The 72,089-nt window shown below is 42.6% G+C and overlaps 1 protein-coding gene across 1 annotated transcript; it reads left to right on the forward strand.

Annotated features, from left to right (window-relative positions):
* The first annotated feature begins 6,990 nt into the window (after nt 1–6,990).
* On the forward strand, nt 6,991–48,912 carry LOC124544757 (UDP-glycosyltransferase UGT5-like). Its single transcript, XM_047123424.1, has 6 exons — nt 6,991–7,033; nt 21,411–21,660; nt 31,972–32,549; nt 41,550–41,772; nt 47,692–47,911; nt 48,046–48,912. The coding sequence occupies exons 2-6, from the start codon at nt 21,420–21,422 to the stop codon at nt 48,341–48,343; spliced, it is 1,560 nt and encodes a 519-aa protein (XP_046979380.1). The 5' UTR covers nt 6,991–7,033; nt 21,411–21,419; the 3' UTR covers nt 48,344–48,912.
* Nucleotides 48,913–72,089: the final 23,177 nt, after the last annotated feature.

The raw sequence follows: 72,089 nt of genomic DNA on the forward strand, positions 1-72,089 counted from the left end.
GATTTCAAGGGAACCAGTAGATGGTTGCATAACTTCAGACAGTGCTACAGAATTGGAAAACGAACAAAGCGTCAACCAGACGATGCACAGCAAACTGTGGAATCGGTCCGAAAATTTGTATATGAGATAAATTTACTTTTGCTTGATTCCTGGTCTGCGTACAAAATTCATATTCCTTTAGAGGAAACTACCGTTTCTGAAAGTCCGCCTGCTTAGCTCAGTGATGGCATGTTTGCCTACCATGTAGCAGGTCCGGATTCGATTGTCAGCTCGGTTAGATATTTTTATTCTGTTGTCATCATCCTCTCATTATCATTGACATGCAAATCACCCAATGTGGCATCATCTGAAATAAGTCTTGCAACCCGGCGGCCGAACTTCCCTGGTTGGGGCCTTCAACGCCACACAATCATTTCATTTTTTCGTTCCTGAAAATTGTGTGATATCGCAATTCATGCCACCTGGAACTACTGGACAAATTCAGACTCTGGGTGTTTCTTTTTCCCGTGTCTTGGAGTTCGCCTTCGATTTCGATGGTACGAACCATTGTGATCACTGTTGCGCGCCTTTTTTCATTCGATGTTCACGGTGCGAGTTAATGATTTGTTTGAACATTTCTTGAATGTCGACGATGTCCATTCTCTGAAGTGTAATGCAAACATCCCATAGAAAGTTGATGTCTGAACCTCACGAACACTCATTTTCTGTCGCCCTCCTCATGCGTATGATGAGTCATTAGAAGCTAATATTTTCCTGCCAAAATTGTTAACACAACACTTTCAAGACTGAACTTGCGACCTCGCACTCAAGTTGGTTCTTGTGAGATGTTAAGTTAAGAATATTATATTACATAAAGGAATTACGAGATTTTAGTAACAAACGCCAGTAATTTTCATTGAACGTCAAGTTGAAGTATTTGACAGATTTTAATTGAATTTTATGTTTATTAATGTTTGTATTCCCCTATTGTACATAATTCAAAATGAATGTTAGGAATGGTTTTTCGAGCGAAGTCATACAGCTGCCTGGGGCCACGATTTTCTTTCGAATAGTCTTTGTAGACTTGGTTTAGTAGAAAGTCTTTTGACAGCGCCACCAAATCCAATGCAATCATATTTATAATGTGTTGTGCGAAAATTGTCACACTCCACATATTCTCAATCATTTGAAGGCATACGTCAGGATTCGTTTTATGTGTAGTACTGCACTACCACCAGAAAAATAGAATATATTTTTAATGTTAGAGAATTTTTCCTTTGATCCTGAGAGGTAATTGTGATGTTTCAGTTCATTACTTCCGTCATTGTACGACACAACTGAAAGATGCAACATGATTTGGTTGAATATGCAGTGCTAGAACTGGATTTTGTATTGAGGCACAAACAAGGTAACAATGAAAGGCCGCTCTAGTTGCCGATATGTGCTTTATGTAAGTCGACGACAAGTTTAGCCCTTTAAATCAAGTCTGTTTTCAACTGGGACTGAAAGTTCCATTATTAATGCACAATGATGAAAATACGAACTGTATTCAGCAAAATCATAGATCATGGCAACTTTTACCTCTTATGTGTTACTTTGTGTAGCAAGAAAACTGGTTTACCTCAATTTTTAAACATTTTCTAGCAACGGAAGTTGTGGTTAACTACTTTCAAACGCACTTTCCGTTACGTCTACTTTTTGACACCAGTAGGCCCCAAGTAACTAAATGAATATTTCACACTTCAGAGGTAAAGAGTATCCGTCACATAAATGCAAAGACGTCTGTAAAATATACAGTGGTGTAACTATCATCTACTAGAAAGGAAAAGCTAAAACAAGGATTCCCTACTTGTTAGTTGTTGACCATTCCTTGTAATATGAACTGCAAAGAGAAATCACTGCGGTGCAGTACTCTATTCAAAAACTGATATCCCTTTCCACCAATCCTTTTTTCTGTTTTTGTATTTGATGCAAACACATATCCGGAAGAAACAAACATATTTTCTGACAAAAAAATGTAGTGTTTTTGATATTTTGAAAATCCAATATTTCTGGTATTGTTGCAGGATTAGATAAATCTCACGGCGTATCCAATTTTAGAGCTTTAAAATTATACAAGAGTCAAGCTTACAGCTTCAATAGTTTTGGAAAATTTATAACATTTTGAAACCATAAAGCAAACAACATGCATGTCCAATACCTGTTAGAATTTTCAGTAGTTTTGAACTACACAGCTACTGCCAAATAAAAAAATTCAGAGATATCTGAGACACCAATGTTCGATATTAACCAAAATTGGTTTATTTGATATGGTTAGTCTTCTCGTACATAAAAAATACGTTTCAGCCTTTCTCATTGAAAAAAAACTCTGTAATATACTTTTTGTTAGAATTACTTCCTCTTAATAACAAAATAGCATTTTCACATTCGATAGGCAGTTACTACACTGCGAATCTGGACGTGATACAACTGGGGTGAGAATATTAGATATTGCCGTGAAATGACGTATGGGAATCGAAAAAGCTAATGTAAACCCATCTTTCATTAGCCTCTTCAGAATTATCTTATAAGCGCTACACAAATTCTTACAATTTCGTCCAACTTCTAGCCGGGATTGACGATAGGCCAGGGGCGTTTCAAATTTTGTTTTCATCGATTTCCTCTTTTGATGACAGATGAAGAAGTGATATAATGCTCAATCGAATCCCTCAATCGATAGGAAAATACGCCAAGAATGCACAACATAAATGTTATTGTACACGAAAACACAAAACTAAGGAAATCCGTTTATGTCAGAGCCGGGAGTGGTTTTAATGTCACAGGCAGAGATCTTTTATGTACCTAACTACGAAACAAAGATAGTTTAGAGGAAGAGGCTTGCTCAGTACAGATTAGCGTGAAGAACTGCATGAAAGCAGTGTTAGGTCTGAAGACCACAAGAACTGCCTTGTTGCAACTAGCAACCAACATTGTGGTTGGATGGTAGACAATATGAGGGGCGTGGAATGTTGTAAACAGCGTCATTACGTCTGGCATTCTTTAACTTTACGACCGCATCCGGTAACCTTTTGAATGCCTGATCGCAGTTAACACTAAAAGCGCAGTCTCGAGGTTCTTTAGTTATTCCAACCGCATCGTGTTATTTCTAAACACTCTGGGTTTCCCCCTTTTCACATCCATGCCCTAATATTGCTTTTATTACGCGTTCGATAGATGAATACAGGACTCAACCTCAACCTTAGTCTAGGCGTAGCAGTTGTGACTGTTAATCCAGAGATGTTCTATCTCATATTAGGACACACACACACACACACACACACACACACACACACACACACACACACAACTTTGTAGAAACAGAGAATATATAAATAGTTGATACAATTAATTAGCTGACGAGAAGATGGTGGTGTCAGTTTCTAAGGCGCTGAGGAGTGTATAAGTTACTTGCACTGACACGGCTCTCCTGCTTTGACCAGGGAGATGTGTGACATGGATAACTATGTTGTTTTCCTTCTCTATTTTCATTGTTGCACGCAGTCAGATACCCAGAAATATGTTGAACTGCAACAATGTTTGGGCGAAGTTAAGTGCGTGAAGTAGTGTGAGTGGGGTAGTGATGAGTGATGAGATGTATGGAATAATAAAATAAGATTTTAATTTTTTTGTTCATAATTAAGGCCCAAAGTTCTATATTATATTATCTACATTCTGTATGTTGTACATCTCTTTCGAAGTGATTTGTCGGCGTAACTGTTCAGAAGCATCAAAGAATGAATAAACATATTTTTTTTTTGTTGTAGCTGACGTACTCGGACGTTCAGTGGTTATGTGGCCACCAGGAGCAAAATACAACCCTCTAATATGACAGTAGTCCGTAAAACAGCATACACTGTTTAAAAAGTGAGGGATGCACAAACTCGTCTTGGAGGCTGATGAGGCAGACGAACAGATGTGGCAGTTCAAAGAAACTGCCCCCACTTCCGCTTCAACGACTGTATTGCTGGTGCGAGCGCTCTCGGAGGAACATAAACTATTCAGAGAATTTCCCTGTCTTCTCCAGCGTCGACACTTCGCTTAATGTATTTAGAACGCCACTCTTCTGGACTGGATGATGAAAATTGTGTGCGCTGAGATGTTGACCCATTTTATGTGATGTTTAACCACGGCAAACTTTGGTACAGTCTCTTCACCTCGACAACGTTGCAGTAGCGCTAATTTGCTCCGTAACTCCGAATATGTCGCGCAGCTTCTCAAGCTGACGAAAAGTATATGCAGTTTCTTCGTATGAGACCGCCGGATTAGGGCCTATGCGGAGACAGTCTCTGACAGAATGACGTAGTGATGACGTACGACGACCTGGCACAATCCGCCTATGGGCTACAAATGTTCATTATAATAGTAACCACGGCAGTCAGTTGCTCCTGATGAAACCCATTCGAGGATTTCGTCGAATGCTCAAGATTTTATCCAGATTTGACGTGACAAGTGAAATGAGAAGGTGTCCGTAAGAGGACAACGCGAGAATCTGGTTTCTATTTTTTTATACCTATAGTAAACGGAATTCAGAACTCACAGATTCATCCCACAAAATAGTTCGGCGCAATTCTCAAAAATTCTCGAGAAAATCGGATTTGAAATTTTCCGACCGTCCTTAATATGCTAAAGCAAGGTTGCTGTTCACCTATTGGCAGTGTGGCTACGTGGAAGAATGTTCGCCTGCGAGCAGGAGTTTTAGTTTCGATTCCTGGCTGATTTAAATTTTTAAACAGAGGTGCATTTTCTGCTAGCAATTCCGTGAAGATGGGAAAAAATCAGTAGTGTTAGAGACACGTAATCGATGGTTCGAGTATTGTTGCGACTATTTTTTGGTCTTCCTTCCGTTCAATTCGAATAACTGTCATTTCAATACAAAATTCATCAAATATATGCTAACTAACACATATCTAATTGCTGTTATTATGAAAATTGCATGTCTTATTTCTAATTACATATCCCACACAAGAATACGGTTTTCATTTCATACGAGTATATAAATCCTACATCACTGATCTTTTGTAAAAGATTGTTTAAATTTGAAACAAAATTGCTAGTTAAATTCTTTCTCATGCTTAGGTATTTTACGCCTCAGAAAAATGTTCATGGAGATGCACCGCTGCTTAAAATGTTTCCACGGTTGGAAACCAAACTCACAGCCACACTACACTTTTTCTATATGAATTTATTGAGCAACAGCAAACACCAAACATTTACATTAACTTTAAATACAGCATTTAAATGAAATGTATAAATGGTCACAACTTTTCTCTTTTCCATTACTGTTGAGGATTTCGTGTTTATCGTTCTTCATGTGTTGTTTCAAGTCATTCGTAAGTAGACACTCCTCCCTTGTTGCCGATGCAGTTTATAAAACAATATATGAACCACGTGAGTGATCTTGTCTTGGATGTTGGAAACGACTTGACGTTCATGTACACTATTTTCTTGCTGTTTATTTTGCCAACAGTCACTGATAGCAATCCTGCTGATTTAAATTTTATTCGTTTCCACAGACCTGCGACTGTGGAGCAACCTCCCTGTGATGTCGCGCAGCTGTCGGCGTCAAATCATCTATGAACATGTAATCTGCTGTGCTGAACATTTAGCTTAAGGGTTTGTCTGCAAAATATGATCAGACCGTCTTCCAATTTAAGTCTTTGCGTTTCATCTGGTTTGCTGTGGGGCATAGAGAAAAATCGGCGTTGCTTTATCATACTAAAGACGGTCGAGAAACTTCAGAGTCAATTTTCTGGAGAATTTTTGAAAGTTGCAATGAACTGCTTTCGCTGATTGATGTTTGAGTTCCGATCTTGATGTACCGCAAATATAAAAATATATATACTAGGTCTACAACTTTTCTTCCGCCGTTTTTTCTCGAAATTCGGGGCTTTATTCTGAAAAACTTACAACAAAATTATGATTCATAATATCGCCAATCGCTGGCCACTACATTCTCCCATCTTTCGGATAGCATACGAATCCCGTGGCGGAAGAACTGGGCGTCTTTTGTGGGGATCCACGAATCGATTCAGTTTTGCACTTGTTCATATGATCGGAAGTGCTGGTCAGCCGGACTGTATGCCACTGATCGAAAAAGGTGGTAGTCAGAGAGAGCAACGTATGGACAATACGGCGGGAGGGATACGTTTCCACGTATAGTTTGACGGGTTTTGCGACATGGGGTCGAACACTGACCTGCTGCAAAATTACCTTTACGTGTCCATCGCTGTATTGTGGTTGTTTGTGTATCAGTGCTGCACTCGAACGCATCTGTTGCTTTCGTTAATGATGTCCTGTGACTGTCTTCGTCTGCTTCAGTAGCTACGAAAACGTTCTGTCTTCCACTGCCATGCCGGTCTTCAACATCAAAATCACCGTTGTTAAGGCGTTGAAAACATTCTCTGCACGTTTAAGAACCACAGCCGGAGATTCCTTCATGTTAAAGCAGAAAATTAAAACCTCCCGCAAATGGCGAGAAATGGGTACGTAAGTTGACGTACTAAATCGAGAATAACCTTATTATGCAATCACAAATCGACTAATATTTTTATGGCATCATGTTTACAGATGCCTAAGCTTATTATATTACACCTGTGACCAATCACCTGAGCCCCTTTGCCGCTACTGCCGTCTATTGCAAAACTGCGGAAGCGAAGTTGTAGACCTAATATGTGTACAAAAATTGGATTGTCATGCGGTTCCCGTATTAGCCTACTGCATGAACTTGTTTTCTGTTATACGGAAAATATTTCCCGAAAACAAGGTTGCAGTATTACTTCAAAAGGCATAAATCAATCTTGCATGGTTATCGTCCTCGGCACGAGATTTTTCTTGACAGGCGACAAGCAGCAGAGATCACTCGATGCCACTCCAGCCTCACAGTGGCCGTGATCCATTTATCAGGCGCGATAAACGCGAGACAAGGACGCTCTTGTGGACCTATCTGTGGCCGTCGTGACGCAGTCGCCGATCACCAGTCTGTGCAAGAGCAACCACACGAGCCACTTGGGACCAGGTGAGGTCATCTTATAAGTAACAGTTTCCCTAGTTTTGTCATGTGGCCGTAAACACATCGTAGTCGCTTCCCCGACATCTGCCAACCACGTCATCAACTTCTGACCGTTTATCCACACAGTGGGCTTCAGGGGAAATAGTAAATACGAGGCGCATTTTTAAAATAAGTACCGTTCTGAAATATTGCCACTGGAGCTCTGCAGCTGCCGTACTGCGCATGCTCGTAAAGTATCTCCAATTGTTACTTATCCACAAACACATAAGCGATAGCTTTCGATTTAATTAGCGTTCATTCACACTTTTTTTAATATGACTGAGCCGATTTAAAATTCCACCGATTTTGAAATACGCGCTCTTCTGTTTTTTAAATGGAAGAGACATGAAAGCTAAAAATTCGTCAGCAGATTAGTGAAATGTGTGGTGAACACGCTATGAGCGCTAGAAGAGTTAGAATATGGCGAAGAGCATTTTAAGATGGTTGCAGAAATGTACACGATATGAAACGAAGTACGAGGCTGGTTTGAAAAGTTCTCGAAACGGAATAGAAAAAAAGTACTTACATCACTCAAACTTTTTTATTTTTCAATGCAGTCTCCTTGTAGATTAATGCACTTGGTCCAACGATGTTCCAGTGCCCTGATCCCATCTCTAAAATGAGTTTCCTCCATGTCTGAAAAATAGTTGTCAAATCCAGCTATCAATTCTTCGTCTGAAGTGAATCTTCGTCCACCAAGAAAAATTTTCAGTCAGTCTGACGGAGCCATATCATGTGAATAAGGCGGATGTGGCAACAATTAAATCCTTATTTCGTGTAATTTTGCCATGGCGACGGCACATGTGTGCGGGCGCGTTTTTGATCCAGCGTCAAGAGTCACGGCACCCATCTTGCAGATAATTTTTTTTTCGTTTCTGATTCTTCAGTTAAAATGTGATGTACCCTTTCAGATGACATCTGCCAAGCGTGAACAATTTCATGCACTTTCAATCGGCGATCCTACTTGACCATTTTGTGCAATGATTTCTGGAGTAGCGACACACCTTGGCCGACCACTGGGCGGATCATCATCTAAGCTCTGCCGACCGAGTTTAAATTCATTTGTCCAATTGGCGAAAGTTGAATATGAAGGAGCAGAGTCCCCCAGTGTAGTCTAGAAATCGCCATGAATGCCCTTTGCTTTCATACATTTCTTTACGAAGTACTTAATCACTGCTCGAATCTTTTTTTTTCATCTTGGCAAATCACTATGCGGGAACAACAACAGAATCACGTCACCGCCACAGCTCTCTTCCAAGAGCACTGGCGTGGCACGTGTTTACGGGCAACAGTCCAATGAATATCACGTGAACAACTCGTTCCGCTAACGCTGACCTCTTGTGGTGATTCCGAGAACTTTTCAAACCTTACTCATGCCCTGGTGCGGAAAGTCAATAAAAAATGGATATCATGATGTCATCATTTCTTCATGCTTCTGTACGAAGCTGTAACAAGACGCTTACAATATCGGAAGATGTGTGCACTCTCGCTTAGGAAAGTCCTACTGAGTTGTACAAAACAAACGCATTGAATTTAGCCGTATCCTCCACCCCAACCCATTGCCGCACCTCTATCGCTGTATCTCTCCCTCTCTCCACCTCCACACCCTCCATCTCCTTCATCAGGGCTATTTCCAGCGCCTCTCCCTCCCGGATGTTGAACTTCGCTGTGACGTATATCTCCTTCCTTCCAACTGTAACCTTGCCTTGCTCCCCCCCCCCCCCCCCCAGAGCCACCACTCTTCCTGTCCCCTCCATCACTCAGAGCGGATTTTTCTCCTTCACTCCCTGATTCTCTGCACCCCCTCCTCAGCTGTCTTCTTCCCCTGTCCCTTCCCTCCTCAGCTCTCATTCGGCGCCCCCCCCCCCCCCTCCACCTCATCTCCCTTTCTCGACCCCCCTCCTCGCCTCCTTTCCGCTTCCTCCCATTTCCCTTGTCTCCCCCCTTGCAGATCCTACCAGTTTTTAATCGTTATCAGTTTACTGCATTAGTGCTGTGTTTTGGTGTCATTATACAGTGTCATCTAGTGATGTGGTTTCAATTGTGTGCTCGATCTGTCTTTCGTCCATGACTTATCCTTGATACGCTGTCCGTCACGTGGCAGTTTTACTCGTTCTACAAATTGTTATGCTCCAGCCATACTTCGCCTGGCGCCTTTTAATGTAGTGTGTGGTTTTCTGTGTACCGTACTTTTTTAGATTTTTATCTCCGATCTAGAGGCTTTGTATGCCTTCTATTCCTCTGTTCTGCCTTTTTTTTGTTTTTAAATTCCGCCATGTTACGTTCTTTATATTGTTTTAAATGTCTTCCTATCTATTTATGGTAATGAGAAGTAGTAGAAATGAGAACAGCGAGAAACTTAGCATCAGGATTGATGGTCATAAAGTCAATGAAGTTAAGGAATTCTGCTACCTAGGCAGTAAAATAACCAATGACGGACAGAGCAAGGAGGACATCAAAAGCAGACTCGCTATGGCAAAAAAGGCATTTCTGGCCAAGAGAAGTCTACTAATATCAAATACCGGCCTTAATTTGAGGAAGAAATTTCTGAGGATGTACGTCTGGAGTACAGCATTGTATGGTAGTGAAATGTGGACTGTGGGAAAACCGGAACAGAAGAGAATCGAAGCATTTGAGGTGTGGTGCTATAGACGAATGTTGAAAATTAGGTGGACTGATAAGGCAGGAGGAGGTTCTACACAGAATCGGAGAGGAAAGGAATATGTGGAAAACACTGATAAGGAGAAGGGACAGGATGATAGGACATCTGCTAAGACATGAAGGAATGACTTCCATGGTACTAGAGGGAGCTGTAGAGGGCAAAAACTGTAGAGGAAGACAGAGATTGGAATCCGTCAAGCAAATAATTGAGGACGTAGGTTGCAAGTGCTACTCTGAGGTGAAGAGGTTAGCACAGGAAAGGAATTCGTGGCGGGCTGCATCAAACCAGTCAGTAGACTGATGACCAAAAAAAAATCTATTTATGTCTCTCGGCTGAAGAGCAGCGCTTGTGTTGCTGCCAGCCCGCCCCTGACAAAAAAGGGAAAAAAATTATCTGTATCCAAGGGAACATTGTCACTGGTATAAACGGCGTTCTGTAAACTCCGCCCACTTGTGCGTAGTAAAGGTCGAGGAAAGCTCCACTAATCCTCCTGTCCAAACTCCGCAACTTTCCTGGCAGGTACGCTACCCCACCACATTAATATGACTACCGGTCAAAAGCCCGAATAATTACTTCTTGCAGTGCGGGCCAGCTGCGACACGTGCAGGAAGAGAATCAATGAGGCCCTGGAAGATACCGATAGGGATGTGTAGAAGAGCTGAGGACTCTGATGTCCTGTTTTCCTTCACAGCAACTACTAATGAAATTGAGTGGAGATTGTCTAACAAGAACTAATTGTATAATGACAATTTTTTGCATTTGGAATTGATCATAGTTTACTTTATCTTCTGTCGAACTCATTCACAAAATTTCTGATTATGACTAGACCTTCAGAAATTACAATGGAAAGCATCAAAATCAAAATACGAATATAGAATTTAAAAATAGAATATCTTCTATTTGACAAAGCACCCTTTCAAATAAATATGAACGAATGTACTGCCCGTACTCCTAGAGCAGCATATGGTATATATAATAAACTTGAAATTGGTTTCAAAAATACATAAAAGACCAGTACTACATACGTGTAGAGGTGAAATAAGCTGAATATAGTTTCATTTCTCACTCCTAACGCTAATTTGAGTATCTCCACAAGTGACTTAAATACATAAAAACAATTTTTTATGATAATTGATTAAAAACCCTCAGCTGCCGACAGGTGTTGTTGACATGCCTTGATGCGGACAGCTGAAAATGTGTGCCCCGACCGGGACTCGAATCCGTGATCTCCCACTTACCTGACAGACACTCCATCCATCTGAGCCACCGAGGACACACATGAATAGCGCGACTGCAGGGACTTAACCCTCGCACGCTTCCCGTGAGACCCACATTCCCAACTGTCCACAATCTACATACGTCAAGTTCCTAATAGATACTTGCCCATCCACTCACTACTCGCGCCAATTAAGGTGACGATTCCCGTAAGAGTTTGGGCAACCTGTGCGCATTCTCACAGACCAAGGTCAATGGCCGGGTAGCCTTTAACTATATATCTTTATATGAAGATAGTAACTGTTCTCTTACGGGAATCGTCACCTGCATGGTCATCAATGTTATCTGTTCTTTCGAGAATAGTTACTATCTTCATAATTTTTTTATAAATCGTCAGTATTTCCAAGTGGAAGATACATATGTACTATATCACTGAAATTAGCTAAGGTAACCTTTTAAAAAAACAGTGTGGATCATAAAATTACGTAATAACAAACATTTTCTATGATGACAATGCACAATGATATTCTATATTAGGAAACAGTATGCATGTCGGCCATTGGGACTGCTTTTCTTTCATCAGAAGCTTGTTTACGCCCCTGGGCATTTGGATGGCGGTGTCAACGGGGCTCGGACAGGGCGGCTGCTAAATTTCTACCTACCTTGAGCGCATCTGAACAGACCACTACGAGAGTAGGGATCGTCTTCGTTGGGCGAGGACTCGTGGTGTAAATAGAGTGAGCAACTAATTGCCAGGAATATTGGGCGCAAATTTCACAGATTAGTGTTCAGGGTCGAATTTCAATGGGCGCAGCTTTCGTAGCCCCGCGGAGTAGCCGCGAGTTCTCAGGCGCCTTGCCACGGTTCGCGCGGCTACCCACATCGTAGGTTCGAGTCCTCCTTCGGGCACCGATGTGTGTTGTCCATAGCCTAATTACTTTAAGTTAGATTAAGTGGAGTGTAAACCTAGGGATCAATGACCTTAGCAGTTTGATCCCATAGGAACTTAACCACAAATTTCCAAAAAATGGTTCAAATGGCTCTGAGCACTATGCGACTTAACTTCTGAGGTCATCAGTCACCTAGAACTTAGAACTAAGTAAACCTAACTAACCTAAGGACATCACACACACCCATGCCCGAGGCAGGATTCGAACCTGCGACCGTAGCGGTCACGCGGGTCCAGACTGAAGCGCCTAGAACCGCACGGCCACACCGGCCGACCAAAATTTCCAGCATTCATACACTCGTGACAAACAAAAGTTGCTTATGTTACACCGGAATCAAAACAACGGTCCTTGGAATCGAATCGTTTAGTATCCCCTATAAACTGAAGTTCCAGTAAATGGTTTCAGCCCGTAAAATTATGTGCACTGTGTTTTGAGATATGCAAGGTATTTTGGATGCCGATTTATTTGCCGCAACGTGGAGCATGTAGTGGACACAGTTATTTTAAGATCTTAAAGAAATTGCGCCACCGAATCCAAAACAAACAGCATGGCATCCTCCGTAGAGTGATAGTTTTGCTGCACTTGAGATAACATCGCCACGTGTGGGAGCAGTGTGAGCACCCTCCGCGTAGCCCTGACTTAGCGCTCAGTGGCTGTAACTTGTTCTTGCACTTAAAGAAGCGCCTTTCTGTATAGCGCTAGAAGGAAGATGTTGTTACCAGTTCAGTACACGACTGGTTAAAACTGCATGCGGTAGAGTTCTGTGAGGATGGACCTTGGAAGCTGGTCATAGCATACGATAAGTACCTTAACAAGAGTAAAAATTATGTTGAAAAGAAGATTTGAAGTCGAGCTTTTCATCTAAAAATAGAGTTCTTGTAATAATGTTTTTATTTTCATTTTATTTTAACCTGGCACTTCAAAAAATTTCCTCTTATTTGATGAAGCTCTGGCATGGACATTGCACGATTTATAATTCAGAAGTTCATATAAAACAGCTTCCAGTTTTCAGTGGTCGAAGAGATACAGCTGCGCCACACGGGGTAGCCGTGTGGTCTCTGGCGCCTTGTCACGGTCCACGAGGCTCCCCCCGTCGGAGGTTCGAGTCCCCCTCGGGCATGGGTGTGTGTGTTGTCCTCAGCGTAAGTTAGTTTAAGGTAGATTAAGTAGTGCGTCAGCTGAGGGACCGATGATCTCAGCATTTTGGTCTCACAATACCTTATCACAAATTTCCAAGATACAGCTGGCTGAAGTTGTGTACGCTTCACAGTACCGGTATAACTGCTGACCGGCCCTTAGAATTCGAAGTCTGGCATCTGGACGATCTGGCAACACTATAGGATGCGGAAGTATCTGCAGGCAGTGCTGTATTTCGTTTCGCTCGAGGTGTTAAAATGCTCGCCTTTTAGTAGTATACGTCACGCAGTGTAGATACAGAGCACCGAGTTCAAATCCTCTCTTTCTGTGTTTTTTTTTTTTTACCCCTTCTCGGCTGTCTGGTAAGGGCTTCAGTCAGATGGAACCTCGATTTGGCGAGAGAGCTCGTGGTTGCGTCAACATCAACACAGTTTATGCTCGAGAGTTTGCTGGTCCAGCAGTGGCCACCGACCACCAGCCACTTGACGGCGACCACCGTCTCACCAGGTGAGCGCGGCGCGTTTCTGCTCTCACATAGGTAAGCCTGAAACTTTCTTGTTCGAGTTTGGCCTTTCGCGCAAAATAACTTCGATAAACCGAATGAACACCGTGCAGTTACACAAGACGCGTATGTCACTAAAAGTGTGTTCAACAATTGTCATTTTCTTATTTGAAGTACTAGTACTCGTCTTCCAGTTTCGAATTGGATTTTGCTCATTTTAAATCTTGCGAACATAGTTTGAACGTTGTACAGGGACATCCAGAGTCCGTTAACATTTGAAACGATCAAATCACGGAATAATGTACATAGAGAGGTAAAACTTGACTCACATGCCTGAAATGCCACGGAGTTTTATTGAAACCAAAAACGAATGCAGAAACCGTTCAAAATATGGTGCTGGAAAGCAACACGTCAGTGACGCTGGATGAGAATTGTGTATGAGCTGTAGTGAGAGGAGAAAAATGCGCCAGCAGTCGCGGCATTTTGGCTTTAACAGAAAAAGCACTGTTAGTGCAGCTTTACTATCACAATGGAGAATCCGCTTGATAAGCCCGCTGAACCAGCTGGGCAGAACAGGTGATTAGAATTGTGGAAAGGGCCAAATAAGGTTGGAGTCAGTTTCACCTTAAACTTTTAATTGAATAACACATTTACAACCAAAGCGGCACATAGCCGAACTTTCACAACTACGAGTTTCAAACTTCAAATCTTTCACGGCTGAAGGCCTCCAAACAATAAATCTTAAAAATCAACAAGGTAAATTTCAAGTGAGTGAAAACACGCAATTACAGTTACATACAAAAATAACTAAAAAATCTATATATCACAGCTAGGCTGAAAGCCTCAAGGCAAGGGTGGATAGCCAAACATAAACGAAATACAATACAAACGGCTGAAGGCCCAAAATAAAATTTTCAATATTATAAAATAAATTACGATAAACTTTCAAAGGCAGAAGGCCGCAATGTTTAAGATTGGAAGGTAATTTTAAGAACAAGGTTACAAAGTTGAAGGCCCACAATTAATTATCCAGAATTTTAAGAAAATATAGCCATAAGCCGTAAATTTTACGTAGCTGAAACTGGACTAAAAGAAAAGACAACTCAACGTCAACAACCTTTCAGCAAATATCCACTTGCCGGAATTCAAACTTACTTACATAAAACACAGTAAAACCAAGAATGTTGTTTTTAATCATTGGCTATCATAGATTATAACCAGACAGTTAAACACCGATGAGTAAGACGGTAAAGACAACAGCACTCAGAAGCCTCCAGGGGGTCGGTCTGCCCTCGTTCACTTAGGCGAGACAGGTGGTGAGCCCAACTACACTTGATCTGTCGGAACCCGACCAAGGGACACCCATGGACCGACCGACAAACGACTTGCTTGCCACCAATCGGTACATAAGAATTCAAACACAAAATGTTACGGGCGTGATTATCCACAATGTAATATGTATATGAATTAAGCTGTCAAAACTACACAACGTGTTGGACAGACAGCAGGTGAGGAAAGGACGCTGCCTGAAATTACGTTAATCGCCAGGGCAGGGAATCGGAACACTAACGGCCACAGTGCATTGAGATTGACGGACATCATTTTGAGCATTTATTGCATTAATGTGGTATTTACAGGTAATCACGCTGTAACAGCATGCGTGCTCAGAAATGATAAGTTCACAAAGGTACATGTGTCACATAGGAACAACCGAAATAAAATATTCAAACGTACCTACGTTCTGTATTTTAATTTTAAAATCCTACCTGTTAGCAACTGTTCGTCTAAAATTGTGAGCCATATGTTTGTGACTATTACAGCGCCATCTATCACAAAGCGAAAAAAGTGGTCCAACTAAAACATTCATATTTCTTTACGTACTACATGAATATGTAATAAAAAAAGGAGGTTCCTATTTAACAAAACGCAGTCGATATCCGTTTGACCTATGTCAGCGCCATATGGTTTCCTCCTTCAAGCTAGACGAGTTTCATTCTTTGTAGTTTTTTCGTTTGATGCTTATTTCGTGAGATATTTGGCCCGCTCACTATCAATGGACCACCCTGCACATCAGTTCTCAAGTTTTACAATGAGTTTATAAACATTGTCACTATCTCTACTTTCGTCTAAGTTTTCAATGAATTTGTTGAAAGTACTTCTTCTTCATTCACTTATGGTGTTTTTAAATTTGCTGTTATCTTTCGCCATTCTACCACATACCTTTGTTCTCTCATTGAATCCACTTTTTTCCTCGCATTCTCTCTGTCTGTTTTCATGAGAGAGAAAGATCTGGAGAAACCTCGTGGGTGTCCCAGCAGTACCCGATGGATCAAGGAGAACAGCATCAGTCACGTTCCGCTTGGATACTGAACATGAATGTTTCGCCGCCCCGCCCATCTGCATAAGATATCCATCCTGCCGTTTGCGGAAGGTGTTCTGTGTCACAAAAAAGGTTCAATCACGATCAAAGAACATTTAAAAGAGTGTAAAGTGATTGTAACGCAGACCGAATAACATTGTATTGGGAATCATGAAGAAGAACGACAATAAGTGCCAGAACTTAAAAGTAATAGTTATAATTTATGGTGTTGAGTTCATAAAAATAGTTCCACACAGAAACTGCAGCTAATGTTGTCTTTTACTTTGTGGTTTATCTTTCCTAGCCATGATGATGGTAATAAGGCGAGAAATGAGGGCTGTAGTCCTTCGATAGCTCTGAGTAATGGAGTCACGCTGTAATGTGAAGGCTGCATTGGCTCTTGCTTTAAATCTCGCTGGAAGCCGGCTTAACTACTCTGTGGCAGTGCTACAACCAACCAGATCGAAAATGAATAAGGAAATCTTAGAAAACTTCTGTATCGGTAACCTTCTCACTAGTTCCAGTACTGTATAGTGTAACAACGAAAAACTTACGATATTCCATACTTCATAAGGCCTTTTATTTCTTCTGCCGACGTAATTTTGATTTTGGTCAATAGATCATTTTAGTTATGACATCGTGGCACTGAATAAGTTATTAACTGGGTTTTTTAATGCGTCCACTCTAATAATTTTGACTGTGTGCACAAATGTGATACATTTACCGTAATTTATCAATCTGTGATTATAATTACAGCGTACAATATGTACATTTTTGGACCTGTCATGACATTATGATTGGCTCAAATGGTTCTGAGCACTATGGGACTTAACATCTTAGGTCATCAGTCCCCTAGAACTTAGAACTACTTAAACTTAACTAACCTAAGGACATCACACACATCCATGCCCGAGGCAGGATTCGAACCTGCGACCGTAGCAGTCCCGCGGTTCCGGACTGCAGCGCCTAGAACCGCACGGCCACAACGGCCGGCCATTATGACATCTGCTAAACCAACGTTAAGCTTCTGAAACTGACATACTAATCTATTGAAACCGATAAAGCAAAATAAAAATAGCTCTGCAACTGAAATATACACGGTATTGCAGCTGCTGAGAACATAACAGCTATGAATAAAATAATGTTTGAATATGTCGCAGGACAGCACGTAAACACACCTTTCAAGATACTGTCCATTCTGTTCAGTTGCTCTTCCAAGTCCTTTTGCTATCTCTGAAAGAATTACAATGTCATTGGCAGACGTCAAAGTTTTCATTTCTTCTCCGTGATCTATGGTTTCCACTCGAAATTCTTCTTTTGTTTTCTTTACTACTTGCTGAATGTACAGATTGAATAACATTGGTGATAGGCTACAATGCTGGCTCACTCCCTTCTCAGCCTCTTTCATGCCCCTCGACTTTTATAACGGCCTTCTGGTTACTGTGAAAGTTGTAAATAGCCTTGTCTCTCTGTGTTTTAAAACCCCTGATACGTTCAGAATTTCAAAGACAGTATTCCAGTTAACATTGTCAAACGTTTTCTCAAGGTCTACACAAGCTATAAAAGTAGGTTTGCCTTTCCTTAACCTATCCTCTAATTAGAGTCGTAGGGTCAGTACTGCCATGCATGTTCCTACATGATCCGACTTCTACCAATCTTTCCATTCTTCTATTAAGAATTCGTATCAGTATTTTGTAACCAAGGTTTATTAAACAGATAGTTGGATATTATTGACACCTACTTTCTTTGGAATTGGAAATACTACATTATTCTCGAAATATGAGAGTATGTCGGCTGTCTTATACACATTGCACATCATATGGAAGGGTTTTGTCATGGTTGGCTCTGCCAAGGCTCTCAGTAGCTCTGACGCAATGCTGTCTACTCCCCGGGCCTTGTTTCGACTCAGATGTTTCAATGCTCTGTCATATTCTACTCGCAGTATCACATCTACATCATACTTTTTAAGCCACCTAAGGCTTCGTGGCGGAGGATATTTTTTGTGCCTCTAACTAAGCCCTCCAACCCTATTCTAATGGCGAATAGCGCGTGGGAAGAATGCATTAACTGTAATTTCTCGAATTTTCTCCTCATATTCATTACGTCAGACTTACGTGGGGGAAGGGGGGAGTAATAAATTGTCCAACTCTCCCCAGAAAGTGTTCTCTAGAAATTTCGACAGAAATTCCCTCAGTTATGCACAACGCCTCTCTTGTAAGATCTGCCAATGGAGTTTGTTGAGCATCTCCGTAACATCTCGTGCCGACTAAGCAATCCTGTGACGAAATGTGACGCTCTTCATTGCATCTTCTCTCTCTCTCTCTCTCTCTCTCTCTTCTATCAGTCCTATCTGCTAGGGATCCCAGATAGATGAGCAATACTCACGAATAGGCCGAACAAGTGCCTTATAGGCCACTTCCTTCGTGGATGAGCTATATTTCCTTGAGATTCTTCCTATGAATCTGAGCCTGGCATCTGCTTTTCCCTTTATTTGTTATATGTGGTCATTCCATTTAAGGTCGCTCTGGATAGTTACTTCCTGTGTACACGCAATATGTTACATTTATTTACGTTCAGGGTCAACTGTCAGAGGCTGCACCATTCATTAATTCTCTGGAAGTCATTCTACAAATCGTTACTATTTCTGTCGTTACTACTTTGTTATAGGTAACCGCATCATATGCGAACAGCCTTAGACAGCATCCGACTCTTTCTACTAGATCATTTATATACATTGTAAACAGTAACTGTCCTATAACACTTCCTTGGAGTACCCTGGAAATTACCTTTACATCTGTCGATGTTGTTCTATTAAGAGCGACGTGCTGGATTCTGTCTGCAAGCAAGTCTTGAATCCAGTCGCAAATCTGCTCCGATACTCGATAAGCTCATACTTTTTCAGTGCGGGACGGTGTCCGATGCCTTCCTGAAGTCAAGGAACACGACAGCAACCTGAACGACATTTTTTACGGCGTTGTGGATCTCATCTTCATCTACGTCCTCTTTGTATCTATCTTGGTTATGATAATCTGTTTACTATGCTGTTCACAGTCCTTTACCCGCATCCCTACTTTCTTATTCACTACTAAATCTACACCTGCTGTTCCCCTGCTTCATTTTGTATTTATAACCCTGTATTCAACTGACCAGAAGTTCTGTTCCTCCTGCCACTACACTGCACTAATTCCTACTATATCTAACTTCATCCTATCCATTTCCCTTTTTAAATTTTCTAACCTACCAACCCGATTAAGGGATCTATCATTCCACCCTCCGATCCGTAGAATACCAGTTTGTTTCCCCTGATGATGACATCCTCCAGAGTAGTGCCCGGCAGGAGATCCGAATGGGGGACTATTTTACCTCTGGAATATCTTACGTGAGAGGATGCCGTCATCATTTAATCATACAATAGAGCTGCATGCTCTCGGTAAAAATTACGGCTGTAGTTTCCCCCTACTTTCAGCAAGGCTTTCTTGGTTGATGTTACAAGGCCAGCCCAGTCAGTCACCCAGACTGTTGCCCCCGCAAATACTGACAAGAACGCTGCCACTGTGCAGGAATCACACGTTTGTCTGGCCTCTCAACAGATGCCCTTCCGCTGTGGTTGCACCTACGGCGTGGGCGTATGTACCGTAGAGGCCCGCAAGCCACTCCTCCACCGAAAGGTCCGCGATTCATGGACGATGGACTCATTTGTAACCCTCAGGTGTTATTTCACTGCACTAGCAATGCAAATTCACCATACAGCTGCATCACCCAATTTATTTTGATATTCAGTTGACGTACAATCGATCTCTATAGTATTTAGTCTCGACATCTTGTACCAAATAGGCTTGCGAAATCGACAACTTCAGCTGATTTCGTAATAACGTCCTCCCATTCTCGACGAATGTCCATGGTACTTGTCAGTGGTACTTTTAATACTCAAATTTCGATGAACGTTTGAACCTGGTCAGTCTAGAATTGAAGGAAACGGTGGAAGTAGCTGTTAAGTCGTTAAAATGTATTTTGAGTTATGCATGTTATTTCTTTGGTGAAATTCAAAGACAAGAGTGTAAATAAAGTAAGACAAATCGAATTATATAGTTTTCCTAGTGACTCATATGGAAAAATCGGTAGTGTAGTCAACCTAATGCTAACTACACTACTGGCCATTAAAATTGCTACACAACGAAGATTCCGTGCTACAGACGCGAAATTTAACCGACAGGAAGAAGATGCTGTGATATGTAAATGATTACCTTTTCAGAGCATTCACACAAAGTTGGCACCGGTGGCGACTTTGATAAAGGACGGATTGTAGCCTATCGCGATTGCGGTTTATCGTATCGCGACATTGCTGCTCGCGTTGGTTGAGATCCGATGACTGTTTGCAGATTATGGAATCGGTGGGTTCAGGAGGGATATACGGAACGCCGTACTGGATCCCAACGGACTCGTATCACTAGCAGTCGAGATGACAGGCATCTTATCCGCATGGCTGTAATGGATCGTGCAGCCATGTCTCGATCCCTGAGTCAACAGATGGGGACGTTTGCAAGACAACAACCATCTACACGAACAGTTCGATGACGTTTGCAGCAGCATGGACTATCAGCTCGGAGACCATGGCTGTGGTTACCCTTGATGCTGCATCAGAGACAGGAGCGCCTGTGACGATGCACTTAATGACGATCCTGGGTGCACGAATGGCAAAACGTCATTTTTTCGGGTGAATCCAGGTTCTGTTTACAGCGTCATGATGGCTGCATCCGTGTTTGGCGACATCGCGGTGAACGCCCATTGGAAGCGTGTATTCGTCATCGCCATACTGGCGTATCACCCGGTGAGATGGTATGGGGTGCCATTGGTTACACGTCTCGGTCACCTCTTGTTCGCATTGACGGCACTTTGAACAGTGGACGTTGCATTTCAGATGTGTTACGACCCGTGGCTCTACCCTTCATTCTATCTCCATGTGAAACCCTACATTTCAGCAGAATAATGCACGACCGCATTTGCAGGTCCTGTACGGGCATTTCTGGATACATAAAATGTTCGACTGCTGCCCTGGCCAGCACATTCTCCAGATCTCTCACCAATTGGAAATGTCTGGTCAATGGTGGCCGAACAACTGGCTCGTCACAATATGCCAGTCACTTCTCTCGATGACCTGTGGTAGGGCGTGTTGAAGCCGCATGGGCAGCTGTACCTGTACACGCCATCCAAGCTCTGTTTGACTCAATGTCCAGGCGTATCAAGGCCGCTATTACGGCCAGAGGTGGTTGTTCTGGGTACTGATTTCTCAGGATCTATGCACCCAAATTGCGTCAAAATGTAATCACATGTCAGTTCTAGTATAATATATTTATGCAATGAATACCCGTTTATCATCTGCATTTCTTCTTGGTGTAGCAATTTTAATGGCCAGTAGTGTAAATTCGTGGTTCACTTTCTTCTGCAGAGCCCTTCAGCTATCATTAGCAGGCTAGCCAGAAGTGCAGGACGGTGAGACTGAAGAGACACATCATGTTTTGGAGCCACAGATGGGTGCCCCGTGGAGGCAGCTGCTGGTGGCGGCCGCTTGCCTGTCGGCGTCGACGGCGGCCCGCATACTGGCCGTGTACAGCGTGCCGGCCTGGAGCCACTGGAACGTGTTCCGGCCACTGCTATGGGAGCTGGCTGAGAGGGGGCACCACGTCACCATTCTCACCTCCCACCGCGAGAACCAGCCGCACCCTAACTGGACCGTCGCGCCAGTTGGCGAGCACCTCGATCTGATGCCGGGTGAGTCACAATACAACCACTCGCCGACACCGCCATCAATCGTACACATATCTGTGCTGTGACTATCATATAAACCTACTTCTAGTCTTCTTAAGTGAGGTAACACACTTCCAGCTAGATATGAAACATGTGGAAAAGAGCATCGACTTCATTCTCCGCATACGCAAACAGCTGCAGTCACTTTTACTACGATATTATATTTTTTCTGGAGCAATGCTGCTCCAACAACATATACGTACAATAGCTGGTCAACAGTATCCAGACACTTGTTAGTGGACACTAATATGAGGTATGTCCACCCTTCACTTGTGTGACGGTTTGATCTCTACTGGAGACGCTTTCAATGAGCTGTCTCAATGTCAGTGCAGAAAGGGAAGCCCACTCTTCCTCAAGTGATGAAATCAGAAGAGTTAGTGAAGTTGGACGCTGGAGTCCAGAGGGAAGTCCACATACGACGGGTGTTTGAAAAGTCCACGCAAAAATAAAAACTACTTACGTGTTTGGGGTAAATCTTTATTTTTCGACATAGTCTCCTTTTAGACTTACACACTTTATGCAACGCTGTTCTAATTTGTTGATCCCTTCCGAATAATAATTATTCAAGTCTACAAAATAGCTATTAGTTGGTGCAATCGCCTCCTCGTTTGAATTAAATCTTCGTCCTGCTAGCCATTTCTCCAAATTGGGGAACAAATAGTCGCCCGAGGGGGCGAAATCTGGAGAATATTGCGACCACAACTGCTGAGGTGTGTGCTGATGCATTGTCGTGATGGAAAAGGAGTTTTTTGCGGTCCAATCGCCGGTATTTTTATTGCAGTTCTGTTTTAACCGGTCCAATAACGATGAATAATATTCACTTATAATAGTTTTACCCTTTTCCAGATAGTCGATGAGGATTATCCCTAGCGAATCCCAAAAGGCAGTCGCCATAACCTTTCCGGCCAAAGGAATGGTCTTCGCCTTTTTTTGGTGCAGATTCTCGCTTAGTAACCCATTGTTTAGATTGTTGTTTGGTCTCAGGAAAGACGCTTTAAGTCCTGAGGATTCTTCCAGAACAGCTGCAAACCATCCTTGCAACACTTCACACGATTTCGTTTTTGGTCAAGCGTGAGCAATGGCGGAACCCATCTTGCAGATAGCTTTCTCATGTCCAAATGTTTATGCAAAATATTATGCACGCATTCATTCGAGATGCCCACAGCACTAGCAATCTCACGCACCTTAACCCTTCTGCCATCCATCACCATATTACGGATTTTATGGTTCAATGGTTAAATGGTTCAAATGGCACTGAGCACTATGGGACTTAACATCTGAGTCCATTAGTCCCCTAGAACTTAGAACTACTTAAACCTAACTAACCTAAGGACATCACAGACATCCATGCCCGAGGCAGGATTCGAACCTGCGACCGTGGTGGTCGCGCGGTTCCAGACTGAAGCCCCCTAGAACCGCTCGTCCACAGCGGACGGTGGATTTTGTCAATGATTTATGGAGTCGTAACCTCCACAGGGCGTCCAGAACGTTCAGCATCACGTTTGCCTAAATGGCCACTCAGAAAATTTTGAAACCACTTATAAACTGTTGTAATCGAAGGTGCAGAGTCACCGTAATGTTTATCAAGCTTCTCTTTAGTCTCCTGAGACGTTTTGCCTTTCATAAAGTAATGTTTAATCACCACACGAAATTCTTTTTCGTCCATTTTTTGACAAAAACTTAACTTTCTTGATTCACACAAATACCAAACACAAATAAATAGACCAATGTGGCTGAAACTTGATGTGGGTTCTTTCCAAAGATGCTACCAACTAAACATGACCTCGATACACGCCGGTGGTGCCATCTCTCGCACTTTGCACGGACTTTTCAAACGCCCCTCGAACTATCTCATCCAGAAAATGTTCCATTGGGTTCAGGTCGGAATTCTGGAGAGGTCAAGTCATTGCACAAAAGTTATTGTCCACAAACTGTTGCGTCACAGATAGTGCTTTATGATAGGGTGATTTGTCACGCTGATAGAAACAGTCTTCGTCTGCGAGCTTTTGCTCAACCATATGCAACATACAATGTTGTAAGATGCATTCAGGCTCTTCTGCATTTAGCTTTTCCTTCAGCGCAATAAGTGAACTACACTGTACCCATGAAAAACAACCCCGTGCCGTACCACCACTCCTTCGTGTTCACTGGCAGTATTACACATAAAGACAGCTAAAGTTCTCCAGGCATCCGCTACAACCAAGTACTTCCATCGGATTGCCACAGGATACAGCGTGATCCTTCACTCCAAATCACTCATTTCCAGTCATCTACTGTCCCGTGGCACCGATCTCTACATCACCTCAAGCATCGTTTAGCACATAAGTGGGTGACTTATGAGTACCTGCTCATCACTGAATCCCATTCCTTTTAACTCCCTACGCACAGTAATCATGCTAGCTGGACAGCTGGTAGCATTTTTGGAACTCACGAGTGATTCCTTCTGCTGACGTCAAGGGATTTTTTACAGCCACCCTCTGCAGTACTCGACGATCCCTGCCTGTCAGTAGACAAGAGTGTTGTATCTTGGAAGGCTTTCTGATTTACGCCTGTAGCCAGTTCTGCAATAGAAATTTAATATATTTTCTCACTCCATTTTCAAATGGTGGCATTCACTTTGTTTATCCTGCTGTCTTTCTGTGAAATTACGAAAAATACTCGGGGTAAAGAAGGTTATTTCACATGAGAAAAAAATGTCATCAGGCACAACGTGGGCTTGTAGCTAGTAACAAACACTTATCGAAATTTAACAGCGTTGCAATAGAGAAAACCTTGTCAATAATGTACGTATTTCAAACATTCATTGCTTCCAAACTACGGAAGATAGAGACACAATTGCAACTTTCCTGGAAAGAGAAAAGATCAAATTTTTATGCATGTAACGTGAGCACCATGAGTTACACGACATGTATCAGAATGGTGGCATATTTCCTGCCACATACGAAGTAGATGGTCCCTCGTTATCGAATTCACAGCTTCAACAATGCGATGTCGCAGACTTTCAACACTGACAGGTATAGGGGGGATAAAAAAGTTGTCTTTTACGTAACCGCACAGATAAAAGACCCCAGATGTGAGGTCTGGAGACCTGGGGGGACACCGGCGATGAAGTTCATCATCTGCTCCTCCTCTTCCAGTCCAACGACCTGGAATGATGTCATTCAGGTAACGTAGGACATGCTTAGAGAACAGTTAACGCTTAATAATATGCATTCTAAGAGAAAAAAAGATTAACTCCAAAGGAACTTTCCGACTGACGGAAATAGGCTGATGTGACGTAAATATGCACACAAACAAATGATTACACTTACAGAAAAATTAGATGATTAATTCAAGGGAAAGAAACTAAGCAAGTCAATAACGATATGAAGATAGTAATTGTTCCGAAAGAACACATACCAATGTAGCCCATGCAGCTTCTCTAGAAAGAAATGATAATTAATCGAAACCCTCAGCTGCTAACAGATGTTGCTGATATACCTCAATGGGGAAAGCTAAAAACGTGTTTCCCTACTGGGACTCGAACCCGGGATCTCCTGCTATCCATCTTTTTTTTTTTTTTTTTTTTTTTTCTTTCTTCATTTTGTTCGTTGGATCTGCTGGGGGCGGACGTTGTAAGACATCCGTTTTAATTTCGTTGTTGCTCGATTAACTCAGTTTTTTTATTACAGAGGGCAGCTAACCCTCTGACCGAACACGCTGAGCTACCGTGCCGGCTGTCCATCTAAGCCAGCGAGGGCACAGAGGACAGCGCGACTGCAGGGACTTATCCCTTGCGCGCTTCCCGTGAGACCCACATTCCCAACTGTCCACAATCTACATTCGTAGTGTTCCTAAAGGATATTTGCCCATCCACTCGTTACTCGCGCCAACTAAGGTGACGATTCCCGTAAGAGTTCGGGCAAAATGTGCGCATTCGCACAGAAGGAGGTCAATGGCCGGGTAGCCTTTAACTATATGAAGATGGTATCTGTTCCCGAAATAATAGATACCAATGATGACCATGCATCTTCTCTATAGTTAAAGGCTACCTGGGCATTGACCTTCTTCCGTGCGAATGCGCACATTTTTCCCGAACTCTTACGGGAATCGTCACCTTAGGTGGCGCGAGTAATGAGTGGATGGGCAAATATCCTTTAGGAACATTACGATTGCAGGTTGTGGACAGTTGGGAATGTGGGTCTCACGGGAAGTGCGCAAGGGTTAAGTCCCTGCAGTCGCACTATCCTCTGTGCCCTCGGTGGCTTAGATGGATAGAGCGTCTGCCATGTAAGTAGGAGATCCCGGGTTCGAGTCCCGCTCGGTGCACACATTTTCAGCTGTCCCCATTACGGAATATCATGAACACCAGTTGGCAGCAGAGGGTTTCGATTAATTATCATTTCTTAAGTCAATAACGCGTTGCTTTACCTCTGCATCCTGTGAAAGCAGTTATTTGACTTAACATTGACTGATGTCGTTCTTTGGAGTATCGTGCCAAATTCTGTCCAACGGATTCACTAGATCGTCAAAATCCGGAGATGGTTGGAAATTTCTGATCGTAATGCCCCAAACGTTCTCGAATGGTGGGAAATCCGAAGGACTTGCTGGCCAAGGTACGCAGACTGGCAGTAAACACTCTTGCCGTGTGCGGCCTACCATTATCTTGCCCAAATGTAAGCCCAGGGTGGCTTGCCATCAAGGGCAACAAAACGGGGCGTAGAATATCGTCGACATACCGCTGTGCTGATGGCAGCCGAAGGATTGGTGCTATGAAAAGAAATGGCAGCCCAGACCATCGCTCTCGCTTGTCAGGAGATATTGTGGGCGACAATCAGTCTGGTATCCCACCTCTGTTCTGGGCCTCTCCAGACACGTCTTCGGCCTGTAATCTAACTGACTGGAGTAGAATTGTCTTCAGTGATCGAGTTGAGTTCCGATGACCACCGAAGAGTTGACTTCTAACGTACCTAGCCACTGGATGCCACATGAGCAACAAATCTATCAGGGACATTCCAGTCGTCCTAATTCGGCCCATATCGTGATATGGATAATCCACACATTTTTGTAGCCAATGCTAATTCACGCTTAAGGTGGCGTAAAGAGAGGTGCCACTGGGCAGTAGATGACTATAAACGAGTGATGAATCACGTTGTACCCTGCGGCAGTCCGATGAAAGGGCTTGAGTTTGGCGAATGCCTGCATAACGTTAACTGGCATCTGTGTTGGGGCAACAATGAAGTGTGTTTTGGTACAGGGATATTTTCGAGGTAACGTTGTGCTCCCATCGTTGAGCTTAAGAATACACTCGATGTTGAAGGATATGACACATTTTACAAAACTGTGTCCTGCGTACAGTAGAGGAACACTAAAGAGCTGATGAGTGGTTGTATCAGGAGAACAATGCACGTTCTCAAGAGGCAACATCTGTCAGCAATGGTTTGTGCACAGTAATATTCCCGAAATGGACTGGTCTGCACAGATCGTGAACTAAACCCAATGGAACACCTTTAGAATGAGTTACAACGTCGGCTTTGCTCCAGACGCTAGTGTACAATGCTACTACGATGCTTTCTCTGGTTTCGGCTCTTGAGGCAGAGCGGTCTGTCATTTCTCCACAAACAGTGAGACAGCTCATGGAAAGTGTCCCATGCAGAGTACAAATTGTCATAAAACCGAAGGATTGGCACATCCCATATTAATGACCAGTAGGTATCCTGACACTTGATCAACCAGTGTACATTATCTGATGTAACTCTTTTTGTGGTTCCCGTTTCTGATCTACATCTCCGCTTTTCAACCCACCAAATACAATTTTCTAATGAATTAATATATTTTTAGAGATTATTAATTCCAGTGTGGCTGGTGCTAAAGAACGAGACGTATAATGAAACTTTCCGCTAACCCCGTGAACCCCTCCACCCAAAAACATTAATGTGTGACTTTATAATTTTACGTATATAAATTTTCAGATTTCTCAGCTAACTTTGGAGAACAAAGTGCAATGGAAACTTAGTCTCGAAAATTCCAATAAATTCTATAAATTGAAAGCTACGATTAACAAAGGATATTTTTCTGTTCGTTGCTAGAGTACCTACGCTGGTAGACGGTCTTACAAGGAGACCGTATACGGACAACACTCAGACAAGAAACGCAGAAGTTTACAGGCTGACTGTAACTGCTGTCAACAAGAAATCCGAGACGGTTTGCGAGTCCACAGTTAGAGCATGCAAAAACCGCGGGAAGTTGTGTAAAAGAAGACAGAAAGGAAGCGTCTCTCACCTAAGGAAAGAGACGACTGTCGGAGAACGTAGGTGGAAAAGTTCCAGATAAACAGTTCGCTTCATTTACACACCTGCACAGCCGTACTATGCACACCTGTGTGCACTCAGTTGCATAACACATCTACTTCTAAAAGTTTGGCCGAATCCTTCCCAAGTACTGTATTTCTTTGAGCTGCAGTTCCTGGTAATAACTGAAAAAAATCGCAACACCAAAAACTAATTCATATATAGTAATGACATTTCGTGAATACATTTGTCTGGATAACATATTAAAGTGATTAACGTTGCAAGATCACAGGTTAACATAAGCGAGAGATAAGGCATTGGAAATATGAAACGCTGGCATATTAATAACCAGAGTAACCGACAGAATGTTGATTGCAAACGCGCATGCGTTGTTTTGTACAAACGCTGGATGTCTATTTGCGAGATGGAGTTCCTTGTTTGTAGAACTTGGCTGTACAGTACAGGGACAGTTCAAAAATGGTTCGAATAGCTCTGAGCACTATGGGACTTTACATCTGAGGTCATCAGTCCCCTAGACTTAGAACTACTTAAACCTAACTAACCTAAGGACAGCACACACATCCATGCCCGAGGCTGGATTCGAACCTGCGACGGTAGCAGCAGCGCGGGTCCGGACTGAAGCGCTTAGAACCGCTCGGCCACAACGGCCGGCTACAGGGACAGTTAATTTTGTATGTGGGTGACGCTGGAGTAACGTCCGATGATGCCCCATATAATTGCGTATGCTTCCGCGGCCAGAGTCAGTCGACATAAAAGTTTTCTGGGTATGGTACCACGTCATAATGTAAAAACTACTGCTGCAGTAGTTTTTACATTATGACGCGGTACCATCCCCAGAAAACTTTTATATCTATGTCCCATATGTTCTCGATTGGAGACACACCTGGTAGTCCAGCAGGCCAAGGTAACACGTCGATACTATGTACAGTTTGTTGGGTTACAACACCGGTATGTGGGCGAGCGTTATTCCGTTGGAAAGAAATCCTGGAATGCAGTCATGAATGGTAGCACAAGAGGTCGAATCATCAGATTGACGTACAATTTTGGAGTCAAGGTGCGTGTGACAACCATGAGAATGATCCTGATGTCGTACGAAGTCGGATTCCAGTCCAAAACTTCAGGTGTAGCACCAGTGTTTCTAGCACGCAAACGCCGGCCGCTGTGGCCGAGCGGTTCTAGGCGCTTCAGTCCGGGACCGCGCTGGGGTTGCGGTCGCAGGTTCGAATCCTGCCTCGGGCATGGATGTGTGTGATGTTCTTGGGTTAGTTAGGTTCAAATGGTTCAAATGGCTGAGCACTATGGGACTCAACTGCTGTGGTCATAAGTCCCCTAGAATTTAGAACTACTTAAACCTAACTAACCTAAGGACATCACACACATCCATGCCCGAGGCAGGATTCGAACCTGCGACCGTAGCGGTCGTGCGGGTTAGTTAGGTTTAAGTAGTTGTAAATCTAGGGGACTGATGTCCTCAGATGTTAAGTCCCATAGTGCTCAGAGCTATTTGAACCATTTGAATCTAGCACGCAAACAGGTTGGTTGCAAGCCCTGAACTGCCCTCCTATCAAACACACAGCCATCGGAAAACACAACAGACCTGCACCTTGATCTCCAACGAGCTGTGGCTTGACACCACTGAAGTCGCAAATGGTGATGGGTTGGGGTCAGTGGAACGCACGGTACAGACCGTCTGGCTCGGAGCTGTCCTTGAAGTAATCTATTTGCAACAGTTCGTTGTGTCACTGCGGTGCCAACTGCTACTTAAATTGCTGGGCAGATGATTATGATGCACAGTAGTACCATGTGAACGTATGGAGACCGCTCTTCTTGCGACCGTACATTCTCGCTACCAACGCTGCCAGCAATCGTGTAGCCACGCGGGATTAGCCGAGCGGTCTCCGGCGCTGCAGTCATGGACTGTGCGGCTGGTCCCGGCGGAGGTTAGAGTCCTCCCTCGGGCAGGGGTGTGTGTGTTTGTCCTTAGGATAATTTAGGTTAAGTAGTGCATAAGATCAGGGACTGATGATCTTAGCAGTTAAGTCCATAAGATTTCAAACACATTTGAACCAATCGTGTACTTTGGCTACATTCCTGACAAGTTTTGCCACAGTATCCCAGAAGGAACGTACAGCTTCTCGTAACCCTATTACACGACCTCGTTTAAACTCAGTGAGGTGATAGTGGCGCCTTTGTCGCCTTAAAGGCATTCTTGACAAACATCAACTAATCACGACCAATCTCAAAGGTAACTAATACTCACGGCCGTTACAGCGTTGTATTTAAATCAAACCTGATTCGTATCCTCATAGTGATGCTACTAACGCCACTTTTACGCGAATAGCACGAAATCAGAAGAGACAGCATCTTTCACATGCAGAAACACGCTTAACAACTTTCCTTTATGTGTCACAACTCCTTGCTGGTGTTGCGATTTTTCTGTCTGTGTATGTCCTAAAGAGATGAACTGAAAACTGACGTAAACAAATTAGTGCAATACTGACCACTAAAGTTTGTTACACCACGAAGATGACGTGCTACAGACGCGAAATTTAACCCACAGGAATAAGATGCTGTGATATGCAAATGATTAGCTTTTCAGAACATTCACACAAGGTTGGCGCCGGTGGTGACACCTACAACGTGCTGACACGAAGAAAGTTTCCAAACGATTTCTCATACAGAAACAGCAGTTGACTGTCGTTGCCTGGTGAAACGTTGTTGTGATGCCTCGTGTAAGGAGGAGAAATGCTTACCACCACCTTTCCGACTTTCATAAAGGTCGGATTGTAGCCTATCGCGATTGCGGGTTATCGTATCGCGACGTTGCTGCTCGCGTTGGTCGAGATCCAATGACTGTTAGCAGAATATGGAATCGGTGAGTTCAGGAAGGTTATATGGAACGCCGTCCTGGATCCAAACGGCCTCGTATCACTAGCAGTCGAGATGACAGGCATCTTATCCGCATGGTTGTAACGGATCGTGCAGCCACGTCTCGATCCCTGAGTTAACAGATGGAACAGATGGGAACGTTTGCAAGACAACAACCATCTGCACGAACAGTTAGATGACGTTTGCAGCAGCATGGACTATCAGCTCGGATACCATGGCTGTGGTTACCCTCGACGCAGCATCACAGACAGGAGCGCCAGCGATGGTGTACTCAACGACGAACCTGGGTCCACGAATGGCAAAACGTCATTTTTTCAGATGAATCCAGGTTCTGTTTACAGCATCACGATGGTACCACCCGTGTTTGGCGACATCGCGGTGAACGCACATTGGAAGCGTGTATTCCTCATCGCCATACTGGCGAATCACCCGGCGTGATGGTTTGAGGTGCCATTGGTTACACGTCTCGGTCACCTCTTGTTCGCATTGACGGCACTTTGAACAGTGGACATTTCAGATGTGTTACAATCCGTGGCTCTACCCTTCATTCGGTCCCTGCTAAACCCCACATTTCATCAGGATAACGCTCGACTGCATGTTGCATGTCCTGCACGTGCCTTTCTGGATACAGAAAATGTTGGACTGCTGTCCTGGCCAGCACATTCTCCAGATCTCTCACCAAGTGAAAACGTCTGGACAAAGGTGGCCGAGCAACTGGCTGGTCACAATACTCCAGTTACTACTCTTGATGAACTGTGCTATCGTGTTGAAGCTGCATGGGCAGCTGTACCTGTACGCACGATCGAAGCTCTGTTTGACTCACTGCCCAGGCGTATCAAGGCCGTTAATACAGCCAGAGGTGGTTGTTCTGGGTACTGATTTCTCAGGATCGAGGCACCCAAATTGCGTGAAGATGTAATCACATGTCAGTTCTAGTATAATATATTTGTCCAATGAATACCCGTATATCATCTGCATTTCTTCTTGGTGTAGCAATTTTAATACAGTAAAATATTTTGTATTTCTGTTGGGAGTCCGCAACAAACTGTTACACCCTCCACTCTCCTCCCTCCTCACTAACGCCCTTCCCTTGTAGGCGCACACATAGATATTTTCTCCTTCGGGGCGAACAAGATCGATATGGTAAGGCGCTTGATGCGGTACGGCGAGCGTTCGTGTCCGAGGCTGATGGAAGAGCCCGAGGTGCAGCGACTGCTGGCGTCGCCGGACGACAGCTTCGACCTGCTCATCGCGGAGCTGTTCTTCAACGACTGCCTGCTGGTGCTGGCCCACAAGTTCCGTGTGCCCATAGTGGGGACCTGCCCCTTCGAGGGCGCGCCCTGGATGGACGACATGGTGGCCAACCCGCAGCCGCCCGCCTCCGTGCCCTACGCCTTGCTGGACTACGGCCGGCTCGACTCGCTGCTGGACCGCGCGCTCAACGCGGCCTACGGCGCCCTGGTGAGGGCGTACCGCCGCCACGTCTACCTGCCCGCCGTCGACGCCGTCGTGCAGAAGTACGTGCCCGGCGCTCCGCCGCTGGCCGATCTCGAGCGCACCACGTCCCTGGTCATGATCAACTGGCATCTCAGCTTCAACCGCCCGCGGCCCATGCTTCCCAACGTTGTCGGTTATGGAGGAATGCACATAAAGACTCCTAAGGCTCTCCCACAGGTAATGCACTGAAAGTTTCTTTTGATGGTATGTACCCTACGTTCATCACACACTGATGAACTAAAACGCAATGACGCCTCGAGAATGAATTACCACTGGCGGCACTGAAGGCACGTAGAGCAGTAAGCGAAGTACACGGGGTGTCCCAGGAGGAACGGTCAGTATTCGTGGATACGACAGGAACCATCACTCGAATCAGAAATGTACGAGGGCCACTCCAAAAGAAATGCACACTATTTTTTTTTAAATCCATCTTTTATCCTACATGTTTGAAAGTCTTACAGCGTATAGATACATCCTTTATGAACAATATTTTCATTTCTCCACATAATTTCTATCCCTCTCAACTGCCTTACGCCATCTTGGAACCAGTGCCTGTACACCCGCACGGTAAAATTCTGGACCACTGTTTGGCAGCGTGCACAAGGGAGTCATCATCTTCAAACCTTGTTCCACGAAGAGAGTCTTTCAGTTTCCCAAAGAGATGATAGTCGCATGGAGCCAGGTCAGGACTGTAAGGCGGGTGTTTCAGTGTTGTCCATCCGAGTTTTGTGATCGCTTCTGTGGTTTTTTGACTGACATGTGGCCATGTATTGTCGTGCTACAGCAAAACATCCTGCTTTTGACGATGTGGTCGAACACGACTCAGTCGAGCTCGAAGTTTCTTCAGTGTCGTCACATATGCATCAGAATTTATGGTGGTTCCACTTGGCATGATGTCCACAAGGAAGAGTCCTTCGGAATCGAAAAAAACCGTAGCCATAACTTTTCCAGCAGAAGGTATGGTTTTGAATTTTTTTTCTTGAGTGAACTTGCATGATACCGCTCCATTGATTGCTTCTTCGTCTCTGGTGAAAAATGATGGAGCCATGTTCCATCACCTGTCACAATTGTTCCAAGAAATTCATCTCCACCATTCTCATACTGTTCCAAAAGTTCGCTCTATACCGTTTTTCTTGTTTCTTTGTGAGCCACTGTCAACATCCTGGGAACCCACCTCGCACAAACCTTTTTTAACGCCAACACTTTCAATATTCTGCAAACACTTCCTTCCCCTATCCCAACGTAGCGTGACAATTAGTTCACTGTGACGCGTCTGTCAGCTGTGACCAATTCGTTAACTCTCTGCACGTCGTCTGGAGTGTGTGCAGTATGTGGCCTGCTGCTGTGAGGACAATCCTAAATATTGCCGTGCCCGCTTTCATCAAGTAACCTGCTTGCCCACCGACTAACTGTACTGCGATCGACAGCAGCATCTCCATATACCTTTTTCAACCTCTTGTGGATGTTTCCCACTGTCTCGTTTTCACAGCACAGGAATTCTATGACAGCACGTTGCTTCTGACGAACGTCAAGTGTAGCAGCCACCTTGAAGACATGTTGTGACAGCGCCACTCACGGGAACAGGTTGAACTAAGTTTGAAAGCAAGCGGGAAGGATGTATCTACACACTGTAAAACTTTCACACATGCAGGATGAAAACTGTATTTTTACAAAAATAGGGTTCATTTCTTTTGCAGTGATCCTCGAATAGTAAACAGAGGCTCTAAAATGCATACCTTAAGAGTATGAACACTTTATCTTCGGTGCTATGAAACAAATCTCTTTTAAAGTGAGCTCATCGATTTCCATATTACTATAGGATGTAGTATGGACAAAAACGTAAAAAAACTGTCTAGTAAACATAGTTTTTAGAACGCACCCGTAAGAGCTATGAGCACTTGTTCACAGTTTCACAGTAGCGAAGGTGAAAAAGTGCTCATAGGTCTTAAGGCATGCATTTTAGAGCCCAGGTTTACTATTTTTTACTTAGAATGATCGTTTCTGTCATATCTCTGAATATTGACTATCCCTGTTGGGAGACCCTGTATAAGCATGCGGCGGTTCTACTTCTTAAAAATGAATAATTTAATTAAATTTTATTTAGTCCTGAGAGCTAAAGACGTAAAATGTCTGCACTTTTTGAAGTGCCCTGATTTGAAGGACCTATTCCTTATAACAAAACAAATAATGACCCAGCTAATTACTTTATAATCGCAACCAATAAAAGTTAACTGAGCAGAATTCACCTATGTAAATCGTACAGATTGAAAACAGTAGGCATAGCATCGACAAATTAAACACAAGTGAAAATGCAAATCGTCTCTAATATTTCAGTAATAATGAATGTGCGTTGGCAACCTGACTTGTCAATTGCGGTGCAGTGGAGATGTTAACCTCGTTTCTGTGGTTATAGCAGCCAAACATGAAACACTGGCCATGAGCACTTCTGAAGAACCACGTACGGCGTCCCTCCAAGTAGCACCCTACCTTATTTGCTGTAAAATGCAGGCAGTAAAACGAGAATACGTAATGTCTGGAATACAGGATGCTATCTTTCACATGAAATGTTACACGAAAATTAGCAGATGCGTCAGTTATCAGAGATAAGGTTGCGTTTCAGAAACCGCGATCAAGTAATGATAGGAGGGTAGAAGTTATGACAACGCACTTAAAAGTCACTGACCAGGATCTTTAATCGAGAGAAAATATTTGTTTTCACATTATATAATTAATTCAAAATGCAGCTGAACAGACTAACGTATGACCCTCATACATACAAAGATATTTGCAAATGGGCCATTTTAGTAAACATCATATGAGCGTAATTCTATACACGGTTTACAACATCAACAATCTCATCTGAATGGAAGACTGAATGAGTTCATTGAATTACTCTTCAGACTACTAAATGACTGAATTTGTATTTTGTCTACTGATCTCGTAAGACAAACACTTAGCAACGACAGGCGGAGCAAAATTTCATTCGGCGCGTTCATTCCAACTTTGCTCCGAAAATCAGCGAAAATTTTCCCACGAGATGCAAATGTCCACGAATGCTTAAAAAACTCACTTTGATGATAAGCAATACCCGTGGATAACTCCAGAAAATAAGAAACGTTATCAAACACGGAAATCAGCGACCGGCTCCGTTCAGTTCGGCAACGTCTCACCTAAACAGCGACCAGCTTACGACAGACTATACTGAAACTCCACCAAGAGTTACTCGCTTGACGGGCAGCGCTGCGATTGGCTCGCTGAACCGAAAATCAAACACACGTCTCTTCCCATAAGGTTCATACAGAAACTTATCAAACTGTTTGCTGTCGATTCTTTGTACAGATTACCCTCTTTGCATTACTTCAACAATGACTGGTTCGCCAAAAACGTAATGTTGAAACTCTTCCAAATGTTCAGCAAAACGGTAATTTCGAAGAAAGCTCGTGAGACATATACCAGGTGCAGAAGTATGAAACCAAAATTTCGTTTCAATAATTTCACGTCTGTTGTTCGTAACTGATAAACAATATTTTATTCAAAATAATCTTCATTGCCATTCATACATTTCTCCAACCTCTCCGACAGTCCTCCTGCTTAGCTGGGTGGCAACCTGCTTGCCTCCCATTCACTGCGCCCGGGTTCGATTCCCGGCCGGGTTGAAGATTTTCTCCGCTCGGGGACTGGGTGTTGTGTTGCCCTCATCATCATTTCACCCTCACCAGAGCTGCAAGTCGCCAAATGTGGCGCCGACCGAAACAAGACTTGCACTTGGCGGCCGGACACGACTGGGATATCACGGCCAACAATCTCATACGATCATTTCATTTCACCTCTCCGACAGGCTATGAATGCTATGCCAACATAACAGTTCTTCTTTTGAAGAGAACCAGTCAGCGAGCCATTTTCGTACACTTCCATACGAATTGAATTGTTGTTCAGCGAGAGTGTGTCCCAGTGATGCAAATAGATGATAATCGAATGGAGCCAGGTCTGGAGAATAGGCCGCCAACTGAACGCCTCGATCGTTTCCCTGACGTGTTTATCTGTGTGTGATGGGGCGTTATTATTGAGCAATACGACTCTGTGCTGCGTTTTTCCATATTCCGGTCGTTTTTCACGTAATGCTCGATTTAAATCGATCATTTGCTGTTGGTAGCGATCAGTGTTAACTGCTTCACCAGGTTTCAGCAGCTCATAATAAATGACACCCTTTCTGATCCCACCAAACACAGAGCATTGTCTTCTTTCCCAAGAGATTTGGTCTTGTATGTGGATGGTCTGCCTGGATTCACCCATGATTTACGACTCTTAGGATTCTCAGAATATATCCAGTTTTCATCACCTGTAACTACTCGATGGAGAAACAACTTTCTTTTGTACCTGGCGAGCAGCGTTTCACTACTGGTCTTTCGATCTGCTTGCTGTCTTTCGTTCAGTTCATGCGGAACCCATTTTCCCACTTTTTGCACCGTTCCCATAGCTTTCAAACGAAATGTTCTGAGAGTTCCTGTTGAGTTTGAGTATCATCTTCACCCAATAAGGCCTGCAATTCGTTGTCTTTCAACTTTTTTGGTGGTTTCTGTTATCATTTCTTCAAATGATGATAAAAGCCGATGTGTCCGCCAGTCGTAGTTTGTAGGCACAAGACTCGACATGTTTACGGGTTTGGAGCAGATAGTGATGTATGGAACTCGGGTTACTGTGTGTTGACATTTGTCGTCAGCTGTTTCAGGAAGCAGATGGCGCTGTAGACACGGCCTCACAGGCCCTACACTGGTGGTTAGCACCATCTATAGGGAAATTGCTGTTCACACTTCTACACCTACTATATCCAAGGTACGGAGTCAGAAATCGATTTTGTTTACAGCGATTACAACTATAACGACAAAACATGAACAACAAGGATTTTGTGTATAGCCAGCCAAGCAGTCTCCATTTAAAATGATCAGTTTTTTTTTTAATTAAATGATGGGGCCAGGTGGGTGGGTGGATAGGCAAGGTAAGGTAAGTGGATCAGTTTTTACTGCCAAAAGTGATAACACATTTAGAGGAGAAGCAAGACCGTAAATATTATTACTGCTTGATTATGTCGCAGCAATATGCCACGATTTTCGAGGACATAGTTAGGCAGGAACCTAATAGCACAGATTTAATTGCTGTGACTGAAACGAGCTGTGATCATATTTACAGCCTTGCTTCTTCTCCGAATGTGTTATCGCTTTTGACAATAAAAACGAATCCACTTACATTCATCCATCCACCAACATAGCCCCATTATCAAACGTAAATGAACTCGTCTTTCGGAGTTTATTATGCCACTGTACTTTGGTAGAGGTAATAAAAATACCGACAACACTGTAAAACTCCAGGCTGTTTTTAAATACATCAAATCGACGCAATTACTATCATATCTTCATATTAACATAACACGAGATATTAGTTTCATGTCGTATTGGAAAAGTTTCTTGCTTCGCCGCACATTACGTGTCGATTCTCGCAATCGATATCTGGCTCCGTGACAATCGCACCTTCGGCGTACATCACATTATCTGCAAATTTGTATTTATTTCAAACGGAGATAAAAAGGGGGGCGACTTACACAGACAGTATTTACACGGATATAAATATACAAAAATGACGACATGTACAGTGTTCAAATAACAGAGCATTACATTCCAATTTGTTACAAAGAAAGAATTAAATCAACCATAAAAGGAAACAAAGACCAGGAGATAGCGGAAGGTTTCAGATTGATTATATAATGGTAAGACAGAGGGATTCAGGAACCAGGTTTTAAACTGTAGGACATTCCCAGAGACAGATGTGGACTATGATCACAATCTCTTGGTTTTGAACTGTAGATTAAAACTGAAGAAACTGCAAAAAGGCAGGATTTTAAGGAGATGGGACCTGGTAAACTGAAAGAACTAAAGGTTGTAGAGAGTTTATGAGGGAGTATTCGGGAACGATTGACAAGAACGGGGTAAAAGAATAGAGCAGAAGAAGAATGGGTAGCTTTGAGAGATGAAATAGTGAAGGCTGCAGAGGATCAAGTAGGTAAAAAGAAGAGGGCTGGTAGAAATCCTTGGTTAACACAAGACATATTGAATTTAATAGACGTTAGGAGAAAATATAAAAATACAGTAAATGAAGCAGGCAAAAAGGAATACACACGTCTCAAAAATGAGATAGACAGGAAGTGCAAAAAGGCTAAGCAGGAATGGCTAGAGGACAAATGTAAGGATGTAGAAGCACATATCACTAGAGGTAAGATAGATGCCGCCTACAGAAAAAATAGAGAGACATTCGGAGAAAAGAGATCTGTATGAATATCAAGAGCTCAGATTGTAAGCCGGTCCTAAGCAAACAGGGAAAAGCCAAAAGGTGGAAGGATATATAGAGGGTCTATACAAGGGCGATGTACATGAGGACAATATTATGGAAATGGAGAAGGACGTAGATGTAGACGAGACGTGAGATATGATACTGCGTCAAGAATTTGGCAGAGCACTGAAAGACATAAGTAGAAATAAGGGTCCGGGAGTAGAAAACATTCCGTTAGAACTACTGACAGTCTGGTGGTCAAAATGTATGAGACAGGCGAAATAGCCTTAGACTTCAAAAAGAAAATAATAATTCTAATTCCAAAGCAAGGAGATGCTTACAGGTGTGAAAATCACCTAAATATCAGTTTAACAAGACACGGTTTCAAAATGCTAACACGACTTCTATACAGACGAATGGAAAAACTGGTAGAAGCCGACCTCGGAGAAGATCATTTTGGATTCCGTAGAGGTGAAGAAACGCGCGAGGCAATACTGACCCTAAGATTTATCTTAGAAGCTAGATTAAAGATAAGCTAACCTACTTTTATAGCGTTTTTAGATTTAGAGAGAGCTTCTGACAATGTTAACTGGAATACTCTCAAATTCTAAAGATGGCAGGGATAAAATACAGGAAGCGAATGGCGATATACAATTTGTACAGAGATTGCAGTTATAAGATTCGAGGGCATGAAAGGGAAGCAGTGGTTGAGAAGGAAGTGAGACGCGGTTGTAGGCTATCCCCGAAGTTTTTCAATCTGTACATTGAACAAGCAGTTAAGGAAACAAGAGACAAATTTGGAGTAGGAATTAAAATCCAGGGGGAAGATGACATTGTAATTCTGTCAGAGACAGCAAACGACTTGGAAGAACAGTTGAACGGAATGGACAGTGTCTTTCAAGGAGCATATAAGACGAACACCGACAAAAGCAAAACGAGGGTAATGGAATGTAGTCGAATGAAATCAGGTGATGATGAGGGATTTAGGTTAGTAAATGAGACTCTTAAAGAAGTAGATGAGTTTTGCTATTTGGGCAGCAAAATAACTGATAATGGTCGAAGTAGAGAGAAAATAAAATGTACACTGGCGATGGCAAGGAAAGCGTTTCTTAAGAAGAGGAATTTATCATCGAGTATAGATTTAAGTGTCACGAAATCTTTTCTGAATGTATTTTTATGGAGCGTAGTCCTGTATGGATGTGAAACATGGACGATAAACAGTTTAGAGAAGGAGAGAATAGAAGCTTTTGAAATGTGGTGCTACAGCAGAATGCTGAAGATAAAATTGGTAGATCATGTATTTAATGAGGAGGAACTGAATAGAATTGGGGAGAACAGAAGTTTGTGGTACAACGTGACTAAAAGAAGGAGTCGATTGGTGGGATACATTCTGAGGCATCACGAGATCAGCAATTTAGTACTGGGGGGAAGAATGGGGGGGGGGGGGGGAGGGAGGGAATCGCAGAGGGAGACCAAGCGAGAGGGTTGCACACGATAGTGTAGCACATAGAGGTGCATCAAACCAGTCTTCGGGCTGAAGACCACGAGAACAATATATATAATATGGAAGGGCATAAAAAAATATTTTACCACTGACAATACTGGTCAGAAATTTACCGCATATCAACAAAATAAGACATCCACTACATTATACAGTTGTATGCAAGACTTTACGTGTTGATCGTGACTGTTTCTACCTAGGTCAGGAATATGTAAATATTTTCAAAATCATAGCCCATCTATTACTTCAACCATCACTTAGATATACCGACACATGTACTCTTAACAACCCACAACTCTGTCGTAGCTAAACCTGCACTCTCCTTCTCATACGTTTCACTTTCTGCTCCCCAATCCCACCCTCCCACACACACACATACATATTTATTACACGCACACACAAACATGTAAAATAGTAATAATAAGTAAATTATTCCTTATATACTAATTTTGCCACTCTTGGCAAAATAATTATTACAATTGACGTTTCTAACATGTCATCCTGATTGCTTAAATTTGTACGAAGTATTAACTTATGCCAACTTGACAGATCAGAATCTGTGACCACTAGAGATATTTACACATACATTTATGTTCATCTGTGCAGCCGAAGACTTTCACAATGCTATGAGACTATAGTGGTTTGCTTTGCCATATGTCTTTGAACTGCTACATTCCATCTCTACTCCCTTCAGTATTTACAAAATTTGATAGTGTAAATGACGTGAAACAATAGGAAACGGATCTTGTGACCACTAGAGGTATTATTGTTTTTCTCTTATGTTTACATCTATATTTTCGTTTATCCTTTCAGACAAAGACTTCCACAAAACTATAGGAACCGTTACCAAATTAATTTTTTTTTCTCTACCACACAGCTTCACAAGTTCCCCAAAGTCGTAACAACACATTCACGCCATATTAATACACGTAAATCTACCTCGTGATGGATGTTTATACTTGCGAAACGAGTCCTGGAAACAAACACATAGTGACTGGTAACAGTAACCTTGTCTAAGTATGTAGACTTTCGCAGCTGCTGTTATTGAAGATCAAATCTTCTAGAACATTAGGCCACATCATGGTCCTCTTCAGTTTCTTCCGGACATACTGGTGTTCACAGTTAGGTGAACACTGTCGGTAGATTCTGAAGCGGATCCCAGCAAAGGGGTCGAAACGTTCTTCACCTGGAAGAAACTAAAGAGGGCCATGACGTAGCCTAATATCCTAGAAGATTTTATCTTCAATAGTAAAACAATTGCTTCATTCGACTGACTTCTTTTCTATATACTTGTACTGTGTGCTGACTGTCTAAATACTTATAAAGTAAAACCCGCTGAAATTGTATTTCCACAGAATATACAGAAGTTTCTTGATGACGCAGAGAATGGAGCTATATATTTCAGTCTTGGCACCAATGTTAAAAGCACAGTCATGAAAAACGAGACGAAATTGGCCTTCGCTGAGGCTTTCTCGCGTCTGAAGCAGAGAGTATTGTGGAAGGTCGATGAGGACGAGCTGCCAAAACAACCAAGTAATGTTATGACATCCAAATGGTTACCACAGCAAGATATATTAGGTAAGAAAAATGCAGCATTTTATAAATTACCACTGTCTCGAAACCTGTGACATATCCTTTTTTTCGAACATGTATTGGTAATCCCCGTTGTCAGTATTTAGTATCTACGCTGAAGAAATATATTTCTGTTGGATTGTATTCATCTCATTGCATGTACATTAGTTGTCTTGGTGTGGGTTGTAGCCAATAAATCTGTTACAGGGTTCTGTGAGTTAACGAGCATTGCTCTCTCATTTAAATATATGGCCATAAGAGTGAGCCTACAGGAATTGTGAAATGAACCCTGTAGTACAGGACCGCGTGCCACAAAGGACGCAGATTCACCACGAGGTGGGAAAGTCACAGGCGTCTGTTGTCTATTGAGGCCTAACCGATGTAGTGTGCGAGTGAGACAGATGAGAACCTACGTTATAGGGAAACCCAGTAGCAGCCGTTTGTGGCCAAGGAGATGTAGCAGCGTTAAATATGGCGGACCTAACATCGGCCATAAAGGGAAACATTTATGAAAACTATTTAATTCTGTAGTAATGCAGGGAAACAAGCCACAGTAATTTTAATCTGCCCTCCTCCATAAACTTTCTTGGTGATCCCAATAAAATTTTAATATTGATCACATCTATAATATTTACTGTTAAATTGAAATTAACAAGGTTTGCAACAAAGACCTGACTGCTAAAGTCTGAATGCTTTGATCGATCTGAACGATTGATATTTCGTATAGAAGAGCATAATTAAAAAGACAGACATTGTAAATATCAACTCCGTGACTTTATTTGTTTAAAATATATAGTAAATTTAAATTATCATTATTTTCAGTTAAGCATCAGATCGTCGTTTCCTCCACACAAAACACACTGAACGATGACAGCATGACACCTTATTGAATCATTAGGTAATAGAATATTTGTTGTAAAGTTTAGTGCATAATAGTTACTTTTGTTCTTTATTTAATTATCAGAAAGCACACTGGTGCAAGGCTTCTGGCCGTGATATTCAAAGTTAAGAAGGAAATTGCATTGGTTTTATGTAAAAGAATTTAACAATGAATATATTGTTACATTATTTAGAACGTGAAAGTGGTCAAGCGTTGATTATTTAAAATGTTAAAATGTAAAATAATCTAGAATAACTTGTAGCCAATCAGATGGACATCTTCAGGAAAGGGAACTGCCCTAGTCAGTTGAGAGAGTATGTTCGGCGCGCGGGAAGCGCGACCGGGGACGGGCAGAGGGAGTTCTGGTCTAGACACCAAAGCGCACAGTTCGGCTGGAAACACCAAAGGGGACAGTTCGGATTGAGACGCGAAAGTGGACAGTCGGTCTCTAGGCAGCTAGGAAGTGAAACGACTAGAAATTTTCGCGTTGTGTGGTATCGCGGGACTTCGTCTCTGAGCGGTGAGCAGCCGCGCGCCTGGTGTGAACTTCAACTTTTCACGTAGATAACTTTTATTCCGCGATGAGATTGTGAATGATCAAACTGCGCCAAATGTATATGCGCTCGAGTGTAACAGTAACTCTAAATACGACCACTTTCGCTATTAGTTTGCTTTCTGAATAAGCATTATTCTAACCAAATCGCAAATCGTTGATTTAGTTCCCGATATTATTATTACTGTTATTATATGTTAACTTTGTATTTCGCAAACTTGCCATCAGCCAGACAATTTAACCAAATCGTCACAAGTGTCTAATTTAGGGCGTGTAATGCGACACGTGCAGTTCAACACCTAGTCGAGTTTGAGCCAAGACATTTCGACGAAAGGGAACCGCATGTGAGCCCGAACATCGTTGGGATGTTAGCTCGCAGTTCGAAGGCGATCTGGTTAATGTATTTCTTTATCCTGAGATGATCATGTATCACAAGATGGGAAACTTTTTTCTCACTGGGGCCAATAGTTCTGATTTAGCCATACTGACAATAAGTGTTTTCTTTCGGTTCACTGCCTCGGTGAACGAAGAACGTTGTCTGCAGCAGCACTTCAATAGACAATTTTGAGTGCTGTGTTAGATTTTTGGTTGCTGTGATCTGTCTGTTTGTGCTTGAAGCAGTGATTTCTGATCCATAGCAGGTGCTATAAGTGTTCTTTTCTATGGATGAAAAGCTCACATAACTTGCGTGTAGTAGCTACACCGCAACACATTTGACCCTGCAGCAGTAGGGATGCATGGTGGTGGTTTCTTCTTCTTCCGTTCCACGCAGCTCGGATTGAAGTATTCCAAAAAAAGATAAAAAAAAGAAAACGAAGCACCACGAAGGAGCTAACCTAATGGTCCGGAAATCGGTTGATGTGATGTACATGTTCAGACAAACCAATGATTACAATTTCAGAAAAAAAATCCATGATTTACTCAACAGGAAGAGCTTCACAAATGGAAAAAGTCAAAAACGCATTGGTCCACCTCTGGCCCTTGTAAAAGTGGTTATTCGACTTGGCATTGATCGACAGCGTTGATTTGATGTCCTCGTGAGGGATATTGTACGAAATTTTGTCCAACTGGCGCGTTAGATCGTCAAAAATCCAGTTGCTGGTTGGAAGGCCCTGGTACGTTGACGATATTCTACGCCTCGTTTTGTTGCCCTCATAGCAGGCCATTCTGGGCCTACATTTCTGAAAGCTAACGCCCGCCCGCACACGGCGAGAGTTACTACTGCTTTTCTTCGTGCTTATCAAACACTACCTTAGCCAGGAAAGTCACCCACTCTCTCCCCAATTGGGCACATTTGGAATATTATGGACGGAGCCGTCCAACCAGCTCAAGATTTTGACCATCTTACCCGCCAGTTGTTCAGAATTTGGCACGATATCTCCCCAGATGACAACCAACAACTCTCAGTCAGTGCCAAGTTGAGTAACTACTTCCACAACGGCCAGAGGTGGAAGAACGCGCCGTTGGCTAGCTCAGTTTGTGAAGCCTTTTCTCTTGAATGTATCATCCAATTTTTCTGAAATTGTAATCATTTGTTTGTCTGTTCATGTTTACCACATCTACTGATTCGGTCCCATTCGAATAATTCCTTCTTGGCGCGACTTTTTTTTCGTAGAGTGTATATGTGCGCAGAACATTACCCACGAATTGTAGCATCACTCCGCATTTGCTAAATATGTATTGTAATTGGATATACGTGCTAATCTCCTTCCCCCGCTCCCTCTGTCCATCTCCTCCTTCTCCTCTCCCTCTTTCCACCCATCTCCTCCTTTCCCTTTACCCTCTCCACCTCCTCCTACCCTCTCTCTCCATCTTTTCGACCCCTTCTGTCTCTTCATCTCCGTCTCGTCCGCCTCCCTGACCATTTCCTCCTTTCCTCTCTCTATTCAATTTCCTCCCCCTCCTCCCCCCGTCTCTCTCTACATCGTCTCCCTCCCCTCTCTCACCTTGTGCTATGTTCATTGATACTGCAAGAGAAACTTTGATTGGGAACTGTAGTCGCTTAAAATGGTTTTATAAATCGTCTGCGCACATTGGCATATGGAGTATGAGAGAAACATCTCTAACTGCTGGATTTCTGAGGTTAGTAGCTCCAGAGACAGTATTTCACATGGTTTCAATCTGCGAACGCGTAGGATTAGAAAGTTTCGGACGATGCAGATTCCTTAGTCTCGTAATCACAAACTGATAAACCGTAAATGCAACTTTCTTTTCCCGTTTTCCGTTAAAACCGACGGTGAGGACGGAAACAAAGCAACATACTGTTGTGCATAAAAATTTTGTTTACAATTATGTTCAAGGAGAAAGAATATATATGGGAAAAACAAATTTTCTAGTGATAGTCCTACTATAGTAGTTAAACGGACTGCGAGAAAGAAAATTAAATCGCACATTTTCGCATCCCTCCTTAGGTCAGCTTTTCCCCATGTAGTATGTTTTAACAGGAAACTTGTACATTTTTGTTTAAAAAAGCATATAGCCTATGTCATGTTATAATCTGAAGCGTGTCGGTCAAGAGCTTTTCATAACATTTGTTAGTAACATTTCCCATTTATTTATATATTTATACATTGTATATATTTAAAAAACGTATCCTGTAGCCGTCTGAATGCTTATTAGACTAACGAAAAATTGTTTAGTTAGTTGGTCTAAAACTTTTCGAGGTTTGACTGCCATGTTGCACTTAATCTGTGATTCATCATTATAAGTAGATACTCGCGGTGTAGAAAACAACGTAATTCATTTAACAGAGGCAAGTCTCCCGGTCCAGACTCGGTTCCTTTCAAGGTATCCTGATGCAACAGCTTCATATTAGCAATCCTATACAACTACCCACTCGACTTAGATCTGTATCTAAGGACGGGAGAGTTGCCCAGGTCACACCAATACTCAGGAAATGAAATAGAAGTAATCCGCTGAATTATAGACGCAAATTTTTCACGTCCGTTTTCAGTAAGAAACAATGGAAAGTCGCACAGGTCAAGCCAATACGCTGGAAATAGGAGTAATCCACTGAATTATAGGTCCATTAGAACACATGAAATACCTCGAAGAATGCGATCTTTTGACACATCATCACGGATTCAGAAAATATCGTTCTTGTGAAATACAATAGGCTTTTTGCTCACACAAAGAACTGAGAGCTATCGACAAGGTATCTCAGATTGATTCCATATTTCTAGATTTCAAGAAGGCTATCAAGACCGTTTTCACAAGCGACTTGTAATCGAGTAGAGTATCATCGCAATTATACTACTGGATTCACGATTTCTTGTCATAAAAGTCATACTCCGTAGTAACTGACAGAAAGTCATTGAGTGAAACAAAACTGGTAGCTGGCGTTGCCCAGCGAATTGTTATAGACCCTCTGCTGTTTATATTCCACAAAAACAATATAGAAGACAATCCGAGCAGCCTTCCTCGATTGTTTACAGATTATGTTGTCGTTTACCGACTGCCAAAGTCATTAATGGAGTAGTACCATTTACAAAATGATTTCCACAAGACATCTATACTGTACGAAAAGTGGCGAATGATACTAAACATTAAAAAGTGTACGGTCGACTACACGAATACTAAAAAGCTTCCGTCAGATTTTGATTACACAATAAATCAACAAAGTTAAATACCTAGGGAACCAAACTGGAAGCATCATATGTAAAATCTCGTAGGAATGCGAAACAAAGATTGCGTTTTATTAGCAGCACTTTTAGAAGATGCAGCTAATATACTAAAGACCCTATCCACACTAAACTTGTCCGTTCTCTTCCAGAGTACTGGTGCGTGGTGTGTGATCTTTACTACATAGGATTCAAGGCGGACATCGATAAAGTTCAAAGAAATATTGCTTAGACGGTCTTTGAGTCATACAAGTGCTTAGCAAGTCCTGTACGAATACATGAGATGGAAGTCTTCAATAGCAGACGCCTTTCAACTTGAAAACTCGTGTTTCTCCTTTTGAACGTTATTCTATTTTATTTCTTGAGCTGCCAACCACGCAACATCTTGAGAATATTATATCTGCGTCAGGTATTAAGTGCCGCGCGCTATCAGCCGAACGGTCTCAGACGCTGCAGTCATGGACTGTGCGGCTGGTCCCGGCGGAGGTTCGAGTCCTCCCTCGGGCGTGGGTGTGTGTGTTTGTCCTTAGGGTAATTTAGGTTAAGTAGTGTGTAAGCTTAGGGACTGATGACCTTAGCAGTTTAGCACTTAAGTCCCATAAGGTTTCACACATATTTGAACATTTCAGGTATTAAGTTGCCCTCTTACTGCAAACTGGTCTATTTTTGTATTTTACTCCTAGTCATGAAGAACGACTCCTTCACATCTTTGCAGATTTTTTGTTGATCTGTGTGTGTGTGTCAAATGCCAACGATAAATTATTTTAAAAAATCATCATATAAATAAGCCTAGCGGGGGTCTGAATTTTTTATATTACATGCCATTGACTTTAGTTTCAGCCGGCGACTAATTTTCCTCAACTTTGTTACAGCTCATAAGAATGTTCGTTTATTTATGACTCACGGCGGTCTCATGAGTATTCAAGAGGCAATATACCATGCAATACCGGTCATAGGATTCCCTGTTTTCGGAGACCAATTCCACAATATGAACAGAGCTGAGGAACTTGGATTTGGAATTAAAATCACATTTGCAAACATATCTCTGGAGTCAATTACTTGGGCCATCAGTGAAGTACTGGAAACTTCCAGGTACGAACAGCATTTGTCCCTTTTAAATTTCCTTTGCTCGATCTGTAATGTAATAAGGTGTTCCCTAGTTTTAATATTGAACATATGTAATTAATTTCCTGGATTTGGTAATAATATGTCTGTACTGATTCCAGTTATCGAGAAGCAGTGCAGTACAGATCTCGGTTGTTCCGTGACAGTCCAAGGACTCCTCTGGAAGAAGCAGTTTACTGGATAGAATACGTCATAAGGCACAAAGGAGCTCAACATATGCGTTCAGGGGCTCTTGATCTCTCGTGGTTCCAGCTGCTCTTACTAGATGTTGTTGGTGCTATTATTCTAGTTACAGTTATACTTCTCTTTAGTGTCTCTGTGATACTGCGACTGCTGTTGAGAACGATTAGGCATGTTCCCGCTGTAATGACCAAAAAGAAAGTTTCCAAACGAGACTAAATTTTCAGGTACTGCTCCCGTCTGGCACGTGCCCTTCGCTGTAGGACCCAGAAGTGTATGAACTCAGTTATCACGTTAAAAACATGCGTTGTCGGAAGAATTCTGCGGGCTACTTCCGTGGTCTGTCATAAATCTGACCTACTCCTTTACCTCTAGGCTGTGCTGACGCCTCCGTAGAGTTACACTAAGGGATACGTCACGGTACTGTTTGGCTAAAGTACTTACTCGTCCTGCACTCCGACTGGCGCCCGTCTGGTACATAATTACCACTCACTTTGGCACCCTTTGTCCCGGTAGAAGTGACACTTGTTGACTGGAAATATTTTGCTTGTACCTGAGGCTGACTATTTCACTGCCATACTGGGGTACTATCGTCTTGATAATAAGAAAGAAAGTCATTATTTCACATTTATTTGAGATAACCAGAAGAACTCTTCTGTTGAAGTGATAAATTTGTACAAAGTTCTCAACCGTTCACCGGCACTGATGATCATTCCAGATACGCATGTAATATTACGATGTAATAAAGCGTGTGAAATAGATAAATAAAATAATAACTACCCCAGCAACGTATGTGCATAGTTTTATTTTATTTAATTGTGTCTGAAAACATACATCACATAATATAAACATAGTGAAACTGATAGTCAAAGGAAGGCAGCATTCGGTTACGATTGTGGACGGGGCTGTAATCAGTTACTGTTGCTTGCCTTTTACAGTTACACATATTTATTTTTAAAACAGTAATTCCAGAAACAATAACTATAAAAGTACCACACGTTATTAATGAACGAATAAACATATGTATTAATAATAGTGTTTACAGTGCGTTACAATTTAGCAAATCACCATAAAATACAGATACAGATAATGCTTAAAAAAACAAGCCACTGTGATCACGGCTGAAGGCCTTACACGCAAAGAATGGCAATAAATTAAGAATGTTTAAGAACTCGCTGCAAATACAACTTACAGGTATTGAAATATTAAAAAGTAAGTGGCCATAGACGCAGGAGAAGGTATCAGGTGCCAGGAATGGCAGTAAATAACGTTTTAAGGCTTACTGCTAAAATACAAATATCGAATTATTTTTTTAAGCAAATGACCACAATCACGGCTGAATGCCTTACACGCCAGGAACGGCAATTACATAAAAAATTCAGAAACCTGCTGTAAAACAGCAAATACAAGCAAAGGTCAATTAAAAGATACAAGCAACTGACCACCAAACGGGTGAAAAAAGATGATGGTAACCTTGTAACACATCCCATACACTGCTAGATTTATTCCATAAGGCGGCCGGAACTATTAACTACACATACATAATCTTTAATGTAGGCATTACAAGGTATGGTAATAAATAATACAATAATAAAACAAGGAACCAGTCACAGACGGTACTCCAGGAATCGACCTCTGAGAAAGTCAGGCAACAAACACTTTCGCAAGCGATGAGGTAGGTATCCAAGAGTTGCATTCACTTCACAAGATGGTAACTCAGACTAGTGGCAGAGTAACGAATGACTAATGATAATCTTGCTGAAGCAACCTGACGTCCGATAAACCAAATGCAAAGATGGAACAATACCCCAAAGCCGGAACCAGCGGTCTGCACTAAGTCCCCAGAATACTGTGTTTAGAGCGCTGGAGCGAGAAAGGAACCACTACCAGATTTCAGTCCGATTCCAAAAACCCGAAAATCTGAACAAACAAGTCATAATACAGAACACCAGACAAACTAGCAGTAACTAAAAACCCACTCGATTTGCATGCGAGGCAGAACTGAAATGTAACCAACCAAAATCAGCAACCACACGTCATTGCGGAAACAATCGCAAAGCGAGCCAAAGCCAAGTACCAAATGAGTGACATCAAATTCATTAGGCACACAAACGCACACTGAACTTACTGTGACAACTCTGACGACGGTTGGCAGAATGAAGCAATTCTCTTCACTGCTTTATTAATTCACAGTTGAGTTACCACACCGTCTAATCACTGAGCCAAGTGCTTTTAACACAGTGGGGTCTTCAAGTACTAATCGATACGCAGATCCACCAAACTCCACATGACGGCATGATGATAATCTGTCACATCGTGACATACGTACTACGGGGCCCACACGGGTGACTGACTCTGCTCTACTTGGATTGAAATGCACTCATCTTAAAGCTTGCTGGATCCGGTTTACGACGAGGTCGTGCACGCTCGTGACCACAGCCCGTCGATCCAGCAGTCCATGCGTGCCGCCAGCAGTCCCGGCGTGTTCTCGTGCTGCACAGACCTGGCTCCTCCTGAGTCCCTAACTGAGCTGCCCACTCGCACGACCCAGAAAAACACGACGTCGCCCCAAAAATAGGGCAATAGTTACTACATATCGATAACCGTCGCTGCTGCCACTAACGGACAGGCAACGCTTGCGAAACGAGTGGCCCCAGTCAAGAAGAGAAGAAGACAAACAACCGCAACCATGCCAACTAAAGGATACGGTCTGGCCTCCAACAGAGGGCGGAAACCTACAAACAGCACCAACGCGAGCCGCGGCACGCCTCCCATACATAGATAATTTTAGTCTGATAATATAAGCATTACCAGTTTTCTACAAACGGGTACCACATAATGAGACGCACTTTGAATGCCGTGTGGCCAATATTTAGGCACATCACAGGCTTCATAGGCTGCTGCCATATTTTGTTAGAGAGCGTGTGCCGTAGTTGGACACAGCTTGCAGATGAGGAAATGATCCATGATTAGCTCTTCTCCGCATTCATACAGGATGGAGTCACAAGAAAATCGCCAGTTATTCAGATTGGTCTTACACCTACAGACTCCTAATCGTAGCCTGTGAAACATCCCCTTAGAAAAATTAATGAATGATTGTGCTGGTAAACCCCTTGCGTTATTTGATTTTCAAACAGCTGAGCAAAACTGAACGTACTCAGACATTACTCTCTTTACTTATTCTGATCGTCACTAAACTGACACACAATATTTTTAGCGCAACTTAATCTGACTTTCAATAATCCCACAAAAGAATGGGCCTGACTAACAATAACGTATACCTCATACAGAGCCCTACGTGGCGTTACCAGTATAAAAACCTAAACAGCCTACTTACACCTGTTGGGCGTTAATTCATGTCAGCCAGCGTTCTTCACAGCCAGAAGGCAGATTCTCACATGGCACCAACCATTCTGTGATGTTGTGGTCACGGTTACGTCAGGAAATTAAGCTAAATGTTGAAGGTTATTCAGTGAGGGCTCTGCACTTTTGAGGAAGCTTCTGTCACAACATCGCGTTCTCTAAACGGACGACCTAGCGACACAGAGAACGAAAAAAGTATTGCTACAGCCTTATGGTAAGAGACACGAAATGTGTCCTAAACCAAATACGAGAGTTGACTGACTTCTTAGTGGGTTAAATGTCTGTGTTAGATATTCGGCAACCTCCATCTTCGACTGTTTCTGGCCCGACGTCGTCCCGGCAATTGTTATATAAAACTTTTAAATTAATTAGAAACAGAGTTGATAAAGGATATTTGTACTGATACTTGTCCCTTATTCGACATCAGTAGCAGCTGAATATTTTGCTTGAAGTTTGTATTAACAAATTCCATTCTGGCGCCCATACTGCAAGAGTATTCCGCCGTCTGGATAGTATTTCTCCCTATGAGGACGAGTGGCGCTCACCTCACTATGCTCTGTGAATGAACCGTCAGCTGCACAGGTGATGCCTGTACATGAGTACTCCAGATTTAATATTACTTGGAATAAAATGACTAAGGTGCACGAAATGTCCAGAATGATGTGACGGGAACTGTCACAGTACCGTTGGCATTAAAAGTCACAGCCTACGTACACGTAACTTACATTACGTACAGCGTTGGAAACGCCCTATGACGGGCCTCAATAGCGCTGTAGTGGAATAGGAACACAATACGATGATTTCCATGTCAAAACGGGAAAACTAAAAAGTATTCATCTACTGGTCAAAAACAGCATGGGAGAGCAAGGCAAATATTCTCAGCCTATCTCATAGATAGCTTCAACGTTAATGAAATGTTATTAGCATATGTTGCCACCCACTGTCCACGCCGTCGTTGGGATATCTTGCTTGCCTCAGCGATACTGATAGCCGTACAACCACAGCTGATGTTTATCTGTTGAGGGGCCAGACACACGTGTGATTCCGAAGAGGGGTAACAGACTTTTCAGACTTGCAGGGGAAACAGATTCGCCTTGTAACACTAACCAAAACGGTCTTGCTGTGCTGCTACTGCGAACGGCTAGTTAAAATATGATGGCATCTGGTAAATTATTCCGAAGATAAAATAGTCCCCAGTTCGGATCTCCGGGTGGGAACTACTCAGGAGGTGTCGTTATCAGAAGAAACAAAACTGGTGTTCTGCGGATCGGAACGCGGAATATTAGATCCCTTAATTGCACAGGTAGGTTAGAAATTTTAATAAGGGAAATGGGCAGGTTGAATTTAGATATAGTTGGAAATAGTAAAGTTCGGTTACAGGAGGAGCAGGTGAGTACAGGTTTATAGATACAAAATTTAATGGGCATAATGCAAGAGTACATTTAATAATGAGTAAGTAAATAGGAATGCTGGTAAGCTGCTATGAACTGGACAGTGACCGCAATATTGTAGCCAAGATAGACAAAAAGCCCATACTCACCATAGTAGTACAAGTATATATCAAACAGCTGTGCAGGTGACGAAGAGATTGAAGAAATATATGATGAGATGAAGTATTCAGTTAGTTAAGGGGACGGAAATTTAATTGGGATGGGACATTGTAAATCGATAGTAAGAAAAAGAAGAGAAGGAAAAGTTGCAGCTGAATTTGGACTGGGGAAAAGGAATGAAAGAGGAAGCTGTCTGATAGAATTTAGCACACAGCATAATTTAATCATCGCTAACGTTTGGTTTAATGGTCATTAAAGAAGGCTGAATACGTTTCGGGCTGATCATATAAGGGTCAGACAGAGATTTCGGAACCTGATTTTAAGTTGTAAGACATTTCCAGGGGAAGATGTGGGCTATGATCACTATTTATTGGTTATTAACGCTAGATTACAACTGAAGAAAATGGGAAAAGATAGGAAATCAATGAGATGGGAACTGGATAAGTTGAACGAACCAGAGGTTTCTGAGACTGAGGGAACATTAGGCAACGATTTACTTGAGCAGGACAAAGGAATACAGTAGAAGACGAATTGGTAGCTATGATAGATCAGTGAAGGCAGCAGAGGATCAACTAGATAAAAAGACAAGGCCTAATGATGAAAGGAGAGAATATAAGATGGCAGAAAATTATACAGGCGAAGTGAAACACAAATGCGTAAAATATAAGATTGACAAGAAGTGCAAAATTACTTAGCAGGAGAGTCTAGAGGAGAAATGTAAGGATTTAGAAGTAGGGGAAAGATAGACACCACCTGCTTAAAAATTAAAGAGGCTTTTGTCTAGCTCTCAGATGGAAAACCAGTCCTAAGCAAAAAAGGGACAGCTCAAACGTGGAAAGAGTATACCAGGCTCTATACAAGGAAGATGAAGACAGTACTTATAGAAATGAAGAGGAAGTAGGTGAAGATGAGATGGAAGGTAACCTAAGCAAAAAAGGGACAGCTCAAACGTGGAAAGAGTATACCAGGCTCTATACAAGGAAGATGAAGACAGTACTTATAGAAATGAAGAGGAAGTAGGTGAAGATGAGATGGAATGTATGATACTGTGAGAAGAATTTGACAGAAACGTGAAATATCTAAATCGAAACAATGCCCCTGGAGTAGATGACATTCCGTCAGAACTATTGACAGTCTTGGGAGAGCTACCCATGACAAAGCTCTTCCATCTGGAGTGCAAGATGTGTGAGACAAGAGAATTACCCTCAGCCTTCAAGAAGAATGTAATAATTCCAGTTCCAAAGAACACAGGTGCTTACATGTGTGAGTATTACCGAACTATCTTTTTAATAGGTCGTGGCTGCATAATACTAACACGAATTCCGTATAGAAGAATGGAAAAACTGATAGAAGCCGACTTGGGGAAGATCAGTTTGGATTCCGGAGAAATGCAGGAAGACGGGAGACAATACTGACCCTACGAATTATCTAAGAAGATAGATTAAGGAAAGGCATATGAACGTTTATAGCATTTGTAGACTTAGAGAAAATGAATGTTAACTGCAGTACTCGATTTGAAATTCTGAAGGTAACAGGAATAAAATGCAGAGAGCGAAAGGCTGTTTAGAACTTATACAGAAATTAGACAGCAGTTATAACAGCTGAGAAGAATGAAAGGAAAGAGGTGCTTGAGAAAGGCATATCCCCGATGTTCAATAAGTGCAGATTAAGCAGTAAAGAAAAGCGAAGAAAGATCTGGGAAGGGAATTAAAAGTCCAGGGAGTAGAAGTGAATACTTTTTAGTTTGTCGATGACAATGTAATTCTGTCAGAGACAGCAAACAACTTGAAAGAGCAGTTGAACGGAATGGACAGTGTCTTTAGAGGAAGATGTAGGGTGACGACCAGCAAAATTAGAACAAGAATAATGGAATGTAGGCAGTTAAATCAGGTGACACTGAGGGAATAAGATTAAGAAACGAAACTAAGTAGTAGATGAGTTTTGTTATTTGGGCAGCAAAATAACTGGTGATGGCCGAAGTAGAGAGGATATAAAATGCAGACTGGTAATGGCAGGAAAAGCTAATCTCCTAATGTGGAATATAGTTGTAAGTGTTAGAAAGCTTTTTTCTGAAAGCATTTGTATGGAGTGTAGCAATGTATGGATCTGAAACATGGACGATAAACAGTCCAGACAAGAAGAGAATAGGAGCTTTTTGAAATATGCTGCTATAGAAGAATGCTGAAGATTGGGTGGGTAGATCACGTAGTTGATGAGGAGGTATTGAATAGAACTGTGGAAAACAGAAATTTGTAGCACAATCTGACTAGAGGAAGGAATCGCTTGATAGGACACATTCTGAGACCTCAACGGATCGCCAATTTAGTATTGGATAGAAGTGTGGAAAATAAAGATTGTTGATGGATACCAATAGATGTATACAGTAAATAGACTCAGAAGAATGTAAGTTGCACTAGTCATTCGAAGATAGAGAGGCTTGCACAGGATAGAACAGCATGGAGATCTGCATCAAACCAGTCCTCGGACTGTAGAAGAAAACATGTTGCTACATGTATCATAACGCGATCTCTGGAATAGGGATTTTTGATTTATTCACGTTGCGAGAATTTCTCTGCAGTGCATAAACTGGAATACCATACGCCTTAAAAATTCTTCGTTTATCGACATTATACATGTCGGGAGACAGGTATATGATACAACCGAGTGATTTGGACTGTTTTTCCACTCTAAGACTTTCAGGTACTTCTTAGCTCGAACCGTCGAGATTGGTCCTATTATAACCAGACATACCTACGCCTTTTATATAATGTACTGCTCACTTGGCTTTAAAATCAGTTCTGTCTTTTATCTTGTACTTTCGTCTAAAGATAGCGTGAATTGATTCGAAACCAGTCCCACTATTTGAACGTAGGTCCAACATCTCACATACAGAGAGCGGTGTTCAGTTCAAAGATGTGTCTTCTAATACTTATCAAGTTTGTAACCATTTTTCCTCCACTTTTCCCCTGTTGTGCTTCGTGAGCTGACCTGCACCGAGCTGTCCGTCTGAGTTACACGATTATTGAAATACGTTGCAGTCTAATGAAAAAGAGACAGAGTGGAGTAAAGTAAAGAAACTATTGTTTCGGAAGTAATCTGTTAACACATTTACCCCTCTGCTAGATTAAACGCTCAATGGCTTCCAACAAAAATGCGGTTGCTACGGAACCACGACTGTACCCAATCTGCAGCAAGTCGATGGCTACTTCGGTGGTCTCAAAAAAAAATGGGCATCGTACGGGAGAGGCCGGTACTATAAGAATTGTGTGTAGTGGCTGCGCAGTCAAGTTTCTGCAACGTAGCTCAATCAACATTGACAATATGTGCGATAATTATACAAACAGTTGTGGCGATTAAACTTTGGCAATATTTAATTTACATACACATATTTAGATATCTCGTTGAGACTGCCTCTGGTAATAACTTGGGATTGAAGAAGACGACTGCGAGAGAACTACTAGATGTACGCAGAATAGACGTATCAGAGGATAGAGCAGCTCATCATGTATACGAGTATATAAGATGTAATGGGCGTTACTGTTGCTATTTATGTTGGTGACAAGATGGTGTACTGAACGACATTACGTCAGTATTCATCCCTTGCACAGACTATTATAGTTATTACAAGTTATAAGCTTTTAGGTTGGTTAGTACCTCCCAGTAGTTAGGCAAGAGAGAGCCATTAAGGGTTATTTTCCCCTGGGAAGCAGATCAGGTGCTGAAGCGTGGACGTGTGGATACAAAACCGTCAGTCTATACTGATCGGCGTAGTCCACTTAGTATTGACGCAGTTTCATTTTGTCCTGGTAACAGGCGTGTGTGGATTGTGGCGTTCATCCTGCTAATATTTATAGAGCAGGTGTTGCCACTCAGTGTTTATTATATAGATCAGGCACTGCTAGTGTAGGTATGTTTGTATTCAGTTCATTAATTTCTGTTACATTTGAACTATTTATTGTAACACCAATTTTACATTCACTGTACACTGACAACTACGTACTGTTTTGTAGCCTCAGTGGACCAGGCCTAAAAATAACCCGTAAGGGTTCGAAATTAGTCGCCTAATAAATATCTGCTACTGTTGATAGAACCTTTAATAAACGCTTTAAGGAATTTAAATAAAGCTTCTGTTCCCTGTCAACGAAATGTTGAAACTGAAGAGCAGCCATTACAATCTGAGCATATGAAATGAATTTTTCTGATTAGATATTTTGCTGCATACGATAGAAATCACTCGGTTTACACACTGTCTGAACAACAGTTTGCCGCGCGGCATTAGCCGAGCGGTCTCAGGCGCTGCAGTCATGGACTGTGCGGCTGGTGCCGGCGGAGGTTCTAGTCGTCCCTCGGGCATGGGTGTGTGTGTTTGTCCTTAGGATAATTTAGGTTAAGTAGTGTGTAGGGACTGATGACCTTAGCAGTTAAGTCCCATAAGATTTCACGCACATTTTTTTTAACAACAGTTTCCTTATTTTGTGTGGCACCTTATGTACAAGAATGATGCCTTGTAATCGCCATAGTGATGATCACATAGGCGCTGTAGAGGTCGGAGACAGCAAGCATACACTATCTACAACAGAACCATGGCTAACAAACTACTGAGCTGCGATGACTTCTTCTTTTTTAATCATCAAATACACTGATAAGCCAAAACATTATGACCAGTCCCACAGCGACGTTGAACGCCGCCTGGTGGAATTGACGCCACTTGGCACGTAATGAAAGTACGTAAGAGGAACAGACACAGAATGGGGACCACCCTAGCGAAGACACGGGCTGGAAATGGGGAAATCCAATGAGATAAGCGAGTTTGACAAAGGATAGATTATTAATATGCAAAGCTTGTGAATGAGCATGTATAAAACACCGAAACTGGTCGAATGTTCATGTGCTACTGTCGTGAGCATCTACAAAAAGAGTAGTAAGAACAGTGAATCTACCACTAGGCGCTAAATGGTTGGGCGTTCACGACTTCACAGAACGTAGAGTTCGGAGACTCGTATGGTCTGTAAAGTAGGATAGATGATGATCTGCGGTATCTCTGCCGAAAGAGCACAATGCTGGGGCACGCACAAATGTTTCTGAGCACACCGTTCATCGTACATTGTTGAAAATGGAGCTCCGCAGCAGATCACCTCTACGTGTTGACCCAGCGGCATCGCCAGTTATGCCTGCAGTGGGCACGGGACCATAGGGATTCGACTGTCGATCAATGGAAACGTGTCAGTTCTTCGGGTGAATCACATTTTTGCTACCCTAGGTCGATGGTCGTCTCCACAAATGCCGTTATCAAGGTAAACGGCGGCTCGAAAGGTGCAGCGCTCCATACTGTTGTATTATGCTATGGAAGACATTCACCTGCGTTGGCATGTGACCTGTGGTAGTAATCGAAGACATGCTGACACCTGCGAACCGCTTGCATCCCTTCATATTTGATGTCTTTCCCGACGGTGACGTTTTTCTGCAGTATAATTGTCCGGTCTAGGATCCAGAACCGTGCCACAGTTCTTTTAGGAGATGCTGGTGAACTCACGGCGCTGTCATGGCGACCAAATTCGCCTGATGTAAATACTATGGAAACCACCTATCGGCTGCCAAAACCGCGTATGCAAATCAGCGGCCCGTCATTTATGGGAATTACATAACCTGTGCGTACCTCGGCAAACCTACCACCAAACTGTCGGATCCCTGATACTCTTAATCAGTGATGTGTTTCGTTCCAAAGACGGACAAACAAGCTATTAAGCATGTTTTTAATAATTTGGCTCATCAGTATAAAGGTATTCTGATTTGTAGTGGAACTTCACAGTCACAAATGAACTGCAATTCTCTCAAAAGCAGTAAATATTCCAAAATTCAAAACAAGAACGACTGTCATTATGAGCAACTTGGAAGAAGATACCATTAGTGTAGGGAAGCAACTTAAATTACTGAATAAAAGAAATTATTCCGGTCCAGGTTGTATATCAATTACGTCAGTTTCAGACGATGAAATGGCTCCGTTGTTAGCGATCATTTACAACCGTTCATTCGGCGAAATATCCGTACGTCAACAATGGAAAGTTTTGTAGATCACGCCAACACTACAGGAAAGCAAATAGGTGTAATCCGCTGAATTATAGGTCCATATCAGTGACACACATTTTAGTACGATTTTAGAACATATACTGTGCTGTAACAGTAAGAAATACCTCGAAGAAAACCATTTATTGACACACAACGAGTAGGGATTTGGAAAATACTGTTGTTATTAAACAAATGTGGCATTTTATTCGCACGAAGTACTGAGTGCTATCGAAAGGGGATCTCAGGCTAATTCAATATTTCAATATTTCCAGAAAGCTTTTGACGTCATTCCTTACAAGCGACTTCTACTCAAACTCTTATCGATTATCATGCGGCAGTGCGATTCGATTCGTCATTTCCTGTCAGAACGGTCACGATTCAGAATTACTGACGAGAAGTCATCAAGTGAAATCGAAGTTATTTACAAACATCAAAAAAGTTTTCCATCACCTCGGTTTTGAGAGTTCCGGAATCTGTACAGAAAATTATACTAGAGATCAACATAAACATCAATTCCGCCCTTTTTATTGCTAATGGGAACCACACATTGCATGTTGTACCACCATACAGCGAGACCTTCAGAGGTGGTGATGCAGACTACTGTACACACCGGTACCTCTAATACCCAGTAGCACGTCCTCTTGCATTGATTATGCCTGTATTCGTCGTGGCATATTATCCAAAAGTTCATCAAGGCACTGTTGGTTCAGATTGTCCCACTCCTCAACGGCGATTCGGAGTAGATCCCTCAGAGTGGCTTTTGGGTCATGTCGTCCATAAACAGCCCTTCTCAATCTCTCCCAGGCATGTTCAATTGGGTTCATGTCTAGAGAACATGCTGGCCACTCTAGTCGAATGATGTCGTTATCCTGAAGGAAGTCATTCACAAAATGTACAAGATGAGGGAGCGAATTGTCGTCCACGAAGACGAATGCCTCGCCAATGTATTGCCTATGTGGTTGCACTATCGGTCGAAGGATGGCATTCACGTATTGTACAGCCGCTACGGCGCTTTCCATGACCTCCAGCATCGTACGTCGGCACCACATAATGCCACCCCAAAACAGCAGGGAACCTCCACCTTGCTGTACTCGTTAAACAGTGTGTCTAAGGCTTTCAGCCTGAGCGGGTTGCCTCCAAACACGTCTCCCACGATTGTCTGGTTGAAGGCATATGCGGCACTCATCGGTGATGAGAACGTGATGCCAGTGCTGAGCGGTCCATTCGGCAATTAGTTTGGCCCATCTGTACCGCGCTGCATGGTGTCGTAGTTGCAAAGATGGTCCTCGACATGGACGTCAGGAGTGAAGTTGCGCATCATGCAGCCTATTGCGCACATTTTTAGTCGTAACACGACGTCCTGTGGCTGCACGAAAAGCGTTATTCAATATGGTGGTGTTGCTATCATGGTTCCTCCTAGCCATAATCCGTACGTAGCGGTCATCCACTGTAGTAGTAGCCATTGAGCGACCTGAGCCAGGCATGTCATTGATATTTCCTGTACATGTCTGAACAACATCGCTTTGGTTCACTCGGAGACGCCTGGACACGTCCCTTATTGTTCCCCTATTGAGAGCCCTTCTTTGCACAAAATAACAATGCGGGCGCGATCAAAGGCGTTACTGACCGTCTAGGCATTGTTGAACTACAGGCAACATTAGCCGTGTACCTCCTTCCTGGTGGAATGATGGAAACTCATCGTCTGTCGAACGGCCTCTGTCTAATTGGCACTGCTCATTCATGGTTGTTTACATCTTTGGGCGGTTTTAGTGACATCTCTAAACAGTCAAAGGGACTGTGTCTGTGATACAATATCCACAGTCAACTTCTGTCTTCAGGAGTTCTGGGAACCGGGGTGATGCGAAACTGTCTTTGATGTGTGTAAGTATGGGGTTCCACGAGGAAATGTTAAAGACCCTCAGGTGTTCTTAGACGGACCTTCTTTAGGAGCAAATCTGCGCTGCCTTTTACCAACTAAGTCATCTGATTACCAAAAGAAATTACAAAATGATTTACACAAGTCAGCTGCGTTATGGTAAAGGCGACAACTGACAAAAGTGTGAAGTTCTTGACATGAATAAAAAATACAGTTAAATTTCGGTTACACAAATTTAGAGATTGTAATTTCAAAGAAATATCTAAGTGTTACAAATACTAACACCTTAAATTGAAACAATCACCTACAAAATGTTGTGAGGTAGGTGAAACAGACTGGGTTATGTTGGCAAAATGGAACTGACGGAGGACGTCGAAAAAGTTAAAAGAGAGGCTGCTAGTTTTGTATTTTAGCGAAATAGTGGAGAGAGTGTTACGGTACGCAGCCTGGGATAACAATCATTAAAACAAAGGCTCTTTTGATATGACGAGATCTTGTCAAGAGATTACAACGTCAAGCTTTCTCTCTCTCTCTCTCTTTTTTTTTTTTTTTTTTTTTTTTTTCATCAGTCTACTGACTGGTTTGATGCGGCCCGCCACGAATTCCTTTCATGTGCTAACCTCTTTATCTCAGAGTAGCACTTGCAACCTTCATCCTCTATTATTTGCTTGACGTATTCCAATCTCTGTCTTCCTCTACAGTTTTTGCCCTCTACAGCTCCCTCTAGTACCATGGAAGTCATTCCCTCATGTCTTAGCAGATGTCCTATCATCCTGTTCCTTCTCCGTATCGGTGTTTTCCACATATTCCTTTCCTCTCCGATTCTACCTAGAACCTCCTCATTCCTTACCTCAGTCCACCTAATTTTCAACATTCGTCTATAGCACCACATCTCAAATGCTTCGATTCTCTTCTGTTCCGGTTTTCCCACAGTCCATGTTTCACTACCATACAATGCTGTACTCCAGACGTACATTCTCAGAAATTTCTTCCTCAAATTAAGGCCGGTACTTGATATTAGTAGACATCTCTTGGCCAGAAATCCCTTTTTTGCCATAGCGAGTCTGCTTTTGATGTCCTCCTTGCTTCGTCCGTCATTGGTTATTTTACTGCCTAGGTAGCGGAATTCCTTAACTTCATTGACTTCGTGACCATCAATCCTGATGTTAAGTTTCTCGCTGTTCTCATTTCTACTACTTCTCATTACCTTCGTCTTTCTCTGATTTACTCTCAAACCATACTGTGTACTCATTAGACTGTTCATTCCGTTCAGCAGATCATTTAATTCTTCCTCACTTTCACTCAGGATAGCAATGTCATCAGCGAATCGTATCATTGATATCCTTTCACCTTGTATTTTAATTCCACTCCTGAACCTTTCTTATATTTCCATCATTGCTTCCTCGATGTACAGATTGAAGAGTAGGGGCGAAAGGCTACAGCCTTGTCTTACACCCTTCTTAATACGAGCACTTCGTTCTTGATCGTCCAGTCTTATTATTCCCTCTTGTTGTACATATTGTATATGACCCGTTGAAAGGTGGCTACACTGAGTCACAGCGCCAGAGATTGCGCCAAAGAGTTATATTCCGTCGCCTCCACTGGCAGTGCTGGTTCAGAAGTTGTGGTGGTTAGTGCTTTGCTGAGAGGATGTTGGTAGCTGTACTATTTGAGGTCATGTCGTGTGCAGTTGTTTTGATGGGCTAGACAGCAGATGATGTTCGAATGGAGCTGTTGTAATGATCAGAGTGTATTTTTAGTCAATATATATGAAGGTAAAAAACATTTTTTTTTAAATTTCCTAACTAACAATGCCTCTTGGTCACAGGTTCAGTCAACAAAGCATCTGGCTTGTGTTCATGTACTAGACTGTAATTCGGGTTTCTATGTGCAATTATAGTATTTCAGTTTTTTTAATTAATTCAGTGTAAATCGTATTTAAAATATCTTGTCTTATTGAGGAAAAACCGTGCCAGATGTGTACGTTGAATCACACTTCCACACACAGAACTGTTTTACTTGTGCTTTGTTGTTCGTAGTTTTTGTTTCGTAGCTTTTATAGTTGCTGAGGACTTAATTAATTAATTGCGGTAACGGAAATTTCCTTTCATTCTTTATTGTTATTCTATGCAGTCAGATTGCTTACTAATACTAGTCAGGGCCAACCGGTTACGAGACAGCGTAACCGGACAGTCAGCTACTAAAATTAAAAATATTTGCATTCTAAATAATTAAGCCCCCATGCACGTGGCGACCGCTGCTTCGGATTGTCCCTTGGAACTCTTTTGATAGTAAAAATAGCAGACAGTAGTATTGTTGTAGTAATGTGTGGTTCAGTAATTGTAGTCTATATTGCATGTGTAGATTTGGTAATTGAACATTTGTAGTTGTCTTGTCTTTCTTCTAAAGGTATTTTTGCAGAATTTAATTTTTGATGTCTTGTATATGTTTTGTAAATGATTACGCGATCGATGAAAAAGGCAAAAATGATGGATAGTGAGAATGACGAAATTGTTAACATGGTTAACTCGCCAACACAGGAGAACAGTATGACGAATAATGAAGTAGAAAATAATTTAATAAGTAGGGAAAATAGTCCGGAACCAGTTCAAAACTCTTCACAATCAAAAAATTTTCAGAATACGAGATTAACGACAGAAGATTCTGGAATAGTATCGAACACAGATAGCTTTACAGCTGTGAGGAAGGAAGCTGGTTTTGCGGGAAATGTTAGGGGCGAAAAGAATTTCGAACCAGTTAATATGGAGCAGTTGATGAGTGCAATATTAAATTTGGGATCTGAATTAAAAACAGTGGCAACACGGCTAGAAACTGATATGGAAACAATGGAAACACGGTTAGATTCACGAATAGGGACATGTTTAAAAAATATGAAAAATGAATTAAAGAAAGAAATTAGAGAAGAAGTACAACCGACTTTGAATGCTCACAATAATAGATTAATTTCAATAGAAATCAGACAAAAGGAACAGGATAGAGTACAGGAAGAAAGAGATCGCGTGATAGTACAAAAATTTTCAGAGTTAAATTTACAACGTGCTACTATATTGTGATCTGAGTCTATATCTGCTCCTGGGTACGCCTTACAATCCAGTATCTGACCGAGCGAGGTGGCGCAGTGGTTAGCACACTGGACTCGCATTCGGGAGGACGACGGTTCAATCCCGTCTCCAGCCATCCTGATTTAGGTTTTCCGTGATTTCCCTAAATCGTTTCAGGCAAATGCCGGGATGGTTCCTTTGAAAGGGCACGGCCGATTTCCTTCCCAAACCTTCCCTAACCCGAGCTTGCGCTCCGTCTCTAATGATCTCGTTGTCGACGGGACGTTAAACACTAACCACCACCACCACCACCAGTATCTGATTTCGGAATCTCTGTCTGACCATGATGTAATCTAATTGAAATCTTCCCGTATCTCCCGGCCTTTTCCAAGTATACCTCCTACTCTTGTGATTCTTGAACAGAGTATTCGCTATTACTAGCTGAAACTTGTTACAGAACTCAGTTAGTCTTTCATTCCTTGTCCCAAGCCCATATTTCCTGTAACCTTTTCCTCTTCTACTTCCCCTACAACTTCATTCCAGTCGCCCATGACTATTAGATTTTCGTCCCCCTTTACATACTGCATTACCCTTTCAATATCCTCATACACGTTCTCTATCTGTTCATCTTCAGCTTGCGACGTCGGCATGTATACCTGAACTATCGTTGTCAGTGTTGGTATGCTGTCGATTCTGATTAGAACAACCTGGTCACTGAACTGTTCACAGTAACACACCCTTTGCCCTACCTTCCTATTCATAACGAATCCTACACCTGTTATACCATTTTCTGCTGCTGTTGATATTACCCGATACTCATCTGACCAGAAATCCTTGTCTTCCTTCCACTTCACTTCACTGACCCCTACTATATCTAGATTGAGCCTTTGCATTTCCCTTTTCAGATTTTCTAGTTTCCCTACCACGTTCAAGCTTTTGACATTCCACGCCCCGACTCGTAGAACGTTATCCTTTCGTTGATTATTCAATCTTTTCCTCATGGTAACCTCCCCCTTGGCAGTCCCCTCCCGGAGATCCGAATGGGGGACTATTCCGGAATCTTTTGCCAATGGAGAGATCATCATGACACTTCCTCAATTACAGGCCACATGTCCTGTGGATACACGTTACGTGTCTTTAATGCAGTGGTTTCCATTGCCTTCTGCATCCTCATGTCGTTGATCATCGCTGATTCTTCCGCCTTTAGGGGCAATTTCCCACCCCTAGGACAAGAGAATTCCTTGAACCTCTATCCGTTCCTCCGCCCTCTTTGACAAGATCGTTGGCAGAATGAGGCTGACTTCTTATGCCGGAAGTCTTCGGCCGCCAATGCTGATTATTTATAAAAATTTAGGCAGTGGCGGGGATCTAACCCGGGACCAAAGACGTTTTGATTATGAATCAAAGACGCTACCCCTAGACCACGGGTCCCATTCTTTCTCGTACGAAAGCCAAAATGTTTTTTTGACTTCATCCTCTATACGGTAATCGAGAGTGAAACGACAGGTAATAGTCTGAAACGGCTTCTATTCACCGTCACCAAACGTGTAAGCATGTATTGTGAAGTAATCATGCAGATAATACGAAGCGCTGTGGAAACTTCTCCGGCTATTTCAGAGGTCCTTCCCCTCTTCTAATGCAGCATGCTTCTCCGCTGTGTAAGATGGTATGCCTACTGCAAGGCGCGCATAGCCTATCATCACAGAGGCCACACTAAATCTGACAAGGGGACCGCACATACTCCTCACAACCGATTTCTTCCAAATCTATGGCATACGCAGGTCTTAGACAGAAATGAAAGCGAAAGAATTGATAGTTCCAGACGGCCAAGAGTTTAGATAAAATATCTCTTTTGTCTTGGGTCGAGCGAAACATGAGTCATTTATGAATATGTTAACGAAGTTTTTCATGACGCGGCTGGCGTAGCAGAAAGAGTGAAGACTGGTAATTCGAGGGTTGTGACGTCGAGTCACGCCGTGGAGGTTTTTTTCAGTTTTTACATTACCAACGCCGATCAACCAGTTAAGTCGAAACTTCTCATTCGTCGATGTCAACCGAAATACTGTTTCTAATGTCACGTATAATCACAAATTAAATTCGTATGGTGTCTTTCCAGGTTGCCAGTACCAATCACTTATAACGGTAATCTGGACCACACAGGAACAAAAGTAATTCTCGTGAGACGACTCAATATGAACAAAAAAAACCTCTGAAATACAGTGAAATATAGTGTAAACCTTTCTGGAAAATTACTGCCAACATTCTACGTTTGCCTAAAAGAGAGTATGGGCTCTTTCTGAACCAAGCATTCCAAAAAATTATGGATGATTACGCGTCAAATTATAGGAACAACGTCACTACTTCAACATCTGGGTAACTTACAACAGTCTTATAGAAATAGTTATGAGTGAGGTGACTAACTTCTTCTGTTATTTGACTCGTGGGGAGGATGAACAAATCCGTAAACATATGACGAGATGTTTTAAGATGGAGGCTTGCCATAGCGCATTATCAAAGTAATTCCCCACAAATGCACCCCGCTAGTACAATCCTGTGACGTCTATTTTAGTCGTCAGGTAAAGAATTTGGTCCAAATTTTTCAAAGCTCCTCTTATATCAGCGGAAGACAAAAAGAAAACACGTCCCGAGAAAACTGCACTGCAATATATTCCATTTTACATCATCAGCTATCTTTGCTAATTTTTGGCGAACTGATGCATTATGCGTTGATACGCTGCCAAACTGCACAATGAGAGAGAAGTTTTTATGAATGTAGAAACTTCATAAAACAATCACATAACTGTAAAAACGCGGCGTTTATAACGTGTGCAAGATGCCGAGAAAATTACTGCTCTCGTCGTTTTTACAATCAGTATTACCCCAATCTGTAAATTTATAAAACTATCTAAATTAAGGCGTCAGTTTCGCACAAAACGAGGCTGGCAAAGTTTCAGCCCAACTTAATAACATTAGTCCGTTCCTGTTTGTTTATAAAAACTATAGTTTTTGCCACAAAAAATGTCACAGATTTTCCTCCATTAAATGGAGACTGTTCTCGCTCAAAATCAGATTTTTGTCTTATTTCATGGCAAATGTTACTGCCTTGCAGTTTTATTCTCATCGTGTTTTGCTAAAATATCCGCATTTTGTGGTGCATAGCAATTTTCAGGACAGGACGACGGGCATGTCCTTGCGACCTATAACCTCTCTCCGTGGGGCCCAGGTTGCATGTGTGGCCACTTGTCATTTAAGTTTTCCTGCTCTTGGCGATTTCTTTGGCTTTATCCCATTCCCAGTTTCTCTTTCTAGCCGCAATTTGTCCATCTGTTCGTGTTTTATGAGGGCTTGTCTCGTTACATTCTCAAAAACTATTTATCATTCAAAGGCCTGTAACCGTTGTCCATAACTTAAAACTTACGTCTACTGTTCAGTTTTTATTATTTGCGTTCTAAATTTTGTGCATTAAAAAGGGATAAGATAGAGGCGTTATCAAAATTAGATGCAACAAAATCCTTATCCATACATATTGTAAAATCAGTATGTATGGACTCGTATGCTCCACATCTTCTCATAAACCGCTTGATCGATTTGAACCAAACATGGTACCCATATCACTTACTGTCTGGAAAGAATCGCTGTGCGGAGGGGCGAGGGGGAGAGTAGAAGGGGAAGGGTAAAAACGACCTACCAACAAAACGGACTGGGGTAGGGGTGAAAAAGAAGTGTAGCCCACGACACGCGAATATCCAGATTTTATTCATTCAGTACTCGAGAAAGAGAGCACTTAGCGTCTTGCAAGAAACTTTAGACACAATTTCTGACCTTTACTAAACTTTTACTTGCTGTGAACCCCCACAAGTTCATGAAAGGAAAAGAGTTTATCGCTTAGTACTTTCCCGATGTTCACGCAGTAAATCTGCTGCATATGGCATGACGTTTTAATTTTATTTTCTGATAGCTGTAATCACCACACATTTTGGAGACAGTATTATCGCATGACACTGAATGTAGGTGTAAAATTATAACATTGCACGACTCATAGTTCAGGAGATATGACGTCATAAACACTGAGATGGGTGATAAACTACAGCATCAATCATGACGTTTAAATTTATTACTTATTTATCACAAACTCTGTCCGCAACACAATCCGCGGACAGTATCCATGTATGCTGCTGTGTGTACCTACAAATTTTTATCACTGTACGACCCATAGATCAGAAGACGTGACGTCATAAATATTGAGCTGCTTGAAAACGAAAATGTAGGGCGAAGTTTTCTAGAGATACAAGTGTATCGCTTGCACAAATATGTTCAATTGGTTGAAGTGGCTCTGAGCACTATGCGACTTAACTTATGAGGTCATCAGTCACCTAGAACTTAGAACTAATTAAACCTAACTAACCTAAGGACATCACACATATCCATGCCCGAGGCAGCATTCGAACCTGCGACCGTAGCTGTCGCTCGGTTCCAGACTGTAGCGCCTAGAACCGCACGGCCACTCCGGCCGGCCACAAATATGTGTGAAATATGTGTGACATGTACGTAGGTGGAGAAAGCCGCCGATAAAAATCTCCTCCTAAACCTCTAAAAAGATTTCGACCAAATTTCCTGCTGGAAATAATACTGTGGGGTAAAAAACAGCATCCTCCCAACGAAGATAAGGTGCAGAGAGGAGATGGCAGCAGGGAATGGACGCAGATAGGGCTAAGGAGGAGATGAACAGAGAGAGGGGAGGAGGAAATGGAAGAGGAGGAGGTGGACAGTGAGAGCGGGGGGGGGGGGGGGGGGGAATGGGGGAAGGAGATGGACAGACAATGGAAAGAGATTGACAGAGAGCTGAGGAGGAGTCGACGGACAGCGAGAGGGGAATAATGAGATGTTCACAGTGACGGGAGAAAAAAAATGGAAATGATCGTTTGGCGTCATTGGCCAGGAGGCCCCTTGCGGGGCAGGTCCGGCCCCGTAGTGCACGTCTTATTACATCCGACGCCACGTTGGGTGACCTGCGCCCCAGATGGGGATGAAATGATGATGAAGACGTCACAACATCCAGTCCCTGAGCGGGGAAAATCTCCGACCCAGCCGCGAATCGAACCCGGGCCCGTAGGATGGCAATCCGTCACGCTGACCACTTATTTTTTCATTTTTGTTCGTTGTTGATCGTTGTGTTTGGTCGTTGCGGACGTCACATGACATCCGTTCAAGTTCGTTTGTTGATCCTTCGACTCAGTTCTTTTTTTATTATTATTATTATTGCAGAGGCCAACCAGCTCTCTGATCGAAGACGCAGAGCTACTGTGCCGGCATCACTCAGCTACCGGAGCGGACACGGGAGAAAAGCAAATGGACGAGGAGAGAGGGTAGGACGAGAACAGAGTTAGAGGGAATGAGAAGGAAATAGAGGGTGAGGAAGGAGGAGAAGGACGAGGAAGGAATAGATGTCCATAGGGAGAGAAGCAGATGGGAAGAGAAGGAGATGGATAGACAGGAGGGAGAAGGAGATGGCCAGAGAGGGTGAAGGAAGGAAATGGGCTAATAGGAGATTGGAATAAATACGTACCCAGACAACGCCTGGTACTTAATACTATAGGAATTCAGAGAATCGAATGGGTGACGTGGTGCAACAATACGACGCTGGACTCATATTCACGATGGTAGCAGATGGAATCCCATAAGGACACTAAGATTTAGGTTTTCTGATTTTACTAACAAGGGAACCTCCCCATCGCACCCCCCTCAGATTTAGTTATAAGTTGGCACAGTGGATAGGCCTTGAAAAACTGAAAACAGATCAATTAAGAAAACAGGAAGAAGTTGTGTGGAACTATGAAAAAATAAGCAAAATATGCAAACTGAGTAGTTCATGGGCAGATACGCAACATCAAGGACAATGGGACCGCAGGAGCGCCGTGGTCTCGTGGTAACGTGAGCAGCTGCGGAACGAAAGGTCCTTGGTTCAAATCTTCCGTCGAGTGGAAAGTTTAATTTTTTATTTTCAGTTTATATGACAAACTCTTATGTTTTCATCACTTTTTTGGGAGTGATTATCACATCCACAAGAAAACCTAAATCGGGCAAGGTAGAAGAATCTTTTTGTCCATTCGCCAAGTGTACAAGTTAGGTGGGTCGACAACATATTCCTGTCATGTGACGCACATGCCGTCACTAGTGTCGTATAGAATATATCAGATGTGTTTTCCTGTCGAGGAATCGGCTGACCTATGACCGTGCGATCAAATGTTTTCGGTTCCCATTGGAGAGGCACGTCCTTTCGTCTACTAATCGCACGGTTTTGCGATGCGGTCGCAAAACACAGACACTAAACTTATTACAGTGAACAGAGATGTCAATGAACGAACGGACAGATAATAACTATGCAAAAATAAAGAAAGTAAAATTTTCACTCGAGGGGAGACTAGAACCAGGGACCTGTCGTCCAGCAGCCGCTCACGCTACCACGGGACCACAGCGCTCATAAGCTCACATTGTCCATGATGTTGCCTATGTGGCCCATGGACTACTCAGTTTGTAAGTTTTGCTTATTTTTTCACAGTTACACACAACTTCTTCCTGTTTTCTCAATTGATCTGTGTTCAGTTTATCAAGGCCTATCCACTGTGCCAACGTATAACTAAATCTGAGGGGGGTGCGATGGGGAGGTTCCCTTGTAAGTAGCTTAAACTGAATGTCGAGAGAGTTCATATGAAATGACACAGCCTGTTCTGAGCTTCGGCTTCGTTCTTAATACCCTTACCGTAGAATTTAATTCTCCTAAAAAAAGCTGAGTTCGAGGAAAAACAAACATTATCTTTTCCAATCAATGAGAAACTTACACTAATGTGGCAAAACACTATTGCTACTGCTCTACGCAAGACTGAATGCCTGTTTGCTTTGCAGTTTGTGTGGTGGTAAGGAAAGTATGTAAGTGAACCTGACAAGAGTGGGGGATCCTTCTGCGTTATCGGGCTCCGTCCGGACAGCCGTACTTTCAAATACCTGCCGTCAACTACGCCGTCGCGTTTCCTATAGCCGCCATAGCGGCATGAGGGCGCTGCTACGAACGATTACGCCACTGCCAGTGAGATGCAAGCATCCCCTCTCCGAGCTCCAGTGGCGAGTGTACTTAAGACTGAACATTCATGAACTAATCCCATTTTGTGTATTTGGCAATGCCAGCCGGGGTGACCGAGCGGCTCTAGGCGCTACAGTCTGGAACCGCGCGATCGCTACGGACGCAGGTTTGAATCCTGCCTCAGGCATGAATGTGTGTGATATCCTTACGTTAGTTAGGTTTAAGAAGTAGTTCTAAGTTCAAGGGGACTGATGACCTCAGAACTTAAATCCCATTGTGCTCAGAGCCCTTATTTTGTGTTTGGCAATTGAATAACATTTACAGACTTTCATAGTGGGCAGGGCTCCACATCTGAATAGACATTGTATTGAATAGCGACATATATATAAATTTTTGTTGTTGTTGCTGTTGTGGTCTTCAGTCCAAAGACTGGTCTGATGCAGCTCTCCACGCTACGCTATCCTGTGCAAGCGTCTTCATCTCCGAGTAACATCTGCAACCTACATCCCTACGAAAATGGTTCAAATGGCTCTGAGCACTATGGGACTTAAATTCTCAGGTCATCAGCCCCTAGAACTTAGAACTACTTAAACCAATCTAACCTAAGGACATCATACACATCCATGCCCGAGGCAGGATTCGAAGCTGCGACCGTAGCGGTCGCGCGGTTCCAGACTGTAGTGCTTAGAACCGCTCGGCCACTCCGGCCGGCCATTCCTATAAAATACTTAGTGTATTCATCACTTGGTCTCCCTCTACGATTTAACCCTCCCCCCCCCCCCCCCCCCCCCACGCTCCGCTCCAGCACTTAATTCGTGATCCCTTGATGCCTCACAATGTGTCCTGCCAACCGATTCCTTCTTTTAGTCAGGTTGTACTTCTCTTCTCCCCACTTCTATTCAGTACCTCCTCATTAGTAACGTGATCTAAACACCTAATTTTCAGCATTCTTCTGTAGCACCACATTTCA

The sequence above is a fragment of the Schistocerca americana genome, chromosome 8 (genome assembly GCF_021461395.2).
Source record: "Schistocerca americana isolate TAMUIC-IGC-003095 chromosome 8, iqSchAmer2.1, whole genome shotgun sequence".
Lineage (NCBI taxonomy): Eukaryota > Metazoa > Arthropoda > Insecta > Orthoptera > Acrididae > Schistocerca > Schistocerca americana.

Excerpts from the sequence above, each read along its gene's own strand:
- LOC124544757 (XM_047123424.1), top strand. The coding sequence starts at position 21,420 with ATGGGTGCCCCGTGGAGGCAGCTGCTGGTGGCGGCCGCTTGCCTGTCG. Across the intron at positions 32,550-41,549 it reads CTCCTAAGGCTCTCCCACAG|AATATACAGAAGTTTCTTGA; the intron begins GTAATGCACTGA and ends GTATTTCCACAG. Across the intron at positions 47,912-48,045 it reads GAAGTACTGGAAACTTCCAG|TTATCGAGAAGCAGTGCAGT; the intron begins GTACGAACAGCA and ends TACTGATTCCAG.